The sequence below is a fragment of the Photinus pyralis genome, unplaced genomic scaffold (genome assembly GCF_008802855.1).
Source record: "Photinus pyralis isolate 1611_PpyrPB1 unplaced genomic scaffold, Ppyr1.3 Ppyr1.4_LG6, whole genome shotgun sequence".
In the NCBI taxonomy this organism is placed as follows: Eukaryota; Metazoa; Arthropoda; class Insecta; order Coleoptera; family Lampyridae; genus Photinus; species Photinus pyralis.
The window spans coordinates 14292836-14353783 of record NW_022170663.1 but is presented as its reverse complement, the minus strand read 5'-3'; the positions used below and the strand labels follow the sequence as shown (position 1 = coordinate 14353783).

General features: G+C 36.8%; 4 protein-coding genes across 4 annotated transcripts in view; 3 read left to right on the top strand and 1 right to left on the bottom strand.

Annotated features, from left to right (window-relative positions):
* Positions 1–3035: 3035 nt before the first annotated feature.
* LOC116174771 (venom carboxylesterase-6-like) lies at positions 3036–5309 on the top strand. The gene is made up of 2 exons (XM_031492758.1): positions 3036–3188; positions 3585–5309. Exons 1-2 carry the CDS (start codon positions 3146–3148, stop codon positions 5195–5197), a joined length of 1656 nt encoding a protein of 551 aa, XP_031348618.1. The 5' UTR covers positions 3036–3145; the 3' UTR covers positions 5198–5309.
* A 3095-nt stretch (positions 5310–8404) lies between these two features.
* LOC116175126 (venom carboxylesterase-6-like) lies at positions 8405–10805 on the top strand. Its single transcript, XM_031493234.1, has 2 exons — positions 8405–8611; positions 9093–10805. The coding sequence occupies exons 1-2, from the start codon at positions 8533–8535 to the stop codon at positions 10703–10705; spliced, it is 1692 nt and encodes a 563-aa protein (XP_031349094.1). The 5' UTR covers positions 8405–8532; the 3' UTR covers positions 10706–10805.
* Positions 10806–15973: 5168 nt separating this feature from the next.
* Positions 15974–38568, bottom strand: LOC116174141. Its single transcript, XM_031491964.1, has 6 exons — positions 38346–38568; positions 27965–27995; positions 17634–17872; positions 17445–17581; positions 17111–17392; positions 15974–16914 (listed from the first exon to the last, which is right to left on the bottom strand). Exons 1-6 carry the CDS (start codon positions 38391–38393, stop codon positions 16347–16349), a joined length of 1305 nt encoding a protein of 434 aa, XP_031347824.1. The 5' UTR covers positions 38394–38568; the 3' UTR covers positions 15974–16346.
* A 21028-nt stretch (positions 38569–59596) lies between these two features.
* LOC116173828 (DNA polymerase delta subunit 3-like) overlaps positions 59597–60948 on the top strand; it is a 1637-nt gene continuing 285 nt past the window's right edge. Inside the window, exons 1-6 of the mRNA XM_031491539.1 lie at positions 59597–59732; positions 59779–60095; positions 60146–60323; positions 60366–60624; positions 60671–60838; positions 60885–60948. The exon at positions 60885–60948 is cut by the window's right edge and continues 285 nt beyond it. Of these exons, the coding sequence (XP_031347399.1) occupies positions 59658–59732; positions 59779–60095; positions 60146–60323; positions 60366–60624; positions 60671–60838; positions 60885–60948 (1061 nt within the window). The 5' untranslated portion in view covers positions 59597–59657. The remainder of the gene's footprint in view (positions 59733–59778; positions 60096–60145; positions 60324–60365; positions 60625–60670; positions 60839–60884) is intronic.

Sequence of the window (60948 nt, the reverse complement as noted above, 5' to 3'; positions counted from 1 at the left end):
CCACATTCTATAAGAAAATTTTTTTCCGGGTCGATCTGAGACAATTTTTTTTTCGGGCCTCAAAAAAAGGCAGTGTATAACCTTCTTTTTTTACCAAAAATCGACTACACCAAAATTTCTCGGGAAAACACTTTTTCTTATTAATTTTGGTGCGTAGAATCCAAAACAATTCGTACTTTTTCGATTAGATTTCTCAATCAAAAGTTATAGACTAGAAACCAATTTCGAAAAAAAATTCAAAGGGCTGTAACTTTTGAACTAGTAGCCCAATCTTGGAACTGTTTGAAATTATGGATTTTACAGGCCACGTTCTATAGGAAAATTTTTTTTCCGGGACGACCTGAGACAATTTTCTTTTCGGGGCAAAAAAAAGCAGTGTATTACCATTGAATAGTATAAATTCAATGGTATTACCTTCCTTTTTTGCAAAAAACGACTGCACCAAAATTTCTCGGAAAAACACTTTTTCTTATTAATTTTGGTGCGTAGAATCCAAAACAATTCGTACTTTTTCGATTAGACTTCTCAATCAAAAGTTATAGACTAGAAACCAATTTTGAACAAAAATTCAAAGAGCTGTAACTTTTGAAATAGTAGCCCAATCTTGGAACTGTTTGAAATTATGGACTCTACAGGCCACAGACAGACTCTTAATGTAGAAATTCGGCCAAGCCAAGCCAAGCCAGTGACCAATTTTAGGTTTTCATTTCAAAAGTCACGAAATTTCACACTTTCCTTTATAGCTATTGAATAGTGATTCGCACAAGAAGTTCTTGCTTCTTGTCTTGTCTTGTGCTGTCTTGCCCAAGACAACAAGTGATTTATGTTCTTGCATCCGAAACGAATCAATAGAATTTAAAAAGCAAAGCAGATTAGTAATCGCGATTAAATTGGCTTTCAAATAATGTGCCATTTGCTATAGGATTCCATTTAAAATTTTAGGGCTTAAACTCCCTACGTAGAGGGGTGAAAACTTGGGTTCGTGATTTGTATTCCAAAAGTTGTCCCCCTCGAATACAAAATTGACGTGTTCGAGGATTTTTCGAAATGTCTAAATTTAATACCCTAAAAGCCCTCTGTATACTTCTCGTTGGCCACTCTGTATTCAGTAGGCATATAGTCCAGTTAACTTTGTTCCTAAAAATGGGGGGTACCAAGCGTCAAATCCGGTAGTTCTGATTTTTTGTGGGATTGCTTATGTTGTTAACCCAATGTATACCTAATTCAAGTTTTCGACCTCGAGCGGCGAACGCAACATAGTCAAATATTTTCGTTTTCTTTTCCGATCTTGACGATTTTAATCCTGAAGGACCAGTTTTTCGCCAATAACGGTTCAATAAGTTTTCAAAGCAGACCAAATTTGCTATAATTTAAGCCCACATCTGTTTGTATAGGTGTAATAGATTCCGAGATAATGCTTTTCAAAGATTGTCAATTTTTCGAATTCAAAAATCTTTCACAATACTTTATGGGTGACGTTTCTATTCTGTTTTACACAGATGCCAAGAATGGGCGGTATTACGCTGAAAAATAAAACGAATAAAGAATTGTGTGAGGTGGTAGTTTCTGTTGCCAACTAAACTGTCGAACAATCATTAGCTGTTAATGTCAAAGATCCAAGAGTGTAATCGTTTGATTTAGTTCTGTTCAGTTCAGTGCTGGATATTTTTACTTTACAATAATTTTGATGCCGTTTTTTATTTTCCCTGATTTTTTTCTGATCTAGAAATGGTGGAGGATGTATTGTGGAGAGATGTTACACAAGATATTGACAATCCAGCCACAAACCTTTCAAGTGAGGAAATGGACGATGCTCAACCGTGCTCGTCCAAGAAGGGAAAATATGCTTAGATGGAAGTCAAACAAAATTTCTTTTTATAAAATTACTGTTTTGAAGTTTAATTAAGAATATCATTTACACCTCTCGTTTTCTTTTATAAAATTACAGAACAACAAAATAGTGCTAACAATTTTCGACTTTGAAAAAATCGATAAACTTTGAAAAGCATTATCTCGTAAACTGTTACGTCTATAGAAACGGTTGTAGCCTCAAATTGTTGTAAACAATTTAGTCTACTTTCAAAGCGTATTCATTAGTAGTTATTTTCGACAAACTGGTCCTTCAGGGTTAAAATCGTCAAAATCTGAAAAGAAAACGAAAATTCCTCGGTTTTTAGTATATTTGACTATTATGTTGCGTTCGCCGCTCGAGTTCGAAAACTTGAATTATACATTGGGTTAATAACATAAGCAATCCCACAAAAAATCAGAACTACCGGATTTGACGCATGGTCTGATGTATATAGTTACTGGACTAATAGAGGATTTACTGTGAGAATTTGCATGACAACCTAAAAGTGGTCACTGGCTCTTCGTCTAATAGCACATAAGGATACAGAACGCACCAGTTTTGATTTTAGCCCTTAAGGCGAATTTCTCATTTTGGAATTTTCCTTGGACAGGGACTGAAAAAGTGTTTTGAAATATAGCTCCTATATCCATAAGTCACTAGGATTACGCAAATCTGCTGCTCTCCCTGGCCTGGCATGCCTTCTATATGGTTCTGAGGTAACTAATAAAGGCAAAACATTCAATGCCGTCAATGGTGACTTACTATAAAGAGGCCTCAGCAAAGTTTGGCACAACACCCATTCCTCCAAAGTCCAAACGAAGTCAGAAACGCTATAAGTATCTGTTTTCCAATTAGGTATTTGTTCCTAAAACTACAATGACTGAGATCGGAGGTGTGAGTTTTTAATAAAAAGCCAAAATCAAGATGAAAATCTTCAGGCATTTGAGTGGAATCAAGATATCAACCAAACTCGAATCTGTGCTTATTAGAATTGTTACAAAATTTGTCAGCTTTTATAATTAGTAATGGGAAAGTCCTTATTGACGCCTTTTACAGAAACCTTACAATATTAATCGTATTATAATGTGTGTGTACCTACTTAATGATATTAAAACTGTTTACACTATGATCTATCAGTGTAAACAGTATAATCAAATGTAATGATAATAGAGAGGGACGATTATAATAAATAGGACTTTGTAACTAAATCCGCACAATAGATTCGCGCGCCAGGAAGTGGGGTATACGCATTGCTAGTGTTAGTTTGAGAGTTGAAACTGTGCAGCAAACACAATGGAAGGAATCGCAATTTTTATATTTGTATTATTCTATCTAGGTAAGACTTCACATTGAATGCTAATTTTTTAATTTTTCGATTACGTCAATATTTTGCCAAACCCATGGTACCGAGGTCAGCATTTTAATCTACAATTCTAGCCATTTAAAATTTGTTGTGGCCGTTGTGGGTATACGTACTGCGTAAATAAAAATTAAAAAAATGAGTAAATACCATCAAAAGTTGTTGCTCGGTGATACTTTACTCATTTTTATAATATTCAGCTACGTAGTAACGGAACCAGCAAGATTAAAATATTTTGAACCTGCACATCATGCGGGTCTCAGTTTGACCATTGTTCGGGATATGCAGTAACTGTGGCGTTAAAGTTCTCAAATCTTTAAACGCTTAGTGAAATAACCCAGTTAAACCATAAACTCATTCTTCTGCTTTTAGCAAATGCATCAGAAGAGGAATCGGTCGTCGTGCGGACAGATTTGGGAATTGTCAAGGGCCACTACAGGTACTCGTACGACAATCGCAAATTTTTGGCGTTCGAGGGCATTCCCTACGCGAAACCTCCCGTTGGTAACTTAAGATTTGAACCACCGCAACCCGCGGAGCCGTGGTCGGGGACTTTGGAGGCGACGACTGCACGCGGATGCGCGCAGCATCTCCAACCGGGCCTGGCAAACGAAGAGGAAGACTGCCTGTACCTAAACGTATACGTGCCTATCTTGGAAAATAGATCCACGCAACATTTGGCCGTCATGGTGCACATTCACGGCGGAGGCTTTATGGTGGGCGACCCCAGTAGTGCCGGACCCGATTTCGTGATGGACAGGGATGTTATGTACGTAAGTTTAAGCTACAGGCTAGGAGTCTTCGGCTTCTTGAGCACGGGTGATGGTGTTGTGCCTGGCAACAACGGAATGAAGGACCAGGTTCTTGCGCTGAAGTGGGTGAATTCCAACATTGGACATTTTGGAGGGAATACAAAATCTATCACGCTAACTGGTGTCTCTGCAGGAGCCGCATCGGTGCATCTCCACTACTTTTCGCCTCAATCTCGTGGACTGTTCCATAGAGGTATATCGCACAGTGGAACGGCGCTGGCTCCTTGGGCTATCCACAACGACCCTCTGAGAGTGACGAAAAAATTGGCGAAACTAGTGGGGTGTAGCCTTACGTCGACAAGAGTGATGGTGGACTGCCTGAAAACTAAATCGGCGCAAACTTTGTGCGAAAATACGATCCCCCTTTACGAGTATTGCGGTTTTCCGGTCACCCCATTTTCGCCAGTAATTGAAAAATCTTCAGGCTCGGAAACGGCATTCTTAAATGAACATCCCTACACGTTACTAGAAAGGGGAGATGTGAGCGACATTCCTTGGTTTACGTCAATTACGGCCGATGAAGGCCTGATATTTTCTTACTTCTGCAATAATATGGACAGCGTGATTACCGACTGGCACAAATACATGCCGTATATTTTGAACTATTGTGATACCGTAGCAGAGCAAGATAGAATCAAAATCGCGGAGAAAATTACATCATTTTACTTCGCCGAATCGACGGTTACAGATAGCGGCGTACTAAAAGCGATTGGGGACAGGCTATTCCAAGTTCCAATGGAGAAATCTATACAAATGCAAGCCCAGGTTACAAAGTCGCCCATTTACCTTTACATTTACGATTACGAAGGTGACTTACTATGGAACAAGGTGTTCAATATCACTTACAAGGGCGCAAACCATGGCGCTGATGGGTTACTGATGTACGATTCGTTTTTCTTAAGGCATGTGGTATATAAGGGTGCTAAATTATCTGCGAATGACGAATGGATGAAATCATGTCTTGTAGACATCGTCACCAACTTTGCTAAGGACGGAGTACCTAAATATGAGGACAACAATTTTCAACCAACAAATGATCAGTATAGTTACACACTCGTTAGGCACAAAGACGTTACTGTGAAGCATGAGAAAGACAACAATGTAATTCAGTTTTGGGACTCTTTGCATTGTGACTCCTGGAATTACATTAATACAGTAAAAGATGAACTTTAACGTTTCATATGTGAGCCTCTTTTTTAACAAATCTCATGTGATACCCAACAAGCAGGGTGAAAATATCGGTGAAATGATGTACATACAAAAATAAAGTTTTTTTTAAAGAATAGATTTCAGTGTGATTATTTTAAATAATTCCAAATCCAATGCCCAATGTAATAAATTTCCCAGTTGTTCGCAGAAAAGAACGCAATACATAAGAGAGAATTTCCTAAATAAGTCTCTCTTCTATCACCCACAAGTTAGTAAGGGAACTATTGCATTGAGGTAAAAAATAACCCTCCACTTTTTTGACGGAAATACACCCGAAATTGATGATGTCGGTCTGTCTACCTGTATTCTCATTTTCGGTTAAAGGGCTGAACCGATTGAAACCAAATGTGGTAGGTACACATAATATTGTCATGTCAGACATAAGAAAAAAATCTAAGTTATATAAGTGAAAGCAAAGAATACTTAATAATTACTCTTTGGTGAAAGGTATTTAAATATAATTACAAAACAAGTATGTTTTTTTTTGGACCATCTCTTTTTGTGATAGACTAACAAGGAATTCCTAAATATACCCCTGGTGAGAATAGAGAGAGTTTCAAAATTCCTTATTAGCTTTCACAACAGATTGGTGGTAACGAGTTTTACGTTGAATGCTAATATCTTGTACTACGTACTAACTAATCTCCTTGCCCAAGACCGAATGGATCCCAAAAATCACCCAGTAAGGATCCTTACTACACTTTCTCAATAATTACCACCAACAAAATTGCTTCTTATCAATGAAATACTGCAACTGTTGATGCGTTTTCTTCATTCGCCCCCTACCATTTAAATAAAAACTAAAATAAGTAATCTAATCCCACGTATGAGCAATATACACCATGTTTAATAAATAAATACATAAATACGAGTACATAAATAAAAAGCTCGATAAAAGTACGTGACTCAAAGAGAGGGACAGGTTTGCTGCTTCAAAATCGCCACTGGAACTTCTGCCTGCGTGACTGCTTACATCACCAAATGGACATGGGCGGTGGGGTCGTCACATCCCTACGCCTTATATCTTACAGTAATTTTTAGGAAGAATTTGAGTAGGAAAACAGCTTTTAGAAGTTGTCCTCCAATAAACATTGCAATTTTTCGACTTCCTATAGTTCTCTTCAGAGCCCCCCCCCCCCCCCGTGTTACGCTGATCCCAAAAAAACGCGTAGTGTTAACATACTCTACAGGAAATAAAGATTCATCTGTCCTTTTCTAAAAACCAATTATGACAGTCTGAGCGCTTTTGTGGGAAATAGTACCGAGGGGTGTCCTTCCAGCATACGAACATTTGATTACATTTCCTCAAAAACTAAAATAAGGTTGTTGGGAGCAATAGAGAAAACATTATCGAGTCCTCATTAGCTCAAGGTAATGCTGGGGAGTATTTGTTTTAGATAATATGCGAGAGAAATGCAACTTCGAGGCTTTTCGAGTTCTATTAAGGCGGAAGTTAATCCCTCCAGTGGCGTGCATGTGATTAGGGGTTCTGGCATATAACTCATATGCGTCAAAACGTGCCTGAATTCATAATCTTGCACGAACTTGTCAACGATTATTATTGGTAGGTACACGTAACAGGACTCATACAGTATCTTGAAAGTTTCAAATAATAACTTGTGGGAATTAATAGGGGTCGATTTTTAGACCTCGTCGACCATCAAAATCTGCTTTCGTTTATCTCGACGCTCGACCCCTGGGAAACTGATTTGAACTCCTCTACCACCTTGGGAATCGCCGATTTCGAGAGACGGGCCTCCTTTTAGCTCGATTGCTTTTGGAGTAAAGTATTGTCTTAACGCGAATTGATTTTGAGAAGCGAACATCCGAAAGGCGCGATTTTTTCAGCAAATTTCTACTCTTCTCCTTGTATACGAATATCCTGAGAGCGAATACCTAATCGATGGCGAACACTTCGCGGGCGAATATTCCTAAGTTAGAGGATTATGGAGACAATGATTATTCCGAGATTCCGTACCGAGTGAATTTGACGGGGAGAATATTTTTTGCACGAGTACCTATACCAGAGCCGAAATTCTAGAGGGTGAATATACCGGAGAAAAATTGGAGCAAGTTTCTCTTGACGGGCATGTGAAATTTAGCGGAGCGACGGAGACCTAGTAGCTTCCATAAATAGATTTCACGCGACCGCTTGCTTTGCAAGTATGTGGTATATGGTTCAGTGGCGGATTTGACTTTTGCCGCCCAGGGGCTTTGGAAAACTTGCCGCCCCTAGATCATTCTTACCACAAAAATAGCCCACAACTTCATAAATCCTATGGCTAAAAAATAAAATCGCAATCTAAGGGAGTTTATTGGTTCGTGGACATTTCGACTACAGAACAAAATGCTTATAAGTAATAAGTATTTTTATTTGATTATTCAACAATTTATTGGATTAATCAAAACAATTTTCCGCCCCCCCAAAATTTGCCGCCCTGGGCCCGTGCCCCCCTCTAAATCCGCCTCTGATATGGTTCATTAAGTTGCTGGAAGTAGATGGCTTTTGGTTATCATACATTCCTCTTAAAGGGACGTTTCTAGCTGCTGACAGATCGGGAATCTGGGTTAGTTCGTTCTACTAACAAAAGGGAAAGTTCTCATTGTAGCTTTCACGCTTGGCTTTGGGAGAAAATCCATTTGGCAATTTAAAAATCAAATTAGGAGGTTTTTAAATAAGTTCATTCTATCTGGATTTCTTTTGCAGAGAGACATTATTCTCAACATCAAATTTTAGTGGAGAAAACCGAATCGCAATTGTCAAAAACCTTCAAAGTTTAAACATTTTGTGTTAGAAATCGGCGGGATCATTTTTATTCCAATTATAGTCGATTTTTTTATCTTATTATAAACAACCCTCAAATGAATAGGTACATTTGTTTCCACGAGAGCTGACTGTCAGATAGAGTTAACAGCAAACGTTAAAAAAGGGCATTAATCAATTTCATTAGTAAACTTCCCATATTGTTTATACCCTCTTTGACTTCAGTGTAGTAACAATGCGAAGAAGAATTACAGTAGCCTTCTTAGGATCTGTTATAATTTAACTTAACAATGGCATAAATACAATAAATAAATAATATCTGCCTAAGATGGATATAAAATATATAAATAAATCATGAGAACTATCTTCCCATCGCTTTATGTGGCAAGTTATTTCCAAGGTTTAGTTATTGTTAACACTAAAACCTGCTGTATTGTTACAAAAAGTAAAACCGCGGGTAGGACGAAATTTTTCGCTACTCCGCATTTCAGCCCCCAGAAAAAGGGGACATTTCGCGCACCAAGAAGTGGGGTATATGCATTTTAACAAAGTGCTAGCTGCAGCAAACGTAATGGAAAGAATTGTAATTTTCATACTTGTGTTATTCTATGTAGGTAAGATTTCACATTTAATGCTAATTTTTTTTAATTTTACCATTACGTCAATACTTTGCAAAACCCATGGTACCTGTTTGGGCGAGGTCAGCATGTTACTTTACAGTTTTAAGCATTTAAAATTTGTTGTACGTACTGTCATTTTGGATTGGGATATCATAAGTACACTGAAATTCTTATAAAATGAGTAAATACGATCAAAGGTTGTTGCTCAGTGATCCTTTAAATTCATTTTTTAATATTCAGCTACGTAGTTAAACGTAAACTGCAAGATTAAAATACTTTGTAAACTTACACATATACAAAGTTTCCATGGGACCAAGAAGAGTTGGCCGACAGACAGACGGGTAGAAAACATAAGCGTCTCGGTTTTACCATTTTCGCTAAAAATAGATTGATTATTTAGGGTATGCAGTAGCTGTGGCGTCAGAATTTATTTAAACAACCCACTTAAAGTATAAGTTCATCCTTCTGCTTTTAGGCAATGCAGCAGAAGAGGAATCGGCCGTTGTGCGGACAGAATTGGGAACGGTCAAGGGCTCGTACAGGTACTCGTACGACAATCGCAAATTTTTGGCGTTCGAGGGCATTCCCTACGCGAAACCTCCCGTCGGTAACTTAAGATTTGAACCACCGCAACCCGCGGAGCCATGGTCGGGAACCTTGGAGGCGACGACCGTACGTGGATGCGCGCAGCATCTCAAACTGGACCTGGCAAACGAAGAGGAAGACTGCCTGTACCTAAACGTATACGTACCCATCTTAGAAAATAGATCCACTCAAAATTTGGCCGTCATGGTGCATATTCACGGCGGAGGCTTTATGATGGGCGACCCCGATATTGCCGGCCCCGATTTTGTAATGGACAGGGACATTGTGTACGTAAGTTTAAGCTACAGGTTAGGGGTTTTCGGCTTCTTGAGCACAGGGGATGGTGTTGTGCCTGGTAACAACGGGATGAAGGACCAGGTTCTTGCGCTGAAGTGGGTGAATTCCAACATTGGACATTTTGGAGGGAATACAAAGTCTATCACGCTAACTGGTGCCTCTGCAGGGGCCGCGTCGGTGCATCTCCACTACTTTTCGCCCCAGTCTCGTGGACTGTTCCATAGAGGTATTTCGCACAGTGGAACGGCGCTGTCTCCTTGGGCTATCAACAACGACCCTCTAAGAGTGGCGAAAAAATTGGCGAAATTACTGGGGTGTAGCCTTACGTCGACAAGAGTGATGGTGGACTGCCTGAAAACTAAATCGGCGCAAACCTTGTGCGAAAATATAATCCACCTGTACGAGCATTGCGGTTTTCCAGTCACTCCATTTTCGCCAGTAATTGAAAAATCTTCAGGCTCGGAAACGGCATTCTTAAATGAACATCCCTACACATTACTAGAAAGGGGATATGTGAGCGACATTCCTTGGTTTACGTCAATTACGGCCGATGAAGGACTGATATTCTTTTACGCCTGTAGTGATATGGACAGCGTGATTACCGACTGGCACAAATACATGCCATATATTCTGAACTATTGTGATACCGTAGCAGAGCAAGATACAATCAAAATCGCGGAGAAAATTACATCATTTTACTTCGCCGAATCGGCGGTTACAGATAGCGGCGTACTAAAAGCGATTGGGGATAGGCTATTCCAAGTTCCAATGGAGAAATCTATACAAATGCAAGCTCAGGTTACAAAGTCGCCCATTTACATTTACATTTACGATTACGAAGGTGACTTACTATGGAACAAGGTGTTCAATATTACTTACAAAGGCGTAAACCATGGCGCTGATGTGTTACTGATGTACGATTCATTTTTCTTAAGGCATGTGGTATATAACGGTGCTAAATTATCTGCAAATGACGAATGGATGAAATCATGTCTTGTAGACATCGTCACCAACTTTGCTAAGGACGGAGTACCTAAATATCAGGACATCAATTTTCAACCAACAAATGATCAGTATAGTTACACACTCGTTAGACACAAAGACGTTACTGTGAAGCATGAGAAAGACAACAATGTAACTCAATTTTGGGATTCTTTGCATTGTGACTCCTGGAATGTCATTAATACAGTAAAAAATGAACTTTAATGCTTGAGCCCCTTTTTTAACAAATCTCATGTGATACCCAACAAGTAGGGTTAAAAGTATGGTGAAATGATGCGCAAAAATATAGTTTTTTTAAAGAATGGATTTTAGTGTGATTATTTTAAGTAATTCCAAATCCAAACCCAAGTGCGTCCAGCACACTAGCTAAGCCTTTTCCTTTCTAGATAAAAACACCCTTTGAATTGATTTGCGCAATGCAATGAATATTAAAAAAAAATTTACCTCAAAAATATCACGAAGCACCTTCTTGCATCTCAATTTGCTAAACTGCGTTAGAACTGCAGCGAACTGCATCATTCTCCATTTAGGCAATTTCCTAATTAAATCTCTTTTTTACCACCCGCAAGTTAGTAAGAGAACTGTTGCATTGAGGTAAAACAGGAGAGCTCTTCACCATGTAACAATTTTGCACTTCTTACAAGTTCAGTCTTCCCTTTGATTTCACGGACAGCAAGCAACTGAATTGAATTTTTAACATTACGTATTTAAGGTAACGAAAATATACCGGCGCGCGTAATTGGTTTGTCCTTGACCACGTATAGCCGTTTAAATCTCTTAACGGAATGCGTTATACTCGACGTTAACTGATTATTACTCCCTCGCGATAATCCGTATTTTTTTGCGTGGATAAATTAGACACGTTAGAATTAATCATTTCAAAGTTTTTTGTCTTTTAACTTTTCCACAATTTTTAAATGATCTCTGATCGCCAAATCGGAGATATTCAGAAGCTGTAAGCGTAAAGACCCGAAACTTTTACAAATAAGTTGAGAAAGTATGTGACTCAAAAAGAGGGGCTCCGGTTTGCAGACTCAAAAAAAGCATAGGAAATTCTGCCGGTGTGACTGATTGCATCACCAAATGGAGATGGGCGGTGGGGTCGTCACATCCCTACGCCTTATATCAGCAATTTTTTTAGAGAAATTTGAGCAAGAAAACAGTGTTAGATGTCGGTCGATAAAAATTACACTTTTTTGCATTCTGATATAACAATTTTTGAAAAACATTAAAAATCACGAGAATATCTCGGTCAATAAATGTTCTTGCCCTTGTGCAATCCTGATACAATAGTGTTTAGAAGAGAATTCATATTGCTGGTGCTTTAAAAACGTGTATTTCCTTAAAAAAAGTGGGGAGTCATTTTTTACCCCAATGCAAAACCTCCCTTACTAACGTACGGTGGTAAAAATCGTTTTATTTAGAATAACTTTAGATGAAGCTTTTAGATTGTCACAAATTTAATTTTAGTTTCTTTAGGACTCCAGAATCTACCAATGAAATTCGTTTTCCAGTCGATATAAGAGATGTAGATTTTTGAATAAAGGCCTATACATTTTGTTAAATTAAAAAATACCACCCCTCGGTGTTAAGGTACCTTTACACTATATCTCACATGATTTTTTATATGGTATGTTGTATGATATTTACTACCAACATATTTTTCGTATAAGTTTTAATGTTTTACTTTACACTTGACAGGTTTTTCATATGACTCTAATACAAGAAGTTACGAAACCTATATAACTTCTCTAAATTAAAATGTTCCAAGTTCCAAGATTGGGCTACTAGTTCAAAAGTTACAGCCCTTTGAATTTTCTTTCGAAATTGGTTTCTAGCCTATAACTTTTGATTGAGAAGTCTGATCGAAAAAGTACGAATTGTTTTGGATTCTACGCACCAAAATTAATAAGAAAAAGTGTTTTCCCGAGAAATTTGGGTGCAGTCGATTTTTGGAAAAAAGGAAGGTTATACACTGCCTTTTTTTTGCCCCGAAAAAAAAATTGTCTCAGATCGTCCCGGGAAAAATTTTTCTTATAGAACGTGGCCTGTAGAATTCATAATTTCAAACAGTTCCAAGATTGGGCTACTAGTCCAAAAGTTACAGCTAGGGAATGCAATTCCGCAGCAAAATCTCAATCTCGGTATTTGCGGGATCGTTAGATGTTAATCCCGCGGGAACCCGGTATTTGCGGGATCCCGAAAAATTTTAAATAAATTGGCAAATAAGCAATTTTCTGCGGTTAACTTCTGTATTAAAATAAATCGCTAATTATCACAATAAGTATTCAACAAAAAAGTACCTTCAGGCTAACTTAGAACTCAAAAAAATCACTTGTAAAGCACAAATAGGTGAACTTCTAAAGTGCCTCAAAGTTTAACAATTATTTTAAAAATAATTTCTCCGTTATGCGTTTCATTAACAAAGCAAACAGAGTCGTCCCCTTGGTCGACATTAAGGATCAGTGTACCCTTATTTGAAAGATTACCCCAAACATTTGAAGGGTTAATTACCAATCAAGACACTATTTGACAATGTGTGTCTGAAAACACCACTACAACCAGACAACCAAATACCAGTATACTCGTATATATTTATTGCTCGATTTATTGTTTATATAATTTATTCTTTCGTTAGTGACTAATATACCTATAATCATTCATTATACACACCTATAGTCAATGATATAATCAAAAGTTTACTGGTTTACTCAAGTATTCAGCTTTTTCAGAGTACAACAGCAAAATGCGAAAAGTAACCATAAAAGGGCGGGATCACTTGGACATTTAAAATAAGTCATGTCATTTGTCATGCAGAAATAGAAACATCCCTATTCCACGATTTACGTATTATTTCCATATTATTTCCTTATGATTTGTCTTATGACAGTCATAATACCAAAAATAGTACCTATAGTGTAAACACAAATCTAAATGCTTGTTACTTATCATATGACAAATCACATGAGAAATATGATAGTGTAAAGGTACCTTTATTACGTTGTTCCCCAAAAACGTTTAGTGTTAACATACTCTACCGGAAAGAAAGATTCATTTGTCCTTTTTCAAAAACCAATTATGACAGTCACCCTTTTGTGGAAATATGTAGTACCGGGGGTCTGGGGGGCATGGAATACCCCTGAGCACACGACAATTGGATTAAATTTTCTCAAAAGCTAAACTGAGGTTATTGGGGGTAATAGAGAAACAATTATCCTCTTTAACTGAAGCATTCAATGACTGAAGGTACTACTGCACGGGAGGGGCTTTCCATACTCCCCAGATCAGGGACGGACCTAGACAAAAAAATTGGGGGGGGGGCAGACATGACATTTTCAAAACCTTTTCGTTGTCATTCCTCATTCCTCCAATAGTCGATTTCAGTGGCGTACGTAGAAATTTATTCTGGGGGGGGGGATTAAACAAGTTCGTGGCACATACAGTCACCCAGTGCGTACTAGAAGGGGGGGGGGGGGTAAGAAATAGAAATTGGGTTGCAGGTTGCTGATGCTGGTAGTCATTTATCTATTTATTATTGTACAGGCGAAAAAGATTAGATTAGAACGGTATTTTATTTCTTACTGCTGACAGGCCCCTTTATGGCTTTTGCTTTAATTAGTCAACGAAAACTTTGAATAATAGGTATATTTATGGGCAAAAAACCAATTTCGACAAAAAATTCAAAGGGCTGTAACTTTTGATCTAGTAGTCCGATCTTGGAACTGTTTGGAATTATGGATTCTACAGGCCACATTCTATAAGAAAATATTTTTTTCCGGTCGATCTGAGACAATTTTTTTTCGGGGCAAAAAAAGGCAGTGTATAACCTTTTTTTTTCCAAAAATCGACTGCACCAAAATTTCTTGGGAAAAAACTTTTTCTGATTAATTCGGGTGCGTAGAATCCAAAACGATTCGTACTTTTTCGATTAGACGTCTCCATCAAAAGTTATGGGCAACAAAAATTCCTGTTTTTAAAATTTAAAATTCTTATTTTCGTCATTTCGTGAAAGGCAGGACGCAGGTACCTCACCCTATTTGTTATTTTGGGCATCAATGTAGCGAATTGCCGATCGATGCCGAATAGCCAAATCGTTGACTGCCAACACTGATCACTCACTGAATAGTGAATACTGAATACTACAAAATATTTAGATTTTAGTGATTTTAGACTTTAACCAAAACCAAAATTGCTCTCTATATATACCTATAATTATTGCCTCTATTTTACAGTGGGCGGAGCGGATAGCGGAGTATTACCTAAATACCTAATAGCAATGATGATAACTCAATTCTTCTGGGGGGGGGGGGCGATATATCCCCTTCATCCCTCCCCGTAAATACGCCACTGGTCGATTTATTACATTTACGATTTACTTACTTTCGCGGCATTCGCCAACTGGTAATGAAAATTACCAACTCTCAAAATTGCCAACTAGTTATAACTATTGGAGGGGCAGCCTGCCCCCTTGCCCCCCCTCCCCCATAGGTCCGTCGCTGCCCCAGACCCCCTGGTGCTATGTCGTTCTCTAAACACCCTTAGTGTTAACATACTCTACAGGAAAGTAAGATTCACCTGCCCTTTTCTAAAACCCAATTATGACAGTTTGGGCGCTTTTGTAGAAAAACGTAGTACCGGGGAGGTCAGAGAAAAAAATATATTAGTGGTACAAGTAACACCATAGAGATACTCCATGCGTAACACGACTCATACAGTACCTTCAAAGTTTCAAATGGGTACTTGTGTTAATTTTAAATAGGGGCTGATTTTTAGACCTTGTCGATCCCTAAAATCAGTTTTCGTTTATATGCGAAATGGATTACAACCCCCAGATTTAGAGCGACGAGTTTTTACGTTGATTGCTTTTAGAGCTTTTGGAGTAAAGTTTTTCTCAACGTAAGTTTTTGTCAGCAAATTTCTACACGAGTATACCAGTGTCGCTGTAGAGTTTCGAGGGGGCGATGATGCCGGAGACAACTAAAATGGGAATTTATCTTGGATCGAATTTTTCTTGACGTGCATATTCAAGGGATAACATTTAACGGAGCGACAGGAACCATAGGTATATAGATTTCAGATGGCTTTTGACCATCACTGATTCCTTCCAAATGGACGTAGGGTAATTAGAAATGCTGGAAAGTTCTCATTGGAGAAGGATAGGAGTTTCTTAAATAAGTACATTGTAGGTTTTTATCTGGATTTTTTCGTGGAGAATCAAAAACCTTCAAAGTTTAAACATTTTGTGATTAATTAAGAAATGAAATTAGAAATTGGGGGTTGATTTTTTTCTGATAAACAACCCTCAAATGAATACATTTGTTTCCATGAAAACTGACTGTCAGGTAGAAAGGTAACGTTAAAAATAATTCAGTAATCAATTTCATTAGTAAACTTCTCATATTGTTCATACCATTGCGAAGAGGATTGAAACTAGCATAACTTAGGATCTTTTATAATTTAACTTAACAGTGACATAAATACAATAAATAATATCTACCTAAAGATAGGTATAACATATAATTAAATCATTAGAACTAGCTTACCGTCGCATTATGGGGCAAGTTATTTCCAAGGTTTAATTAACATTAACATTAAAAGCTGCTGTATTGATACAAAAAGCAAAACTGCGGGTAAAACGACATCTTTCGCTACTCCGCCGCAGTTTAGCCCCCAGAAAAAGAGGGTATTTCCTAAATTTTTGGTAACCGATCACCAGTACCGCAACAATATTGAGCAACAAAATCGGCACAACCTCAACCGTATTGCAGAGTATGGTGATTTCAGTTCTCACAACAGTTTTTAGCACTTCAGTGTCTTGTCAGTCAATATTAACTTGGAGGCACAATCATTGCGTCGTCGCTCTTCCCGTGTAACCAGATTCGTAAAGTCGGCCGTCTTTGCCATAATCATTGAGACTTTTCGACACATTGAAACCACCTAAAAGAGCCGTATGAAGCCTTAACGCTAACCAGCACATAATAAACGCCGACAAGAACAGCAGGCACCCGAGTATAGCTGCAATGACTAGGAATGTGCTGCAGGAGTTTTCTAAGGTGGCGGTCTTATGGTAAAATTCACTTGGCATTAGCACGGTGTATTCGATGTTCTCTTTAAACTTGGTGTATTGCGTGGTATCGTTGTGATACGGTGATGACTGAGCCACTTCAACTATGTCACCAGTGTGCCTCCGTTTCCTGCCATGGCCCGATGGCTCGAAGAGATCCAGACAGAAGTCCGGTTGGCAGTCGACGGAGTCCATGCATGCCTTGATTTGCGAGTGTATCCAAAGCGTGGAGCGTTCTTTCATTGAGCTTAAGAGAAAAGCTTCAAAATCTAAAAAGACTTCATTGTGACGTTCTCGATAGCGTGCCGGTTGATGCGGAATAATTGAGGCGAAGTCTCGATTCCTGCAACTGAGGAAAGCTAAATCAGTTGTGGCAAAAAACGGACGACTTCTAGTGCTAGTTTACTTAAGTGGCAAATAAGATAATAGCGTAACGGGTTCAACGACAATGAACCGAAAACTTTCCATTACACTGCACTCTTCTTTTTTAAGTCTACTGTTACACAGAAGTAGGTCAAATGAGATTTGAAAATTCATCAACTTACCCATCTTTTACAAGGGCGACGCTTCCTATCATGTGCGGGTCGTCAGGATCGGGACTCACGGTTACCTCCATAAGCTTGACATACTTCCACGCAGATTCCTGACTGATGCGGGCTCTAAGCTGGAGTTTGGTCCCTATAGGCACCGCTTGGTCTACAGGAAGCTCGCTCGCGGAATGATTATTGCTGATTCGAGCTGCCGGAGCTTCTTTGTACAAGGCCACTTCGTACTCCAGCCGCCCTGGCGTCTCCTCCACAACTCCCGATACCCTCGCGCCATGCGGACTGGAAATACAATCGGGTTACCCTCAACTTTATCATCAAGCTAAAATCTTACAAACTGCCCGCAAATCCAGCCGCTTTATTCTCGATAATCGTCGGTTCCGGCGGTTTACACATGATGATCAGCTCCTGATCCGATTGCATTACGACCCCCGAAAACTGAGGGAACCAAACGCGAACGTGCACGAAACCCTGAAACATCGAAAGTTACTCGCCGAATATCGCCAAGCGGTACCAGCTATACGTTGCGCCTCAAAACTCCGCATCGGGAAAAGTCGGTGATTCGCAGGTGATACCTCAAACCGCTCGGGTCGTTCGGATCCATACGTATCTGACAGGACGGGTCCGTTTCGGGATCGGCCAAACGATCGTCGGCGAATAGGGGACTCCCTCGGAATCCGTCCGGTTTTCGTAGCCTTGCCACTATCGAATCTCTTGAACCGGGACTTCCTGTTGAGCCAAACGTGCACTGGATTTCTGTCACTGTAATGATAAAAAAATGATTACATTTAAATTCTAAAATAAATTATGGTAGGTATATTATTAGACGACGATGGCTAAGGGTGTTTGCAATATAAACAAATAGCGTTTTGGACTGCATAGTTTGCGACAGAGCAGAGGAGAAAAACTTCCTTTCGGGGGACCCTCTCGGGTCCTGCCGACTTATTGGATAAAGTAATTTTACTTACTCCATTGTGGAGTCATTTGAACAGCCATGTCCCCTGAGGATTTCCAAGACGCACTGTAACTATCCCTGGTGGTGCAGGATAGAAGTAGAAAATTCAGTTACGCAAACTGAGGAGGGGGGGGGGGCATATAAGGAAAATCTAAGGCCATAGAGGACGGATATTAGGGGCGCCAGAAAGAGGCATGGAAGATTTCTTGCAGCTTGGTTCCTACACGGACAATCTCTCCGAGACAGCCGAGGTACGGAGGTACTGAGAAACGCCTACTTTCCCGGAGACACCACAATACTCCAACTGCGCCAGAGGTAACTGAGAATGACTGGGCGATCGGCAGTCAGATGATGGATGTGCCGGGGGTGACGTGGGGGTGAAATCGTTCTCGGCACATTAATCACCAAGATTGCATGGCATAAAAAGATTAAAAATGAGATAAAAAGAGATAAAATCATGTAAATTTAACTTTAGTCTTTTATCTTCAACATAGCTTAAAATCCATGGCAACCATTTCGGCTATAGGTAATCTTTGCCATTAAGTTCAGAGTTGAGTTTAATTTTGTTTGTGGGATAATTTAACACTAAATGTGATGCTGTTCATGAACCATGGACCGAATCTCAATTGAATGTCAGTATAGTCAGAGATTGATCGTAATAAAACTCCTTGGAAAGATTTTTTGTAATTTTTTAATTTGCTTTTCCTACAGATCATTTTTTAGGTCTTCCTTGCATGTTTAGTAGTAGCATAAACCAAATTGGTCTATGGTAGTAGTAAAGAGTGGCTTCTCTATAAATATTTATAAATGTTCCCTAGAAAATGTTCTACCAATCCTAGAAATTATGTTTGGTTTGAAATTTCAAAAAATGTTTTCAAACTCATACATTTTACCAACCTTTCTAAATAATTATAAATCAACTACTACTAATTAGTACTAATTAGATAAAAACATCCTCTAAATCAGTGGTTCTCAAAGTGGGTGCTTGGGGTGCCGCGAAATTATTTATTTAATATGCTTAAAATTACATAAATTAAAAAAGGAATTAAAATAATTATAAAAAATGAATATTCGTCTTTTATTACAATTCTGTTTTTTAGTTTCTGTTTTATTTATTTCTATGGTTCGAATATGAAATAACCCTTTGGTTAAACGGGTTACATGATTCTGATATGTAAAGGGGTAAAGGGGATAATTATGATATTTCATGGTAACGTAAGGGGGGCGGCAAAATGAAGCCCCATTTTTGATCAAGATCAATAGAGGCAAATTTTCGTCCTGAAACGACTTGCATATACTAATTTATTGTACAGGGTGTCCTATTGATATAAGGGTCACATCTATGGAACCGTTAATTGCACAGCTTGAGGAAAAAGATTTTTTTAACAAAAGAGGCCAAAAGAGATCGCTAGAAAAGTTTGTAGGTTTGTAACTAGAGGGCGTACGATTCATGGTTAAGTAGAAAAATTCTTTTTTCCTCAAATGTACCCAATAAACATGCATAAAAGGTACATGCAGGGGCGGACCGAGGCCTCAGGGGACCCTGCGCTAATATTTGTAGGGGGCCCCCTACTTAATGAATTTCGGGTTATCGAAAAACATCTTCATTTCAATTTTATTATTTTTTCAGAAAATTATTATTAAAATTACAGGTCTAAAGCAAACGCACTAAGTATAAATACAATGAAAAATATTGAAATACAGTAGGGTTCAAATTTCAAAAAGCACAGATTACACAGAAACAGTGAAGCTCGATCTGTACACAGCGGCAGGCGAAAAACCACTGATTTTTTTAACCATTTTTATTACAAAACAAGTTTCCAGTGGTACTAATTGCAACAATTATATTTTTATTTATAAGTTATAAAGATAAACAAATAATAAATCAAATAAATCAAAAATTATAAGAAAACAAAAGAAAACAATAAAATAGAAAAAAAAGAAAAAGAAAAAAGAGAATAAAAAATAAAGGAAATACAAAAAAATATGGCGCCCAGATTTGTTAAATAATAAAACGTCAGCGGTGTTCTATTCAGCATTAATTATAATGCAAGCAAATTTTCAAGTTCAACAAATGAGATAACGAATGTTGGCTGTGGGAAAATATTGAATATTTAAATGTAGAATCTCGTCTGATACACGCTCCAATTACTCGTACCTTGGGGTGGGTAGCGTACAATATTGCCTGCACGGTCATTCCATGAAAATAGAATAGTAGAGTTTTCTCTCTGTATTAAAGGAATTTTTTGAAAGAAATTTCCTTTATGTGATGGTTTTGTCCGTCCGTCTGTTCCTCATCTAACTCGAGCATCAAAAGAAACAGCGCAAACCTTCACCAGTCAACGAGTTCCTACGAGTTCAAGGATCAGTGCTTTTGAATATGAGTCGCATTAAAAGTTGCGTTTCCGAATGCGAGCTAAGTATCAAACAATTCCCATACTGAAAACGTATACGATGCTTCGTATCTTGTTTTTCTTTTGGACCTCGGATTGCACGGAACGTCACATTACCCCGCGGTAGCGGGTACCCTGGGATGCAGCCCTTAAAGCCCCTGCCTAAATCCGCCCCTGGGTACATGCATCGCTATCTTGTATGAATTTAAATGAAGTTTTGAACCTCCGCCATTTTAACATATTTTTCGGAAATGGTCACCGAATTTTTCGTTGCTGGAGTTTCCTATTCTACATTCTCTACAGTATGAGGACTGTTGAACGGTTTGTGGAAAAGAGTTACCGAGGGGTACGGGGAGGGGGGGGGGTGGAATATCCCCAGCAGATGACAGTTCTATTGCCATTTTCAGAGTATCACTATAATGAGGTTTATAGGGAGTACATCGAGGTGCTTCATTTCAGGGTGGTTTTGGATCCCCGCCGTTTTATCACATTGTTTGGAATCGGCTCTTTTGTTTCTGGGGGGTATTATACACCCTCCCCCCTCCCCCCCCCCGACCCACTAGTTCTACGTCCTCTACAGTATGGAGAAGAAGAACTCACAATCATCCTCTAACAACTGCTGCAATGCGAGTCCTTAAGGCTAAATTAATTGTAGAAAAAATATTAACCGTAGGTCGGTGGTCGAGGGGGGTGTATAATACCCCCGGTAAACGAATGTTCATAAAAAATTTTTATTGAGTCTTTCCTTTCTGGGAAGTTTTCAAACCCCCGTCGTTTAAACCTGTTTTTCAGAAATGATGTCAGGGACCCTTTCGTTGATGGAGGGGGGGGTGTATTTAATATCCCCGGACCCCCGGGTTCTAGTTCCTACAGTATGGAGAAGAGGTTCTCATAATCCTTCTCCAAAAACCGTCACGCGAGTTCCGAAGGCGAAACTAAACGGTTTGCGGAAAAAAGAGTTACGGGGGGGGGGGGGGGGCCCCCCCCCCCCCCCCCCCAACTATAGGACGGTTCCATTGCCATTTCCAGAATACCAACATGAGAGTACTGGGGTTTATAAGGAAAACGTTATTGAGTTCTTCTCCCGCAAGTTTTCAACCCCCCCCGTTTTAACATATGTCTTCAGAAATTGTCATCGACTCTTTCGGTTCTACCCTCTGTAGAGGATGGAGAAGAATCCTTTATACCGTCATGCGAGTCCTGAAGGCTAAACGGTTTGTGGGTAAAAGATTAACCGGGTGGTCTGGGGGGGTATGGAATACCCTCCAGTACATTGCAGCTCTACTACGATTTTTAGAATACCACTATAACGAGGTTTATAGTTAATGGGTTATCGAACTCCTTCTTTTCTGGGTGGTTTTCAACACCCGCCGTTTTAACATATTTTTTCGGAAATAGTCGTTATCGACTTTTTTTATTCAATCATTGAAAAGATGCTTAATGCAACGTTTCGTTTCGGAGAAATCATCATCCACTTTCTTAACGAGTTCCTAACGATGTCTTCGGTGCCTGTCCGTCTGTTCGTTAGCACGATACCTCGAAAACGAATACCTGGATTACGATGAAATTTTGCAGTTGGATTCTTTATCAAATTTGTAGATCAGACTTCATGAATTGGCAATGTAGGCCAAAATAAGAAAGGCCCTTTTGACATTATAAACCGAATTGCATGAAATTTAATATGCACATAGCTTTAGCCATATAAAACGGAAAAGTTGAGTCTAATCCATTAACATCTTGGCCATTTATAAACCGAATAACTTTTTTATTTATGAAGGTACTTAAATGAATTTTGATACATATACACTTGGAATAAAAGCGAAGCTAGCATCAGATTCAAAATTTGGTTTTGCGCATGATATAGCCATACCAAGGGGCTCGTTTGCTATATTTGTTTACACGTTTAATTTTATATGGCACAGAAAAAGTACATACTGTATTGAGTATCATTTTTTATTACGAGTACAATACGGCCCAAGAAAACAAAAATTGGACTGTGTGTTTCAACAGGATGATGCACCCGCGCAGAATGCGCTAATCGTTCGAGAAAATTTATTGAATAATGGAAAATTTCTCCGTAGTTCTTATAGTTTTCGCTAGTACTTTTTCTAATAGGAACCTTTACCCAAATGTTTTTCCATTTAGACCTCTAAATGGAGAGAAAATTCAGAGCAGTGCTGCTGCTGAATTTGTAGAACCATATCCTCTCTGCTTAGTTTGTGGAAATTTTTTTAATGAAAATTTTTATATGGAAATTGATTGAATGACTTACATAAAAGCAATACCGAAAAATAGGCAATTGAAGAGTTAATTGCATACCGGTCCGATGCTCTCTTGGCGCATTTGTTGTAAATTATATCACTGCAGTTGCCATTGTATCGATTTCATTGGAGACTAATTACTTCACACTCTGGTCTCCCTCACAAATAATTACAAAACGTAACTGTTCAAAGCGTTACTGAAGCATCATAAGGAAGTACGTAAACTTCTTCCGGTCTAATGGCGTAGAACAATCGTTACGTCGTGTTACTCGAGCTTCGGTCACGCGAATCATTGCGTTTGGTATCAGGTAAACGATTTAAGTTTTCCAACCGAACGAGCGCATTGATGATCTTCCATTTAATTGAAAAGTACCACGCGAATTCAGTTAGGCCATGTAACGATAACTGTAATTAACGCACGTTCTGCCTTTTACAGAATAATAATCCGTTGGATTAATTTCGCTAAACTGTTACGTTTGTGCAATGATCAAACAGATTTCAAGGCAACAATTAAATTAACATTTGTTGCAATTCGCTATCAGAAGAAACCGCCATTTTTTTCGACTGTAACTATAATTAACTTTATAAACTTACTAACCTACTTAGAGCGTAAAATTTAAATTCGAAATTAAATTAGTGTAGGTATACGTAAAGCTACTTATAATAAAATTAATAAAACACAATCCTAGGTCTTGCACGTTATGCAAATTACGTGTAATTAATGTAATAGGGACTCTTCCAAAATTTATTTATAATTATTTATTGTGGGAAAGAGCTGTTTGTAATCATACATTCTTGTAAACAAATCGTGGGGTAATTAAAAATTTGGGAAAAAGCGAGAACCCTGCGGGTTCTAAGTCTAAAAATTACTCGGAAATTATTTCGTGTAGGTACCATAATTGTTTTTATCACGCAAGTAATTCTGGAATAATCGCCACAGGTAATTTTAAGTAAAGATGCATTATAGTTGCTCTCATTGTGCTGTTAACGCGTGTAATTTGCATGGAAAAGAACAAAAACTGAATTTTTAACTGTGGGAGATGACTTAAGATTTATCTTACCAAGAGAACTGTTAAAAAATTAGTACTATATTACGGACGATTTCTCATCCGTGTACGGTTACGTAATTAAAAACTGTTAGGAAGAAGAGCTGGCAAAGTTTTTTACCCAGATCCAGTCTCCGCATTTTAGGGGGGTGCAACCATACTCTGCGTATCAATGGTCAATTTGTTTTCAATGTAAACTTTTTTGTTATCCATCACTGTATAGGTAAAAGAGAAGGTAGATATTTTTTAAGATGGAGAAAAATACCGATTAGTTAGTACTTAATAGTGTAAGCACTACAGTCTTTCAATGAACAAATCAAACATCAAATAACTGAAGCAATTACGGTTCAAATATTCCTAGATGGTTTCAAGGGAATTTTGGAATCTTTAAGGATCTCTGAGCCCTGGAGTACAAAATTCGAGTAGGTACCGAAAAGAAATTCCAAATATCTTCAATAGTTTTGAAAATATCGCAAAAAAACCAAAATTTTGAAATTTTCGTTTTTAATAATTATCAAGATGGCGGAGAAACGCGTTCAACTTTAATTTTTCTTATGGGCGCTATTTTAAATTTTGACATTTTGAGAAGTGTGCTTTGGAAAAACAAAACGTTCTTTTGTTGTAAACAAAAGGTTGACTTATTACATGTAGTGTCATTTACGTTTGTGCTAGTTTTATTGCGAAAATGCCATTTTCAAATGCAGATCAAATAGAGATGATCCAAATTTACTACACTTCGCATCGAAATGCCCACATGGCTGCTGTAACATATTTGCAGCGTTCTCCAGATCTACTTTAAACTTTTGAAGTATTTTTCTTTGCCGCATAAAAGTTAATTAGGGGCAAGATAATCAAGAGAAATTGCAGCCCAGCCGAATTTGCCATCCCATCAAGTTGTCAAGAGAACTCTTAAAAAAACCCAAATCGGTATTTGGGCAATTCATATTTCCCAAACGCTCCATCCGGGAGATCATCCGGGAGGGGTAGCTTTTTGTACGTTTGTAAATAATCAGATTCAAGAAAATCCGCAATTTCCTTAATGACATCATATGGCCTGATGAGTGCAAATTTACCAATACAACAATGTTTAATCGCCACAATGAACATTACTGGCCAATTGAAAATCCTCATCAATTTCAAGGACACAAATACGTTTTAGCATTAACGTGTGGGTCGGTTTATTGGGCGATACAATAATTATTGATCCTTACATGTACCAAGAGACTTCTCTGGCAACGCCGCATCCAGACAGATGGATCAAACTGTCAAACAAAAGAACGTTTTGTTTTCCAAAGCACCCTTCTCAAAAAATGAAAAATTGTATTTTTAGGAAAAATGTGATACTGAACCACCATGTGTGATATATCGATGTAAAGAGAAAAAAAAACGAAATCTCAAAATGTCAAAATTCAAAATGGCACCCATAAGAAAAACTAAAATTGCCACGTGTTTCTCCGCCATCTTGAAAGTTATTAAAAACGGAATGCCATATTTGAAATCTCCATTTAAAAGTTTCTGAATAGGAAATGTGTTAATTAGAAATGTCTAGTACGATTAGTTTATCATACAAAAATAAAAACGAAAATCAGAAATTTTCGTTTTTTTGCGTCTTGCGTCTTCAAAACTATTGAAGATTTCTTTTCGGATTGTTATTCAGCACGGAAGCTCGCAACTTTGCCCCCATTTAACCAACCTCGAAAAATGGACACCGTGTACAGGGTGAACATTTTGTCTGCAAGACTGAATATCCCTACCTTCAAAAAAACGTTTTTTAAAAAAGCTAAAACCAAAAATTATAAAAAGTTTGCTACCAATCTACGAACTTGAAATCTGCGGTCGGTGGCCTACTTCTGCATGATCAAGGGGGTCTTACTTTTTGTTTAATGGGAACCACTAGTTTTCATTACATATTCTCAAAAAGTAAACTTGTTTGGATATAGCAGCACAAAGAAATTATTACATTACATAATCAAATTTAAGAGACAATCACAAATTGAGGAAAACAGTTGTGTTAATTTATTTAATAATTTCACTTCTTTGCGTTGAAACAAAAACGATCCATTTAATTTTATTTAGAAATTTTAAGTTTCTTTTGTGAAAACCATTTTTTGTATCGAAGGTCATTTAAGTAAATCTTCATGCTTAAAAATTATTTATAGTGATATGCGTCTACCGTTACATAACTAAGAGGGTCATTTTTTTTAATGGAAAGCACTATTTTTGTGAGATATTAAAGAATGAACTTTTTTTTAAATTTGACAACATAAAATCATGACAAAACTAGTAAAAAATTATGAAAAAATAGGCCCCCTTTAAAAAATGTTGTTTTGAAGATATATTCAGTGTTTTAGAAAAAAATTATGCCCTGTACATCGTTTTTAGAGAGCTGTTGAAGGTACAAGAAATTAGCAACAAATAAATAATAAACGAAACATGACGTCGTTTACTGTTTCAAATTTTAGGCAGTAATAGTTTCTGTATAAAAACGAAGGGGTGCCCAACATTTACAAATTAGTAGTAAATCTTTTAGTTGAGCCGCACTAAGCTTACATGGTTACCATATGAAGTTTTTTAAGTTGAAAAAATCTATACCTACTATATTTGTATAAGGAAGTTATAACACATGTTTAGCTACAGTGTATAATCTCATGACTCTGATTTTTGACTGCAAGCTTAAGTTCTCTCGTCGTTCCCATGGAAACAAAATTGCATTCTGTTCTGAACTTCATTTTATATCTTGTCCCGCGTTCCATTTTTAATAAAAATGACAGATGAGATTGGAATGCACCTTTCACTTTATATACCTTTGCCGTTGAAGTTATTACTTCATCTACTCTTAAGGTTAAAAAGACTCATGCAACCCTATTAAAAAATCAATTTCACATCTGCTATAGTATAAATTAATCCATGTACCTGTACTTGTATCGTTCACTTCAAAATTACGGTTTGTATATCACTTTTTCAATTGTAAATCAATCCTATGGTTTGCATTACTCTAAATGTAAGCTAAGAGGAATGATCTATTATTGCCCAATGAATTCGGGGAATCTTAGAGATTTAGTGTTAGAGTATTTCCGCCTTTTTGGTCAAACGATATCACAATTTCGCGTGTAAAACGGGGACTGTGGGCTACTTTTTTAAATTCGTGTGGAATGCGGGAAAAGTCTGGGAGTCGAGGGAAATTTGTGTCTTGGTATAGTGGTAGCACTGTAAAATTGCCATGCGTGTACTTCGATAGACACGCATAAGAATTTTATAGTCACTATACCAAGACGTAAATTCCCCGCTTGAATATCGACCTCAAACCGTTCGCAATTTTAGTTAAAATACACAAAGTTGCGATCTTTCGTATCTGTATATACCACGGATACGAACTTGGACCTAGGGGAATCCTGAATCATGACATTAGCTATGGGGATCGATGCAACTTTAGAAGAAGACTATTTGGAGGTATTGCATCTTCCAGTGCATAGGAATAAGACCAGTGGTGGATTATACCTAAGATACGATAAGATATTCCCAAAAGGTATAATAATAAAATATTATAATCAAACAGAGAAACAACTTCAGAATAAGATAAGGCAATACTTAGACACAAAATGTACGAGTCTAGGCTTGAGTGGTCAAATAAAACAAGAAACTGAAGCTACAAAATTGTATGGCTTGGCACGAAGAATAGGATGACCAAGGCAGTGAAAATTATGTCTTTCAACTAAATTACCTTCCTTTAACTTTTTTTTATGTGGCATAGTGCGGTCTAGTATTAGCGGATTAAGTATTTGAATGCATTTACCGGCTGCTACGATTACGGAAAGGAACATTGGAAATTAAAGCGAACCAAGTGCAATTACAGTAATTACGGCCTTCATAATTAAGTGCAGAAGTTACGCGAGACTAAATCCTTCCGAAGCGCTCCTCTCTGACCACCGGCTGGGCCAGGTTCCATGGCGCTCATCCAATTTTCATTACACAAAGCATCTTAATTATTTCACAATATGGCTCGAGGCGTTAAGCAACATTACACGGCTTTTAAAAGGCGCAAGTCACCGAACACAAATACTGCAGATACGCATCTTTTGTAAGCACTTTGATTGATTGCAACAAAATCAATTTGGGGGTCCTTTCTTTTGGGCGGCATGTATTTGGGTCACTGTCTAATAATGTCATAAAACTCCGATATGTCTATCTAAACGTCTTACCTTCGTAATCTTGGCCCCACGAAGTCAGTCCCTGGAAAAAAAAATAAGCGTATTATTCTCCTTACAGTTACAACAAAAATGACGATGTGCACCACCGAACTCCCGTTTGTTGGGAGAAATTTAGTTTCACTGTGTAGCAATGTGTCGTAAGTGTTACGGTTAACAATTAAAATGTATACGCAACTGCCGCGTTAAAACTAACTGTAGATGAACATTAAGGGAACCTAAACTCGTATTCTTTTTAAATAATTCAACGGATATAAAATGTATCAGTTTTATGAGGCTATTCCAATTAGCGATCGAGTGTCGAATGTTTCAATAATTAAGCTATTAGAACGGGAATTAGATCGGTTTAATCGCAGGATGGTCTGTCATTAAAGGATTGACCACGCCAGTCGGTACGTAAATTCGGAAGCGAGACCGACTTCTAATCCGCCATTTCAATACTTTTAGTACAAAAACGGCTGTGCGATCGAAGATGGCCATGGGAATCCTTCGGCCCCCAAAATGTATAACGCCAAATCGACTTTTAACACGAGCTTTGAGTATTACTAGCAACGGCATCGGTTCATTTCCTTGCCAATGCGATTCTTTTTGTGTGCGCCGAAACTGAGACACCATTCCTGACGACCGTATAGGAAATTTAACTATTCACTAGATACCCAAGCTTTTCTAAAAGCAGCTTCTCACCGAAAGAAAACAAAGTGTGGTCATAAGAGTTTAAGGCAGCCAGTTGACTTGTAGTTTTTGTACTAGATACGAAACGCAGGCCATTTTCTGATCCCTAAAGAGCTTGCATTGAACATTGCAACAGGTTTGGGAAGTATTTAACTAATACGTATGGATCATTACGCACGTACTCAGTACTAGTACTATACTGTATCTTGTGCTCTAGCGCGTTTGGGACTATTACTTAGTTCTTTATTTTCGCATTTACTATAGTTCTTTGTTTTGCCGTTAGAGGTCGTGCAGATGTTTTCCCATAAGACTTCTAATTCCCTCCCTTATTTAATTTGATACTGATTTGAACCGCAAAGTTTCTCATAATTTTTTCTTAAGTTCTCATCGTTTTCACTTCTGGATTTCTTTTACATTGTTATCTACCTGGATATTACGTATGTACACCGACATCATTGTTACGTCCCTGGAAAAATCCTTAGTTTTCCTTAATACCGACCTGTAATGCTTTACTTTCCTATATTAAACCGCGCTACGCGCAAACGCAATCGTAAGAATTTTGGGGACATCAAGTTACCTTGAAAAATAGAAAAATCGAGAAGTTGTTGCTGTCTTGTTCTTCCCCCTGTGACACCGCAAAAGAAACGTCTTCTAACTTCACCGCCTGGCCGGCCAGAGAACCTTTATCGTCGTTTGTCGTCATCGCCAAACGGAAGCTGTTTTGTTGCGAGGGTGGCAAGATTATCCCCGCAATTGGAAGCTGTCTTCCGTATTACCATCGTTTCATCAGCTACGGCATCGTCCAATTGTATAGTCAGATAGTTGCGAGGGGGCAAGTTTATCCCCGCAACGTTATCCAGAAAGAAGGAAGGAGAATAAAATTACCCTTTGGCGCATACTGAACCGTAAGTCCTTGCACTTTTCACTTACCCTTTTAGTTATTTCATTTATTTCATTAGTTAACCGACCGGCTGCCAACAACGTTAATATTGATTTGTATATTTACAATTATTGATTTATTTAATTTTGTATTGCGATAGGGAGTAAAGCTTTTACCTATACTTCTCTGTTTATTTACCCCAAAAGACCAACCCTTTGTACGCTACAATCACATTATTATGGACCTGGCATCTTAGTGAGAATGACATTGGTTCTCCATTCTACCTACATTACCTCGCGACCTACTTGAATGGGAGTTGTTTACACTCCGATATTATTCCTGTGTAACTGCAAATATTAACGAAACCTTTTGGAAACTGCCGTCCTTCTGAATCGCTCCGATATTTCTGATTAGTTTGTGATACGCGGTGTTTAGTTACCGTTGTTTTGTAACTTACGTTACCGAGACCTAGTCCAAAATAGGTATCTACGATTTTTAGTTACGATATTTGTGTCACGCCAAAGAATTTGCGCATACTATCTTATTAATTAAATTACATTACTATTGTATAGAAATATAATTATTGTGCATCGTAAAGTAGTTTTCTTGAAGACGATCCGTGGTCAAGTCAAAATGTTGAGTATTAATTATTTTTGTGCCGCGCTTTACCCCTCTCTTGATTTTTTGTTTGTTTGTGTTGTTGTGTGTTACAGATAAGACACAAAGCGCCCTTCTGAGCTTACACGACCATTACAACCAGAGTTCAGAAATAATTTTTTTAATTTTCGGCGACTTCCTTAATATAACGTTTAATTACATACTAGTTTTCGATAAAGTTGAATTGTAATTAGTACAGTTGTTTGATAGGCATTTAAAAATTATAGCTACGTTGTTTTCTGCGGAAGCCTGTTTTGATTTTAACAATTTCCTAGACTACGAGTTGACTTTTCAGATCTAGATATTGTGTCTTATTTTTGGAGATAATTTTTTAAACTACTCTCGATTGTGACATCAATTCTTGTGTATGTTCTATCCCTGTCAATTATTTTATTTGTTTAGATTATAAAGATCAGAACAAGGATCTCTTAGCCTGCCTCGTTCCCCCTTTCGGTAAGTATTCTCTCTCCTCTTTTGAAATTTACTAAAGACTAAGTGGTGTCTATCCGGTTTACTGTTACTACATTTTCCTTCTGCTTCGTTTTTGTGAGTGTACAAGAACCCCGTTATTTACCTTGACCCACCCCTACTTTACCTGCGCTTACCGTCGAGATTCTTTGGTTCTCTTCTGCGTAGCATAGCGATGAGAAATAGGTAAGAATGAGGGCTTGCGATTGGTAGAAAGGGACACTGGTCGCGTTTGTTCCGCTTTAAGCTCGCATGAGAACATAGAGGAAAGGGAGGTGACATACGCGCAACGACTACCTGAGACTATAGGTCTTCCGCTCATAATTTTTTTAATCACGGAAGAAACTAAGTGGGAATAAAATATACGAAAGGAATATTAACGCGACTAAATGGGGAACGAAAGGTTTCGTGGAAAAGCATTCATTCATAGAAAATTATAGTAAAAAGTTGCACGTCATAAACTGTCTGCGTCAAATACGCATATGGATAAATCAGTGTTGAGAATTGTCCCATAAACTATAATTTGAAGGCGAACCTTGAATTCGATTGATTTTTAAGTGCTCTAATAATAATCCGTATGGCGGAAATAGAAATCCAGGTTCATTGCTCGATTATTTTAATACAACAAAACGAAAAAAGAGATCCAATTTTATAATTTCTATATTTACCAGCTGCAAGGCACCATCTTTTCAGCTCAGGACCGTACCGTTTGTACCCTAGGTAAACCACTGATTCTAGAAAACACTATAATTACGGTAACGTAATTTTTGATTTGTATAAAAAATTATGATCGGTTCTTTTTAAGAAATTGCATTAAATTATTAGTAATTGCTGCGACAAGCGGGAGTACGTGGGAGAAATCAGCAGAAAATAGAAGCTGAACCATTAGGAAAGGAACTACTGCTTCTAATACATCTTCCTCATAGAGTTTGGTTTCTTGACTACAGCGGTGACTTTTGGATGGAAGTTCCAGAGCCATGGTTATTTGTGAAGGGAAAGGCACACGTTCACTTCTCGAAACTCTTTACCGAAGAATTGAATGTGTTTTAAATAAGAAAACTTTGTTTGTCAAAAGGAAACTTCTTAAGAAGAGCATAATAACACCCTAGCAGGATTGGTTGGTGTTACACCTGGCGTATACTTTTAGTCATGATCAATGAATCGAGTGTATGCAGATGAAAAGCACCAAAAAAGATGAATGAACGCCAAGTGTGGGAGAAGTAGCACATGGTTTGCGAAGAAGTACTTAGCTTATTTTTCGATTAAGACGGGAACTAACAAAAGTCTAATTTGGCGTCCGAAATACGGTAAAGTTTGCGGGATCTTAAACATCTCAATATTAAAATTCGTCTCTAAATAAATGCCTGATTAGATTGTTTGCTCTGCGTACACGCGATGTGGGTACCTAGTAATCATTCCATCATCACGCCATCGCAGAAATTATACGTTGCATAATAACAGCAGAACTCTCACACTAACTGTAAAACCTACCAAACTTCTGTCGCGTTACAATAACGTAATTAAATTTTAATTAACTAGAACCACTTTCAATGGTTTTTTGCCTGGCTTCTATAGTAAAGAAGATTTTGCCATCTACATGAGATGTTGTGTTAGTGAGTTAATTGAATGAATAGGTAGACATATCGTTTAATCTTATTACACGTTTGAGTGATTTTTCGGCAGTTTGCAATTTGAATGAATCTTGTTGATTTTTCTCTTAGGCCTTTATTTTTTAATGGACGAGGTTTGAGTGTACAACTCAACCCTGATCAAAGCTCCTCCTGATGATGTACTGGAGTGTTTGAACCAAAAAAGTTCCTGTCTATTGTACGATTCTAGGAAAAGGGCATTGGAGAAACGTTACCAGTCAAAAACCTTTACTGAAGAAGTCGAAGGAGTCTACCACGGGACGCGACTACCAGGAGCCTACAGTTCTTGAAATATTCGTCGATAAGGAGGGCAAGGGTCGCTTCCATAGAAAAAACCATAGAAATTGGCAATCATTCTGATTGAAGAAACTCTTGTGGATAAAATGAATTGCTGGTCTGCGGGAAGAAGCCCCCAGAAAACTACCGGTTCGATGGAGAAGAAGCAGGAACATTTTCATTTTGTTGCATTATCGGATCAGCGTGGTCGCGTTTAAATAAATTTTACCACGAAAGCGTTGTGGCCCGAAGTACAGAACGTTCATTGCGTTTATATTTTGAGTGGTTAGTTACGATTTAAAAAAAACAAGTTTATTACTTAACCAAATTTGTGAGCCTATCTTGTTTATAAGGGGTGATAAGATTTTGGATTAAAAAGCAACCGGTAAAAAGTTTAAAGACGATTAATTAGTGAATATTTGCTTGAGAGTGATCGAAGCAGAGCATCAAGTTTGCATTTTCAGATTATAGGGCAAACAAATAACCAATTTTCACTAAGGTAAGAGTCATTAAAAGTGTAGGTACTTATTACTGAGCTGGCCCTGGATTTAATTATTGCATTACAAAAAATTAATTGTTACAGTAACATTTTTACCAGTGCCGTAGAGAATAAATTTACACTTTATGCAAGTGGGGCTTTAAATTCTTGTAAATGTAACTGAACCGTTACATATTCTGATTGAAGGAGTGCACAAAATTCATTTTTTGATACGAATCGTAGAGAAAATCCACGCTAGTCTACTAAAGAGAGTACAGTCGGCACCAAAGGAAAAAGAGAAAAAGCTTTTGCAGAAGACTAGGGGAAAGCATTTGAAAATATTGACTAATAAAAAAGGCTATGGCTCCAGAAGGGCGAAGGGTGAGTATGGAGACATAACTGCATATCGGTAATTATAAGAGAGAATCCCCGATCGTCCGCAAAAGAAAGATAAAGAGAATGTGACAAGGCTCAAAATCATCCGCGGAGAGATGGTAACGTACCTATATGTCCAGATAGTGGTGAACTGTCAAAAGAATAAAACTGAGTTCTCTAACAAAAATAGTGCGTGAGGGGAGATTAAATATGTACCATAAATGTTGGAAAATTGAAGAATTGCGAGAGAAGGGGAAGAGCAGGGGCATTGGTTCCGTTTTAAGAAAAGATAACTTTACAAATTAAAATATTTGCATGAATTACGCCATGGTAATTTTTTAAGAAAATAATTTAGCACCTCTTCCCCTGTCGTTGAGTCAAAGAATGGCCACCTCCCGCGTAAAAATTGATATTTAATATATGGCATGGTCCAACGCAGTGAGTAATGACTATTACTGAAAGCTGTATATTAAAAGGTTCAGGAATATTTTGCCAGTTTTGCGAAAAGCCGTATTCGGATTTGGCGAGGTATTTAAGTAAAAATCTGGAGGGAGGGGGCATGCTTACTGACATTTTCGAAGTAAATTAATAATACGTGGCTAGTTAATGCAGAAAGAGAACCTCCGCGCCAGATTTGTAGTGGCAAGTTATGTAAAAAATGTATTAATCAAAGTTGTGCATCCATTTTATTTATATAAACCGGTAAAAGGATTAATGACATTTAATTCAAGCTTATGTTTGCTGAAGTTACAATTAATACATTGCGAAACATCGGTAATTTATTGCTGTGGGTAACTCAAAGTTCAACCAATTAAATCAGAGTAAGCCTGAAGCACGGTTTGTTCATGAATCAACTTCCGTCAACTATCTTTCGAAATTAATTATCAACAAGCAGCTGGTAATACGGGAGGTCCATTCGTATTGCCTATCGCGTTCCACAATCCACTTTTTTAAATTTCTGCTGCCTTCCAAAGGAGAAATCCAATTGAGAATTGGAGAAATTTGAGGATGATCAAACCATAGCATCAGGGTTTGAAGTTTCAGATTAATTGTTACAGTAAAGTTTTTACCAGTGCCGTAGAAATTAAATTTTACTTTAGGAGCGCAGGGTGTTTAACCTCTGTAAGTGTAACTAGTCAGTTACATCAGGCATTGCGGTAGGGCATGTCCATTTTTTCGAGGGAATCTCAACTAAGAACAGAGGAAAAAATAACTACTACAGCACAAAACGCGGATGCCTTAATTTTATGTAAAATCACCCCCTCTCTCAACTCTAAGTCATTTTTTATCGCCTACTCAATGGCAGAATAATACTGTATATTGAAATTCGCATTCTGCGATGTCAGTCCATTTTTACCAAGCAAAGTTGCAAAAGTAACTTAACACGACCTATTTCCAGCGTGTAATTCAAACCCAAAATCAGACAATGAGGGGAGGGACACAATTTAGAACAAATAATTCATTGACGAACGTGTGAAAAGATTACGAAAGCTCGCTGTCATTACAATCGACAAAATAAAAGCTTCAACTTAACATAAGTAATATTTGTTTGGTGGAATGTTCGTGGACTTTTTTTAACTTGGAAATTTTACTTCCGCTAATTCAATGGGAAACGCAAATAAATGCTCTCGGCATAATGTCAAAAAACTACAGAATACCAGAGATTTCTCCTTTGAGGACATCCAACATATTTCCTACCTCGGATAAGTCGCATCCGCACAAAATGCGACTCCTAATAATTCGCATCAGGACAATTTGCATCCTAAAAAGGTGTACTCGGGACTAAAGTCACTAAATATAGAAAGTATCGCAATCCATTGGGCTCGTGTGTTAGAGAGAGCGCACGATTTTTGCCCAAAAATGGCGGAAGTTACCAGATTGTAGTAACTTTAATGTTAGGGATTGTTCCACCTGTTTGGAGATATCTGTATATATTTTTATAAAATATCATGACAGTACTATGTATGAAGTTGGGTTATAAAAAATTACAGCTATTCAGATTTTATTTGTCAATTTTTTTTCAGTTGGCAGCAAATTTGCCCAAAAATGGCGGATGATTGCGGTACTTTCTATATCTAGTGACTTTACTCGGGACAATTCACATTCGAAAAAATCGCTCTTCGCTAATTCGCACTCGAGTAATTCGCACCCAGTCGCTTTCCTTCCTGGGTAATCCACATTCAGACAATTCGCTCCTGGAGAATTCGATTTTTAGTAACACGCTTTGTAAGTCTATTCCTTTCCAGAGCGTCTGCCACCATTTTTGGAATTTTATCAAAATGCCTATGCGAATTATCATGGTGCAAATTATTCCGGTGCGAGTTATCTGGGAGCTTAATACCCGTGAGCAAATTGTCTATGTGAGAACTATCCTGGGGCGAATTTATCTTTAGTGCGAATTGTGCTTGATGCGAAATGTCTGGGTGCAAATTGTCCGGGTTCGAATTATCTAAGTGCAAATTATTCGGGCGCATTATTATCCCAGAAGAAAAGAGTAACTAATAAGTATTCTTTGCCAGAAGCGAGGTTTTTAAATAGTGCTAGTAGCTATAGACAGGGGCGGACTGGGTACTTAAGGGCCAGGTGGAATTGCATAGGTTACGGGCCAATTTTTTTGCTTCATTTTAAAGTATTCCTTTCTCAAAAATCAATTAGAATATAGTTTTTTTAATTGCAGCTGATAAGAGAAACGTGTTAATAATTTATTAATAGTGCAAGAAACTAAATACCTACAGCACATACTTATAAATAGGGCTAGGATTTTAATGACGTTTAAAATCAGCGAAAATGCAAAATCAAAAATACAATTATGACTTAAAAATTTCGCAAAAATGACATAAAAATTTAAAAGATGACATTTTAAATAACAAATAAATTTATTGATGAAATTGAATAAGACCGCAAAATTATGTTAAGAAGGGTAGGGATTAGGTGAGATAAGACAGGAATTTCAGTGGTGGTTCATTTCCACCCTCTGCAGGCCAGTCGTAGAATCTAGGTATGTAAGGTACTGACTCACTTACCGCATCCCAAAGAAATTTAATCCCTTTTAGTGGGCATTCGTTTGTGGATGACTTAAGTACGTTCCAAGAAAACGTTAATTATGCATTTAGCTTACAATGGAGGTTTTAGGCTTCATTTCTAAACAGGTAAAGATACCCTGAACTACCGAGAAAAGAAAAATATTGCATTGTGTTTTAGAAATATAAGACTGCATGAAAAATAAAACTTACAAAGGCCAGAGAAATACCGTAAAATATCAAAAAAATTAGCGCTATTCCTCAAAAATGCTAAAAATTCAAAGTAAACACACAAAAAATGCTAAAAATCCAAAGTAAACACACGAAAAATGCTAAAAATACCGTAAAAATTAGCAAAAAATGACCCATTGCTCAAAAATTGCAAAGAATGCAAAAAAATGCACCAACAAGTTGCTGTCATTTGATTCAATTTATCCTGAAACACGTTTATATATAAAGCCCGTTTGTAACGATCACTTATTTAGTCCAATTTTTAGTCCATTTTTACTTCAATAAGGATAATGCTATCCTAAAAATGTCATAAATGATGAAATTGTATGTAACATTCCATAATATTGTCAATTTTTTAGTACCAGTAAAATGTAAACATTTGTACATAACCTATGTTATATTAAACTGGAGACTAAATATTTATCTTCTGTAAACTAAGGTCCTCTATCTACTGTCAACGTATTATAGTGAGCTTTAAAAATGAATATAAATTTAATTTTAATTTTACAAATTCCCTATAATCGGTCAAAAGTTACTAAAAAATTGAGGGAAAATAGGACAGGGTCTAAACATTACAAAAATAGGACAACTTTCAGTTCCTAAAATAACTACCAAAAAATTGATCAAAGTTGATGTATGAAATGTTCAATTTTTTTGTTCCTAATAAAATTATTTAAAAATTGACTAAATAAGTGATCGTTACAAACGGGCTTAACAGAGCAATGTCTCAGACTTTCAGAAAAAAAGATACAAAATCATCAAAATTCTAGCCCTACTTATAAATTTCCAACGGGACATTATGACCTGCAGGCCAGGTGGCAATCGCCACCCGCCCCCCCCCGGGCCAGTCCGCCCCTGGCTATAGAAGAAGACCACTTTCATTTGTACGCAAATCGTCATTAGAATTATTCTTTGATGATGATTCTTTGGTATTTTGAAGTACCGATAGATATCCTTGTGGTATTGTAACGCATGATCAGGTATTTTTTGACAGTCAGTCTCTTGTCATCATAAAATGTGCACTTAACCAGTGGGTTAATTTGGCCACGAAACAAAAAAAAAGGTGATTTCTTCTCATATTTTCCTTTGGTCCCATTAAACTCCAGAAAATCGCCAAAAATTCCAAATCGAGAATCTCCAAAATGTTGTCATCGCCACAGATCCGTGGTTTTTTAAATGCAAATGCAATGATAGTATGATTTCATGTGAAAAAAGACACAATTTCGAGTGGTTCCTTATGCCTAATGCTTGGCGACTTTTCCGAGGCAGTTTAGAAATCTGCTTTCCTAATGATAATATTCGTATCTGATCTGAATATGCCCATTATGTAAAGCAACTTTAGTTTCCGGAGTCCGAAAAAGGTAACTTGATTCCTTTGGTACTCATTTTAACGTAAAAATAAGAATTTTTTAACTTTGGTAACAATATCGACTAGTTCAATTCGAAAATTTGGCGAGAACTTTTAAAAATCACGAATAATACCCCAAAATTAAGATTTCGAGTTTCACAGGCGAGATAAATTGACTTCTTCACATGCTATTAATGTCCCCATAATAACATACTAAGCTAAACGTGTTACTTTAATGGGTAATAATTGCGCAATTTGCATTTATAGTAATTTTGTCGGTGATTTTCGAAGTACGAAAAAAAAATCGCTCATTATACGTACCATTTGTAAAACGATCACTAATTTGAGAATAATCCGTACACTTTTCATATTTAGTTTTTAGTACGTACACCTTTCACCGAAATTTCGAAAAACTCTGACCGGTACCGGTAGGTCTAGCAAGGACCAATTGTCTCAAGAGTTGATCCCGCTGAAGACATACAGGAACTGCGTTTGAAAACTTGGTTCCGCGTGTCTACGAAGTTCAGTATTTGTTCCGCCCCGCTACGCTACAAGAACTAAGACTTGGTACTGTTACGTTACGTGAATGTCGTTTTTGATGCTTCCGAGGACAATCTCATTTCAGTTTTTTCCACCTTTTTTTTTATGCGACCGTCTAACTCGACGCGATCGATTTAAAGCACGCCCGCCGCTTCGTTCCCAATTCGCATGTCAGTATGTCACTATTGTTTACGGCAGCATATTTTTGAAATCAAAAAAATCGCCATTCAAATCAATGGCTTAATTGTAACGAAAGTTGGTCAGAAGGTTAGACTGCCCCTGAAACAAAGAATAAATAAGGAAGTTGATTGAATCTTGATCGTACCATTTAAATGTGTGCTTCCTTTCTTCTCGTTTGGCTTCTTTTTAAACTTTCAATGAGTGTTAAACGGTACCGCCGATTTTTACAGAAAACATGCAACAGCCTTGTGGTTAAATTAAAAGCTTTGTAACGTTGTAATTATTGGTACCTATTGATTGGTTTACCTATTCTGGCACCAAAAACCGTAAAGTGATATTTAAATTTTTGGCCACGAGTAAATAGACTGAAGAGTTTATTGCTTGCACGCTTTTGGGAGCAACTCGCTAAATGTACCTGAAATGTGCGCCATTTCTTTATTATGCGTTAATTTTATTAATAACTGTATTAGGTTATACCATTTCTTTACGCTTCTTTCTTTAATGTGTCTGATAAAGCACTTACATATAAGTACCACATATTTCGTAGCTTTCCACAAGGTTTGGTTTGAGCAATCACCCAGAGCTTTTCATATATACTGAAAACCGCCTGTCTTTGAGGATAAAAAATGAAAGTAGTTCAAATGCCATTTCATATACTTCGAACAAAAATTCGATATATCAAAACTGAAGAAGTGAGTCCACTTTCTACAACTGAAACGTGCAGATTAGCGCAAAAGAGGTCGAATTGGTTTCGCCAATTATCCGGTTCATTTATCTAAAATGACCCAGCATCATGGGCAAAAATACGGGCGTTTATCAAGAATAAACATATGAAAATATGGTGTCACGTACAGGTAACAGTATACTTAAAACGACCTAGTATTCCATTAAGGCGCATAATATCTTTTTAATGGACTTCCAGTGTTCTTCGTTTTAAATGGTACCTATACGCTAACAGAAAGTGCGAGATAAATAAAAAATTTTGACACGATTTTTACGACCCAATTTTTTTTAATGTTTACAAATAAAGTTTTAATTAACGCCTCGATGATTGTTAACTTCTTTGGTTTAAATTTTTAATTCCGAGGCGGGCAATGTTGAAAAGTTTTTCTCGGCGATTTAGCTTCTTTAAGGTAATGATTGCTTGCTCTGAAAGTTTTCAGAGCGCAATTATTGTAATTTGTGATATAATGGTTCAAGTAGAAAATTATAATATTATGATAATGTTTGTTAAAGTTCCTTAACCTGTTATACTTCTCGGTTTTTATTGACAGTATTAAAAGCGACTATATTTTGCATCACGCTACTGACCTGCATTCGTTAAATAGAATGGGTTGCGGTCTGCGTTTGCGTTCGAAGAAAAGTGACCGAGATGCGGATTACACTTTGCATTGCATAAACGTAGTTTGTTGTCGTAATAGTGCGATGGTACCTATGTATGAATAAAAGATCAGAAAAGTGGAGCCGCGATTGATTTTTAACGAACCGAATTTGGCAAGAAATTCTGTAGTATATGACTATCCTAGCCTAGCCATTCAATCTAGAACAATAGGTACCTACGTTTGTACAATACTACATACAGTTTAATCACATTGTCTACATATTATGTACTGAAAACAGAATTGGAAAATTCGAAACCGTTCGCGAGATATCATGTAGGTACACAGACGGACGGACGGACGGACGGGCAGAAAGTCCAAAACCATGAACTCGTTTTTTGTCGCTCGTTAATAAACTTGTAAATGCGTTTCTTTTGTAGTCGTCTTGGAAAAACGTAAATTAAAAAACGGATATGGTATTTTTGTGCTAAGTAAGATGTTATGTTGAGGCTTTCTCTTTCAAAAGTAAATTGGCATGGAAAGAATATAGGTATCAGAAATGACTATTAAATGGTGCTGTTCCTACAATATATTCTGTATTTACAGATTTCGCAATCCATGCAACCATGGAAATGACAACCGTATGTAAACCACAAATAACTCCATCAATGGGATCAATCACGTTACTCTTCTAAATAATAATCCTAGGTTTCATAGAGGCGATTATCACAATTTTTATCATCATTTCTTCTTCTCGGAGTCCACAATCCTAGGATTGGTTGAACGCAGTCCTATACCCTCTCCTATCCCGCGCTAATCTTTTTGTTTCAACACAACTACCCTTGCCTACGTCTCTAATTATTTGGTCTATGTACTCGTTCTACTCCTCTGTTGCGCTCGGACCTAACTTCTATAGCTGACTGTACTAATCCTCGTTCTCATCCTATCTCGTCTCGTCTTCTCTGTACGGTTTTCCACATTTCCTATTTTCATGTACTAGCTCCAAGACTGCTTCGTTTGTTACCCTGTTCATCCAGCTAATCCTCATTATTCTTCCATATCACCACATTTTGAATGCTTTTATCAAACTTTTGTTTTCCCTGCCTATATCGTCCAGGTTTCGCACCCGTACTTGTAGGATAGCATGGCTATCTTTATTATTTTTATACTTACGATTCGGTTAAATTGGCAAAGTTGTGTACTTTTTGATGCTGATGGATATTCCGATGCAATATTTTGAAGAAAATTTTCGTATCGTGGATAATTGGAAAAAAAGTGAAAATCGCATTTTTAAGAAGTTAAAATATTTTAGTAACAAACAGAGCTATCCTAAAAAGTTTCAAATAAAAGTAGAAACGTAGAAAAAAATTTTTAAAATGGCGGTTTCCGGATATTAACATCAACTTCCTTATTTTAAATGGAGGCCATATTGGATTTTTACGTCACTCGATAGAGGAAAAAATTACAAAACCAGTGATCCTAAACATTTAGAATTTCATTTGGGAATCAACCTTACATTTTTGCCTTGAAGATTTACAATGCATTTCTTATGGCAATAATTCCATGGCTGATTGTGATTGAAACCAAATTCGTTCGTTTATTGACTCGTATAGTCATCGACAGGGCAATGGAATTATCGCCATAAGAAATACATTGTAAACTTCGACGCAAAAATGTGAGGTTGATTCCCAAATGAAAGACTAAGTGTTTAGTATCACTGGTTTTGTAATTTTTTTTCTATCGAGTGACTTAAAAATCCAATATGGCGTCCATTTAAAACAAGGAAGTTGAAGTCAATATCTCGGAAACCGCCATTTTAAAATTTTTTTTTCTACGTTCGTTCTTTGAATTGGTCTTTTTTCGCTCTTTGTTACTAAAATATTTAAACTTTTTAAAAATGGCGATTTTCACTGTTTTCTAAATTATTTACGAAACGATTTATTTTTTTAAAAATACGCATCGGAATATCCATTAGGATCAAAAACTACACAACTTTGCCAATTTCATAAATAAGATCTAGTTTATTGTGTACACTACGCACATTTATACACATAATAGTAAAGTTATTTGTAGCACATTTAACGACACTTAACTCAGTGAAATCCGCACTGAGTTAAGTGTCGTTAAATGTGCTACAAATAACTTTACTATTATGTGTATAAATGTGCGTAGTGTACACAATAAACTAGATCTTATCTATGAACTGTTGACCAATTGCAATTTGCCCGATATTGTCTGCTTGACTGAAAGTTGGTTACGTACTAATGAAATAATCACTTTCCAATTACCCGGTTATGTGGTAGGCTCTAGCTTTTGCAGAACCAATTCGCGCGGTGGTGGAGTGCTTATCCTTGTTAAGGAACAATTAAGGGATAAAGTTAATGCCCTTCCTGTTACAGCTACTACTGATCTAAATCTGGAAGCAGCCTCGCTTGAAGTATGTCTTGATGGAATTAATCTAAAGGTTATTTGCCTATATAGACCGCCCAGATCTTCATTTGCTACCTTTCTGGAGCAACTAGAAGATTTGCTACATGTTTCTGATACCTGCGTGCACAGGACGGTTAATATAATATGCGGTGATTTTAACTGTAACTTGGCCGATCCTGGAAATGAATCAACGAGCTTAATCAACATCTTCGCATCCTACGGTTTGCATCAGTTGTTCTTTGACTACTCGCGAGTGCAAGGAAAATCCAAAACACTTATAGATAATATATTTTCCAACTTAAAGAAGTGTGATGTGGTAGCTGCAGACACTGTCACAAACTTCATATCTGATCATCATGCTCAGTTGCTTACCTTTACATTACCAAGGTTTTATAGCTCTAAAGACTTGCAGACTAAATGTGATCGTCCCATTACGGAAAAAGGTTTATTTAATTTCCATAACGCCTTGGAACATACAAACTTTAATTACTTATATGATCACACTTTCAGTGACAAATTCTCTAAATTTATAGATCATATTGTCGCAATTTTTATGGAATGTTTTCCTATTAGGATAACTAAAAGTAAACGCTGGGACGGTGGTATCTCATGGTTTACGCCAGAATTAAAACAAATGAGAAGCACGCTCAAACTACTACATGAAATGTACACTTTGGCAGGTTCGATTGGCTTAAAATCGGCCTATACTCGCTGCAGAAGTGCTTACCGAGCTGCAGTTCGTATTGCCCGAATACATTCAAATGATAACGTCATTACTAATGCTAGTAACAAATCAAAGATGGTTTGGGATATTATTAATGCAAAAAAAGGCCAATCTAAGGTTATTACTGATCTATACTCTGCTGACCAATGGAATCAATATTTTGTTAATATACCTAACGAGATATTATCCCACAATAATGTTCATATAAATGAACCCCTTTCTATGTTTAATATTATCGTACCAAACAATATCTCTCTAAGTTTTGACTATGTTACCCCTAATGACGTCAGAGACGCGATAACATCATTATCGGCGAGTAGAGCAAAAGTCATCTATGGGATGAACTCGTACCTACTAAAAAGAAATATCAACATGTTTATCAGTCCGCTAACATTGTTGATAAATGGTTGCATACGTTCCGGTACCTTTCCTGACTGCCTAAAGGTGGCACTTGTTTTACCCCTATTCAAAAAAGGCAACGCTGAAGATATGTCAAATTATAGGCCCATTTCACTCCTGCCTATTTTTTCCAAGGTATTTGAACGCATTGTCGAAAAACGTCTACGACACTATTTTGAAACGAACAAGCTCTTCTACACGAATCAGTACGGGTTCCGCAATGGAAAAGCGACAACCGACGCACTGATTACATTTGTCAATAACGCCGTTTTGTGTTTCGAGCAAGGTAAATATGCTGTTTCAGCCTTTTGTGACCTGAGCAAGGCGTTTGACTGTGTTAATCACAATGTCTTGCTACAGAAACTTAAAAAATATGGTTTAAACAATATGGCGATTAAACTTATACAATCCTACCTCTTCAATAGGACGCAAGCAGTAAAAATTGGCAATTCAATATCCAATTTGGCTCATTTAAGACAAGGAGTTCCCCAAGGTTCCGTCCTAGGACCGCTCCTGTTTCTTATATACAATAACGATATGCCGTATTACTCTAGTAGAGCACTTTCTATATTTTTTGCCGACGACACTACATTGAATGTCTCCAGTCATAGTTTAGACGATGCTATTTCCAAGAGTTCACTTGCAATTAACGATGCCGAAATGTGGTTCGCCGCTAATGACTTAACGTTGAATCGTAATAAAACTCAGACCTCTATTTTTGCACTTAGACCGTTTACGACCACTGGTAAATTTAGTCATAATAGCATATTCCTAGGTATGCGTATGGACTGCAAACTACGCTGGAATGAGCATGTGAATTATGTCTCGACTAAGTTAGCAGGCAACATCTTTGCGCTACGTAACTTAGCGAACTATGTATCCCCTAATGTGCTAAGGATTGCGTACTTCGCCCTTTGTCAGTCGCATATGGCATACGGCATTGTTATTTGGGGCCATGCTCCTACTGCCAAAAGTGTGTTTTCGCTGCAGAGGAGAGCTATCCGTATTATAGCAAGAATACCTTATAGAGCGAATTGTAAGCCTATGTTTATAGAATTTGGTATAATGACATTTTATTCATTATATGTATATTCGTGTCTATGCTATGCGAAAGCTAACTTACAGTGTTTTAACACTCATAAGGACTTTCATGCTTACAATACCCGGAACAGTGAGAACTTGTATAATGACTTTCTGAGGCTATCCACTTCAAAATATGGACCTAATTATTGGGCTGCAAGTTTTTATAATAAGATACCTAAGCATATACAGAGTCTGAACACAAACTTATTTAAAAAACGCATAAAAGAAACACTGATAAGTAATCCTCTGTATTCTTTGATGAATTTTTCCAAATTAAATTCTTATAACTGTTCATTAAGTTTTCTATTATTGTAATTTGACTTGTGTAAATATCTTGTGATAAACTACACTAATAAAGTATTATTATTATTAATAAATTTAACTGAATCTGTAAGTACCTATAATAATAACAAAGAGAGCCATGTTATCCTACTCAATTTAAGACACCCTGTGGAGCTACACTCCATATGTACGTTTTTAGCAGCCTTTTTCTAATTTATATATTTGTCGCGGATCTTAGCAGGCCCCGCTTCTGTTCAAAGGATTTTTTAGCCTGCGCTATCCTGGATTTTATATCTTCGTTGTTGCGATCCTTAATCTTTCTTTTATCCTCTCTTTTCGCGCATTACTTTATTTTTGTTTTTCCTTGTTGATAGTAAACATAACGGTCATGCCGCTTCAGTGGCGTACGTAGAAATTTATTCGGGGGGGGGGGGGGGATTAAACAACTTCGTGGCACATACAGTCATCCAGTGCGTACTAGAAGGGGGAGAGGGGGGGGGGGTAAGAAATATAAATTGGGTTGCAGGTTGCTGATGCTAGTAGTCATTTATCTATTTATTATTGTACAGGCAAAGGGAGGGATATATCCCTTTCATCCCCCCCCGTAAATACGCCATTCTAATGACATCTGTCAATCTTATTCCAAATGCACGATATAAAATGACGCCAAGAACATATGACAATTCATTAATTAATATCTTTCACTCAATGGTTAAAATATCCCTCTTTAACGTCTTCTATAATAAATAACTATTCCGCGATTTTTTCGGTTATTTTGAGGTTATGTGAGGAAGTGACCAAATAGAAAGTTGTCGAGTTTAACAATTTTCTCTTGTAAAAAGTCCAATTTGCCTGGGCTATATGACATCCATCTTCTCGAACTCTTGCTACTTTATAGGAAATGAAGCTGAACATTTGTCGATACACCTCAGCTTCATTTCATTCTTCTTGAATCCTTTCGTGTCAAGCATCTTGGCTCACCAACAGGTTGAAAATCTTATAATCAAGTTCTTCTCACTTTCAATGTGGGTCTTGGAGCAAGTGATTGTTGGAATCGATCATGGTCCAATCCAGTTGACTTCCCTCTAACTCCGCCCCCATTTGAAATAACCAAAGTTGGTATCCACAGTTTGTAAAAAAATTTTTTTCGTGCTCATTAAAATCGTCTTGCTCATTTAACCCACCTCGGAGCTCTTATAGTTTTCGAGATAACAATAGTGGGCCAAATAAAATAAACACCCTGTAGATCATTTAAAAACAATCGATTAAATAAACAAAATTATTTGGTGTTCCAAAGAAGTTACAACCCCTGCAATTAACCATTGCTATACATGTAAATGTGAATGTTCTAAAAAATGGCTAACGAGAGCGATTACTTTGCGTTAAAATTTTTGCGAGTTTTCCATTGAAATATACGGAATAATAATGTCCAATTTAAAAGAAGTCAAGGTTTTTGGAACATTCAACCAAACAAACTTTACTTATGTTAAGTTTTAGTTTTTTTATTTTGTCGATCGTAATCCGGCGAGTTTTATTTGTCTATCAGTAACGTCTTTGTTTTAAATCGTATTTGGCGATCAATTGTCAAGAGTTAAGCCGGATTTATAGTTCCGTAGCCGTAAGAACGTAAGAACGGAACCGTCAAATCTTACGTTAACGAAAATTATACGATTTATAGTTACCGTAGTGGTAAGAGATGAGCTTGCGCATTAGTGCGAAACGAGATCTGCCATTGAATATCATCTGTCAGTAAGAGTAACGTGCATTTCAAAATAATAATAACCAACAAAGTGTCAATAATTATTGTAAATAAACGAAACGAACGTCAGGATAAACTCAACTGTTTGAATTATCCGAGTACTGCCGACGACAAACGCGTTAGCACGATTTACCGTAAGAAATAAGATTTGGGCATTTCCTACGTACCGTAACCGTTCTAACGCAACGTTAACGCGAACTATAAATGTTCACACGCAACAAGTAGGGTTTAATTCCAAACGTTACGGTACGGCGTTGCGGGTACGGAACTATAAATTCAGCTTTACACGCTAAAACGAGGTCATATTAGGTTACATATCTTACGTTGCTAATTAAGCATGCCTTGGGAAAATCTATCGTGTCAGCTGAAAGTTGGCGGATCAATGAAAATTCACAAAGTATCTTCGACATTACTATTCCACCATTAAATAGACGTTAAAAAATTAATTAGTGTTGAGAGAGGAGAGAGGATTGTTGGTTTGGGGATTGAGCGGAAACCCTATCATTCATATTGCGGTCTTTGAGTCCAAATAATTCCATTTTTGGCGTTTGAGATCTCCGAGTTTATAAGGAGCAGTTGATGTCAAAGTGACCATTAGTGTCCAGTTTGTACCCAGTAGTTTTCTGGAAAAATATTCTTGGCCCCAGTGGAAAAGTGAAGAAGTCTAAGATTTAGTTTGGAATATTATAAAAAGTGCATCATGTGTGACCCACAGTTGTAGAAAAGGTACCGGTTCACCAAGGGAGTAAGTGGTTTAAAGTTACGTCAATGGATATTTCCGCATTCCTATGGAGTTAAAAAACAATTTCGTAATCGTGACTAACTCGGTTAGTTAAGAACACAGTGCGTATTTATAAACCGACATGCTATATTCAGCAAATTCCATAAAAAAGCTTTACCGCGTATCGACGCAGTGCCACAAAGTAAACAGAGAGTTAATCTAAGTTCATGTTCAAAACGAAATTGCGACAAAGAAAACTGTTAGTAAAACCAGATAATATTCGAGCTCATGTGCCACTAATTAGGAGCAAGGGCAAGGGATTTACTATACATTAAATCCGTTTTTTAATAACAACCCGTGTAAATTGAGTTTATACTAATGCTCATTTACGCTCTAAAAGTGTACTGACGACCAAAATTAACATTGAGAGCCAGTCTATATTTCATTGTCAATCCATTCCTCTCCAAACAGCAGAAGTTGAAGCTAGTCAAGTCGACAGGTTTTGCATCCGATTGAAGCCAACATTGAATTAACTGTAAGACTTCCAGAGTTCAACAACGAGGAAAGAATTGTAAATATCAGGTTAGTTATAATTTGTGGATTCAATCGACTTTAAATGAGAGATTGTTGTTGAGAACCATGCAAACTGTTGTCTTGTTTATGTAATAATTATTGAAATTATGTAAAATATTAGATGTACCACAAAAGCTACAACCCTTATACTTAAACAAATATTTCTCGTTTATTTTTGACTTAAAATATATGCGTGGATAGTCCCTAAACATCCACATCGCGCCCACTACACAGAATATCCATACATGATACAGGACATCAAATGTTAATGTTCATGTTAAATATACAGGGTGTTCATCAACAATAGGACCCCTTGTGCGTCTTTTCCAGATGCAACTCATAATGGTCGCCACTTGAATTCCTGGAAGAGGTCCTTTAAACGGTCTCAGACCTCAACCAAAGCAGTGTAACATCAAATTACAACAGTTATATCACAACGTTGATTATAACTATCGCCGATTAAAAGAATTGGCGAATGGCGCCGTTATAACCTGTAAAACCGATAAAAATGTAATGAAAGATCGAAGGTGTTCCTATAATTGCATATCCAAAATGTAGGAAACAGGAAACACGCGTTGAATCTAAAGCGGAAATTAGTTCTACAGGAAATATTAAACATAGTAGCTGAAGAGATTATGGATTTGTAAAATACATCTAAATAATCCGTATCCAAAATGATTCTGAAGAGAATGTAAATTTAATTTTAGAAAATGTTGCTTTGACAGATACGAGTTACTTTATAAACATTACAAAACTATTTGTGGTCGAAGAACTAAATGAAGAGAGCCATTGTCATTGTTAGTGGTTCGAATTCCATTGACGAATATGGTTGAGTAATTGTATAGTTATTCATCCATAGTAATTTAAGCTAATAAAAAGATGGCACGTTAGATTAAAGACATTTTTGTCATAACTTACAATGTAGATCTTTCAGGTGTGGACAGAAGTAAATTAGCAGGACTAAATATATTGAGACTGCAAAATTAGCACGCCGGCAGTGAATTAACTGTAGTTCGCTTTTCAATTCCTTTACCAGAATGGATCTAAATAATTTGCATGTCATTGTTAATAAAAATGACAGTATTATACGTGAAGCTTTACGCGCTGATTAACATTAAGTTACTATTAACATTAGGACGAAACCGTTCATTTACGTCCGTATAAAAAGGATAATGAGTTTCGTTGGTAAAAAAGACCAAACTCATTCATGGTTTTTGTTACTTAACTCTTAGATAATTAACACCAAAGCACTCTAGACAAGTTTAGTTGGCGTAACTAACTATAAATATGTATATTATATTGATACGTGCTACATGCTCGATGATGACACATTTACAAAAAAATTAAAATAATTTGAGACCGAATGCGAAATGAAAAAATTAGCAGTAACTCGTTCCACATTGCTCGCGATCGATTATAAATGTAATCGGATCAATAACAAGCAAGCCCACCTACTTAAATGCAATAGAGGAAGTCTTTCTTTGACTCTAATTATATGGATCGACGTGGGACCCGCATGGTTCTAGGTCGAAAGGAAACGGTTTTTGATCCATTTGATTTTAGTGAAACCATTCGCGTGGAAGGAAGGCAAAAGTGCTAGCGAAGAAATCGAAATAACTCTAATTATCTATACGCTCATTTTGAAAATTAGACGCACAGATTTAACTTCTGCTGCAAGTGGAACATTTAAATAACACGTTATTATGCATTTCCACCGTAATTAATAATATATAATTGTTTTTTAATTTCTTTCGCTATAATTAAACGAAACACGCGTTGCTAATATTTCCGACTTTTTTACTTCCGGCGCGGCGGCGTTCTGTTACGAATTTAAGTTGTGCAGCATACATTTCGAATGACTTCCTGGTGAACGTATTTGTAATGTAAGTGCAGTGGCAGTTTATGAAGATGTCAGGATTTGTGTCGATCTCACGAGCTCTCTTTAGAATGTCCTCGTTAGGGAATGTTGTTTATATATTTTTGAAGCTACATACCGTTTTCGTCAAGAGCCATCTTTGGATGGATACAATTTATGTCGATTGGATGGATGTATTAATTATTAACGTATTCAAACACGCTATATTTATGTCTACTTTTACATGATAAAAAGTCTTCTAAAGGACGCCTAACTTTTATACAACCAAAGTAACTACCTACAACAAATGAGGATCTGCCTGTCATATTAATTAATTTGAATTATTATCGTTTTGACTTCCCTATTCTAATTTCGGTTCATGTGCGATGTATTCAACTAAAGAAAAAGTTGATATTTCAAATTGGTATAGTGCCGATAACCAGTTTAAGCAGCATACGAGATTTATTTTCTGTGAAACCAAAGCAACAATATTGAAATTAACAATTAATATGACAGCCAGATCTTTATTTGCTTCAAGAAGTTATTTTGGTTGCATAAAAGTAAGCGTCTTTCGGAAGACTTTTTATCATGTAAAAGTAGACATAGGAAATTCCTATAGGAAATTCGTATGTCTACTTCTACATGAATATCACTGTATATTATATTTTTATATAAATTGGTAAAAAAACTTGAGGGTTGTTTTAGCTATATGGTACCATTGCTATTAAATTCAATTCCTATTGTATTTTTCAATAACAATTTTAATCATTGTTGCAGAGAAGTAGGTGAATTTGCAAGAGAAACTAACTTGTAAGATGATTACAGTGTTTTTTACTCGATGTTAAAGAATGAATTGAAACACGGCTTACTCGAATTCATACCCTATTGAGCTTTCTTACCTTTATTTAGTGTTTTCTGCTTTCCTTTATTTCATTTTGTTAAATGTAAGGCTCAATAAACTTTATTATTATTATTAAAACACAAGGAAGTATTGAAGATATTAAATTCTATTAAAACGCAGTCTTGTGGCGTTGACGGATTGAACATCTACCTAATTAAACTTTGCGCTACTCATATAGTTCTTTACCTTACACATATCATAAATTATTGTTTTGAACATAATGTTTATCCTGTATTATGGAAAAGGGCTAAAGTCACTCCATTACCTAAAGTAACCAACCCTTTGAGTTATAGCGATCTTCGGCCGATTTCTATTTTACCAACGCTATCAAAAGTGACTGAAAAAATTATTTTCAATCAATTGTTTGAGTACCTTAATCGGTCTAATTTATTACCCCCACATCAATCTGGTTTTAGACCTGGATATGGATGTTGTACGGCCCTCTTTGCGGTCACCGATGATATCTTCCAAGCTCTTGACAGGGGTAAGGCTATTGCATTAATACTCTTGGACTATTCTAGGGCTTTTGACATGATTGACCATGATACCTTATTGGCTATCCTGCATTATTTCGGTTGCAGTCGAAATGTGTTACATCTTTTTGAGTCATACTTGTCTAATCGATCTCAAGTTGTGGAGTTAAACGGTGTCGTGTCAGATGAACTTGTGTTGTCTAGGGGTGTACCTCAGGGTTCAGTTCTAGGGCCATTATTATTTACTATATACACTAGTCAGTACCTTGGTGGACTCCAGGAGGTCAGTCTATATGCTGACGATACACAAATTTATTACGCTTTTGATGTCGCAAATGTAAATTCCTCAATTAATGTTATCAATAGGGCCTTGGAATTCGTTTCAGGACAAGCTGTAGATCACTGCTTAAAACTAAACCCTAGTAAATCTCAATTATTAATATTTAGTAAAAATAAAGATTTTGAATACTTGAGTGATAAGCTGAAAATAAGTTTAAATGGAGTGGACTTAAATTCTGTTAATTGTGCAAAAAATTTGGGAGTTGTATTAGATACCAAATTGCGTTTTAAATCACATGTCTCTAAAATGATTAGTAAGTCGTTTTTAGTCTTAAAACAAATATATTCTCAACGTCGTGTACTTAGCCGTGCATTAAAGATTACACTGTGCGAATCATTAGTACTTTCGAACTTTAATTTCTGCGATGTCGTCTATGGTCCCTGTCTCGATTCTTATGATAAGCTTAGGGTACAAAAAATTCAAAACCAATGCCTTTGTTTTATATACGGAATTCGCAAGTACAATAAAGTCTCACATTTATTGAAGCGATGTAAAGTGGTTAAATATGTCCAATCGAAGGGTACATCATGCACTTTATTTTAAGGTGATTAAATACAAAACCCCTCCATATTTGGCGGAACGCTTAACATACCGCACAGATGTATATAATCTGAATGTAAGAAAAAAGTTTTATCTTAGGCCTCCTAGGCACATAACATCACTGTTTGAGAGGTCTTTTTCTTATAATGTTTGTAAGTTATGGAATTCTTCACCAGATAACATCAAGAACATCTCCTCCTTACCTCTTTTCAAATCTGCTAGTAAACAGTACCTACTACAATCTCAATAAGCCACATTAACTATCACTATCTCGCATCAATTGTTAGCAATCTGGACGTTTCGTGAACCATCCTATTTATATCGTAGATTTTATTTCTTTCCTCTTTCTTTCTTCTATCTATATTGTAAATTTTATTTTCTTCCTTCCCGTTGCTGATTTTGGTCCAAGTGGAAGACCAGGAGCGGCGCTTGTGCCTGTCCCTGAACTTGCACCTATTGTCACTCATAAATGTATTAACAAAGAAATGTTATTTATTTGCTGTTTGTTCGGTTGACAATAAAGACATTTATTATTATTATTATTATTTCGGATCTTACACAACTCGATTTTTTTTCTTTTAGGGGTGTCCCAAAAATTGAGTACGAAACAAATCAAAAAACGATAAATGATTTGAAGAACCACTAATATCACTAGGGATATGCTTCAAAAGATTCAAACGTCCAATTATGAGCATGTGAGTCATTGCGAGATCAAGAATGGTCGACAATTTATTATAAACATCATAATAAATAGGTACCTATATTTCTTTCTCATTTGGTACTAGTAATACCTGTTAAAATAACTAAGTTATTAGGTTTTGCTTTTGGGAAGGTGTTAAAATAAGGTGAAAATCGACCCTCTAAAAAAACTCTGCAGTGTATTAAAGTTTTAAACTATCTAAAGATGTACTTGTTCTGACTGTTTATTGGTCCCAAAATTTTGAAATATTTTTCTTCATTTGTTTCATTTGTTTCCGGGACTTTTGGGAAACCCTGCATAAGTATGAAGTTATGTATACTGTGGTTCATAAGATTCAATTATCGGAGTTGGAAATGCCCCTACGACTACCGGTACCTACCTACTCTAAAACTACAAAATGTCTATACAGAAACTCGACAGGGGTTGTAACGGGTGATCAAATACGAAGTACTTTTTCCAATAGGGATTTTCAAACATTTTAATCAAGATAACTGTCATGTGCATATGTGTTTTTTGTTCATTATTAGTTGACATTTCACCATGAATAGACTTACATTAGAACAACCATTACAAATCGTGGAAATTTATTTTCAAAATCAGTGTTCAGTGAGAAATGTTTTTCGTGCTCTTCAACCATTTTATGGTGCTCATAATCGTACTGAACGCACAATGAAAAAATTGCTGCCAAAAATTCAAGATATGCAGCGGACTTATGGTATCAACAGGATGGTGCGAGGTGCCATACGACACACGAAACTATTGATTTATTGAAAGAAACTTTTGATGAGAATATCATATCAAGAAATGGAGCAGTGAATTGGCCACCAAGATCATGTGATCAAACGCCGTTAGATTACTTTTTATGGTGTTATCTCAAATCAATTGTTTATGCCGATAAACCACAAATTATTCCTGCAAAGCGAACGTAGCACGTGTAATTAATGACATTTCGGCCGAAATGCTAGAAAGAGCGCTTGAAAACTGGACCCATAGAATGGACCATCTACTAATTTTTGATTATTAAATTGAATTTAATGCGTTTTATTTCAAAAAAACTTTCGGAAGCTCTTATTTGATCACCCTTTATAATTAAAAAATGCGGTGTTGTCACTCTCTAAAAAACTCCGCATTGTATGAATGTTTTCAACGGTCTAAAACGTAGTTTACCCTGTGTATATGCATTAAATACATATGTATTACTAAAACAAGGATAAATTGTGCACAACTCCCCTGTGCAGATAAAGGTAATTACTCCTATAGCACCTGTACCTCTTAAAACCAGCTTTTGGTACTTCTTTCAAACATGCGACGGTTTTCATTAATCAACTAAATAATTTTGAAACACAGGTTGTTAAAATATCAAAAACTGAGAAAAAACCCACCGGCCAATGCAACTAGAGTTTCCAGAGAACGTTTTGTAGTAATTAGAAGTATTTATTTGTATCTTTTTTGGATAGTCTGCATAAGATAGCAAATGATTCTGCAGGTTAAGCGTCAAACCATTCGATGGAACGAATTATGACCATTAGAAGCTCAGGTTACAGTTACTCCTGGCCCCTAGCACAAGAAATTGTTAATAAATTAAAAGGGACTTATACAGAAAGTAAGAATGCAAATTAAGTTTATTGCGTAATATGCAGCTTAACAAAAAGACCTTTTTAAATGAACTATTTTTTGTGAATTTAAGGGTATATCTACAGGAAAAATGTAGTTTCATTTAAAAAATCGAACTTGGCATCCACAGTTTGTGAAACACTGGTAGAAAAATTTTTTTGTTTGCTACTCTTGCAAAATAAAAATTGTTTGCTAATTTACCCGATCTCGTAACTCTTATAGGTTTGGAGATAGCAATAGTAGACAAAATAAAATGAACACCCTGTATACGACATTCAATATCTCTAAGACCGCCTGCGCTAAACAATTTTTTCATAGATAAAGCAAATAATAAAAAATGTAGTTAGTTACCCTCATTCGAACTCCATATATATGCTATTTATGCGAGGGCGAAATTGCCCAGGAGTTGAAATGAACGATAAGCGAAATACCTAGGTGCGATATGTCCGGGTGCGTTTGTTTCGGACGCGAATTGATGGATTGTGAATCGTTTTTTTGTATGACAGTTGCTTTTGGTGTGGATTGAGCGAGTGCAAAACAGTCGAGTGTAAAACGTACCGATGCAAATTATCTTTGGCGCAAAATACCTGTGTCCGAATTGTCTCAGTGCAAATTATTCGGACGCGAATTATGCTACAATCGAGAATGTGTATTTATACAACATCCGCTGTAATATGGTATGACAAGACCAAATTTTTCGGTTTTCGGGCGTTAATGAGGGCGTAAAACATTTATTCACATTCCAAATGAAAAAATACATAAAAAACGTGTCAGTAGAACACAGAAAACACTGTACACTGACAATGGACATCTGTAACTGTAGAAGAGTGAGAAAATAATGAATTGATTTTTTGCGGCAACCGAACGTGGTTGTCTTTCGGTAGTATTATTCCGAATGCCTTCAAAAACTTCCCAGACTAACCCCTTCCCACTAAAGTACCTATAGCCCTAATATGACGACCAGAACGAACTACCAATCAAAAACGAGATACCCTGATCCACTGTTCTTAATTGAGTCACTGTACCTATACCTAGAAACAATTGGATTTATTGCCATAAACTTGTGAAAATACAATGAGAGCATTAAGGGCTTTTAATATAAAGGAATCCCCGAGATCCTAGTAAGTATTATAACCAAATCAAAGAATATTTACCATTATTTGAGTCAGGTATACTGCTATTGATGAGGGTACAGGTTTAATAAATCAATTGCCCGCCATAAAATAAAATAAAGCTGTCGAAGGCTTCCTGGATTTAAGAAAAATTACAGTTGTATAAGACCTATATGGTAATTAAGTCCTAAATCAGTAAGGCCAGGAACGATTTATGTAAACAATTGGAATTCGTGCTACTTCAATAGATTTTCTTGATTAAAATTTTAAAAAAACTTCGAGACCAAACAAGAGTCTCGTCGAGACTATTGCCGAGACGAGACTAGACTGACCCTTGGTCTCGTCTCTTTCGAGACGAGGCGAGACGATACTACTGTTAACTGTTAACGTTCAAGAAAATCCGTCCATATCTAGAAAATTCCGAGCAAACTTGAAATAGAGTTCAAATTCCCAGGGATACCTACCCCAGTCAAAATTTACACATAGTTCGAATAATAATCTCCATAGGCTGCTGCTAAGAACGGTCTATTTCTTTATTACATTAAGAAATTGGGTGGGCAATTTAAGAAAGGTTGAGGTAAATGCGCCCAGTTAAAAGCACGTTAATCTCAATTTAAAAAAGTGAGTGCATTTAGCGTTTGTAAACGTAAGTAAGTATATTAAGTAATTACCTCGCCAGACAAGTTTAAAAAAGCAAGTGTACACCTAACCAGTTATTGCGTAATTACAGAAGCGAATTCCTTAAAATATCCATAATCCACCGTAGGTCAAATAATATTCATATTCCCTGGTGCATCATAAAAGGCAATCATTGCGATCAAGTTGCGTGAATAGAAACTTGCACTTACCGTAGTGCAGCTACATTTCGAATTCAAACGGTTAATAAAAGTTATCTGCTACAATTTTTATAAACAGTTATAATCGAATTGTATACGCATCGATATTCTAATTATTGTTAAGTATGCAAATGCGGCTGTACTTTTATAACTGAAATATATCGAGCGGAAAGTAACGCTTCGTTTAATTATAATACGCAAATGTGTAACACAATACACGCTAAAAGGACCTAACATTGATACGACAACGAGACACCATCAGGTCTCCATTTCTCATAGAAATTCTACTTGATACAGTTAATTTTCAAGATGTTATAACTGAACCGGAACTGAACATGTGGGCCAAATGGAATTGGTACCATGCATCATGGCAATTTTTGCAATTACTTATATACTTAAATAGAAATGGTTTATTTGTAAAGGATAATTTCTTTTTTATTATTCAAGAAAATAAGAAAATTGTTTGTATTATACTATGGTTATATCAAAGGTAGGTATACTTCAAGCTATTCAGAAACGAAGAGGAATAACCGCACTGAAAACTACCCTTATAGCAATCAATTGATTGAAAAGTAAACTGGATGATGGAGTCAAAATATACTGCTGGTTTCAAGTAAGCAGCCAGTGTACCTAGAGAAAGGAGTAGTGCTAAACTGGGTATAATCTGAGCAATCATGCAGATGCAGTAAGTGTTGGGTTGCTGTAGGATTACCAAAATGGAAAGGTAAACGAATTTAGGTGGTACCTCCCGGAAATTATTTCGATCTAAACGGAACGACAAGACTCACCGAAATCTGGAGAATTATAATTACATAATGACTTAAGCTGACTTCAGCTGGTCATCGAGTCACAAAGGAATAGAATTTAAATAATGTAATGCAATTGTATAAATTCTATTACAGTTCTCAAGCCTAATGAAAGATGTTACTCACGTCTTTCTCGATGTTGCTCTAGAAGTGTCCCTCTCAAATTTCAGACCGATCTTGCAGGTCAGTGTCGAATCTGCAATTAAAAAACAACAAATTACGTAATTTTTATAGAAAGGACACAAAATAATGCAAAAATAGTTAGGGTAGTGGTAAGAATGATATCGACTTAGCTCCACCATTGAAAAATGTGACATAGGTCCTTACTCATCTCTCTCTAGACGTGTCCCCTTCAATTTCCATACAGATTTTGCAGGGTAGCGTCGAATCTGCAATTAAAAAGCAACAAATTACATAATTTTCATTGAAAGGCATAAAATAGTTGGGGTAGTGGTAATAAAGACATCCACTTAGCTCTACCATAGAAAAATATGACATACGTCCATACCATGGGTTATACACTGCCTTTTTTCTTATAGAATGTAGCCTGTAGAATCCATAAGTTCAAACAGTTCCAAGATTGGCCTACTAGTTCAAAAGTTACAGCCCTTTGAATTTTATTTCGAAATTGGTTTCTAGTGTATGACTTTTGATTGAGAAGTTTGATCGAAAAAGTACGAATTGTTTTGGATTCTACGCACCAAAATTAATAAGAAAAAGTGTTTTCCCGAGAAATTTTGGTGCAGTCGATTTTTGGTAAAAAAAGGAAGGTTGTACATTGCCTTTTTTTGGGGCCCGAAAAAAAAATTGTCTTAGATCGACCCGGAAAAAATTTTCTTATAGAATGTGGCCTGTAGAATCCATAATTTCAAACAGTTCCAAGATTGGGCTACTAGTTCAAAAATTACAGCCCTTTGAATTTTCTTTCGAAATTGGTTTCTAGTCCATAACTTTTGATTGAGAAGTCCGATCGAAAAAGTACGATTTGTTTTGGATTCTACGCACCAAAATTAATAAGAAAAAGTGTTTTCCCGAGAAATTTTGGTGTAGTCGATTTTTGGTAAAAAAGGAAGGTTATACACTGCCTTTTTTTGAGGCTCGAAGAAAAAATTGTCTCAGATCGACCCGGAAAAAAAATTTTCTTATAGAATGTGGCCTGTAGAATCCATAATTTCAGACAGTTCCAAGATTGGGCTACTAGTTCAAAAGTTACAGCCCTTTGAATTTATCGTTTTCTTTCTGATGTATGCCTTAAATATAAATTGCAGTAATTAACTAATTTAGGTCAAGATGGTCAGATGAATTGATTTACCTGTAATTGATCAATGCAATTTTGACCACAGGCATCAGAGATAGTATTTATAATGATAATGACTTTTCCAGTTCTGCTACCATAAGGTATCCATACCTAGATTTCTTGATCCAGATGAATTGTGTAACAAATATACAGTTCGAATAAATGGTAACTGTCTAACATTTTCGTATTGAATGAAAGAGTGTACCAGTAGGTAAGTAAATTGTACGATTATAAGTACCGGTTACGGCTATTTAATAACGATCGACCGTTGTGATTGATATTGGCGATGTGAAAGTGTATAATGATCTGTACGCGTTCATTAAGCGAAGTAACACGATTATCTATTGTACAAGCTCATATAACAGTAATGAGGTATTATTTCTATTTTGGAAGTTGTACCAATTTTAGCATGTTACCATATAAATTTATTATGTCGCGATTAATTTGTAAATTAAAAGCTTTCGATATTAATGATACGCAGCGAAATATGACCAAGACATTCTTCCATCAACAAAGGAAATCCATTTTCATATCCGTCCTTAATGACACCATTCGTAAAAGTGGCTACCTATTGTTCGTCGAAATTTAGTAGTACTTCTATTACCATAGACTTTAGAGATTCCAAGACCCCCACGTTTTGTTCCACCAAGTCAATCAAAGTGTAACCGTTTTGCGCCCAAACAATTCTTTTCGCCTTTTAAATCAGCCTTTCCTATTTATTACGAGCAAATTTTTGAACCATTATTTTGGTTTTTTTACCCAGCCGTTTATTTTCTCTCGAGTCACCCACAAGTGGACAAATGGGTTCCTGGTATAATCATCTCGCGCCTGGTCGACTTTCACTATGAAATTGGTTTCTTCGACAAACGCTTCAAAAGGTCAAACCCGGGCGCACCAAAATCCGGAATCTCAGCAACAACTTCTTGGATTATAATAGACAGCATCATAGCATATCTGAGAGCTCATAGACTCATGAAACAAAGACATTGGGATAGAGAAGAAATGTGTGCGACTTGGTTATGAGGACGCATCCTTATGAAGAAAAGGCGCTAATATAGCCACGACAGCGAGAGTGTACTAACCACAGTCCTACTTGTTTTGATTTTGACTTTTGAGTGAGGTTATGTTAACCTTGGCGGGAATTATTGCATGAATATGGACACAGAGACCATAAATAATCATCTCAAAAAGTTAGAAGAACTTGTAATTGATGAGGACAAAATTGTGAGTCACACTCATTCAATATCAGTAATGAATCGTACTTTGGTAGGTAACCGTTCCGTCACTTTGCACCACATTCAATGTCACTGCCAAGGAATCCAAACTTTTACTCGATCAATTCATTGAAACTAACCGCAAGGCTCATCCGAGAAGTCTGGCCCTCACTTACATACTATCAGGTTTACGTGAGCATAAGACACCAACGGTATCAATTGTCAAAGAAGACAAGCTTGATGAGAAAAAAGCTTTGTACACAGGGGAGCCTCTTTGCACAATTTACAGCGTGCAAAAGTGTAAAGAGATCGATTTTAATAGTGTAACTTTAATCGATTGTTTTGATGTTAGTAAGTCGCGTGAGAGTCCTATGTTAGTAAGCGGATACACCTGAAAGTTTATAGTACTTCTTATTGTTGCAGAAAAGGTTCAATAGTTAGTAGTAATTGTATTAAACGACAGTTAAAAACCAAACCAGTTGTTACGTCCATTGTTAAACCGACACCACCTACGAAGGTTCCACCTAAAATACCTGTTGTTGAGAATGGGATTAAGCACAGCCCGAAATCGGCGAGCGTTAAGCCGGGATCGTCGCGCAAGGTGAGTCGAAATCTTGTCACTCTCATTATAGCGCCTTCGTAGGGTTCAAGTGTGGCTGAGCTGTTCAAAAATGTGGAACCAAAGAGCAAGTCGACCACAGAGGCTACTGACTCAATTAAAACGGAAACCAGAAACAGTGAAATTACGAGTAGTATACAGCACTTAGTCGACAGCGATGATGACTCAGATGTTGTAAAACCAACTCCTGAGCCAACCAGCAGCAAAAAAAGAAAAAGCACAAAGAAGAGCACTAATTCGAAGCAACGCAAGCGCATTGTTGTACAGGAAGAATCCGACGAAGGTACGTATTCGTGTTCGTTTTATTGATACAGCAAGTTACTTCGCAGATATGTTTGCCAGTGACGATGAGGAGAAGGAGGAACTGTCTAGGAAGCGTAAAAATGTGATAGAAGATTCTGAGGAAGATGAACCGGTCGCAAAACCCGAACCTGCACCTAAGAATAAAAAGCGGAAGCTCGTCGATAAAACATTTGAGGATGAAGAGGGATACGTTAGTGAGTTTCTGATAAGATTTGCTTATTGATTCTGATTGTGATTTAGTTACAAGGAAAGAATGGGTGGAGGTGAGCGGGTCGGAAGATGAGGAGAAGGCCGAAGTTGTCAG

What these genes read in the sequence shown, in the direction of transcription:
- LOC116174771 (XM_031492758.1), top strand. Translation starts at nt 3,146, where the DNA reads ATGGAAGGAATCGCAATTTTTATATTTGTATTATTCTATCTAG. An exon ending in ATTTGTATTATTCTATCTAG is followed by an intron (nt 3,189 to 3,584) that starts GTAAGACTTCAC and finishes TTCTGCTTTTAG; the next exon opens with CAAATGCATCAGAAGAGGAA.
- LOC116175126 (XM_031493234.1), top strand. Translation starts at nt 8,533, where the DNA reads ATGCATTTTAACAAAGTGCTAGCTGCAGCAAACGTAATGGAAAGAATT. An exon ending in ACTTGTGTTATTCTATGTAG is followed by an intron (nt 8,612 to 9,092) that starts GTAAGATTTCAC and finishes TTCTGCTTTTAG; the next exon opens with GCAATGCAGCAGAAGAGGAA.
- LOC116174141 (XM_031491964.1), bottom strand. Translation starts at nt 38,393, where the DNA reads ATGAAAAGTGTACGGATTATTCTCAAATTAGTGATCGTTTTACAAATG. An exon ending in TAGTGATCGTTTTACAAATG is followed by an intron (nt 27,996 to 38,345) that starts GTACGTATAATG and finishes TTTTTTTTCCAG; the next exon opens with GGACTGACTTCGTGGGGCCA. An exon ending in GTGGGGCCAAGATTACGAAG is followed by an intron (nt 17,873 to 27,964) that starts GTAAGACGTTTA and finishes TTATCATTACAG; the next exon opens with TGACAGAAATCCAGTGCACG.